At 44.0% G+C, this 72,089-nt stretch overlaps 1 protein-coding gene across 1 annotated transcript; it reads right to left on the bottom strand.

Moving 5' to 3' along the window:
• Positions 1 to 16,341: 16,341 nt before the first annotated feature.
• Positions 16,342 to 67,869, bottom strand: LOC111150555 (patched domain-containing protein 1). The gene is made up of 3 exons (XM_022508045.1): positions 67,519 to 67,869; positions 29,568 to 30,228; positions 16,342 to 17,996 (listed from the first exon to the last, which is right to left on the bottom strand). The coding sequence occupies exons 1-3, from the start codon at positions 67,867 to 67,869 to the stop codon at positions 16,342 to 16,344; spliced, it is 2,667 nt and encodes an 888-aa protein (XP_022363753.1).
• Between the last annotated feature and the right edge of the window lie 4,220 nt (positions 67,870 to 72,089).

The raw sequence follows: 72,089 nt of genomic DNA, 5'->3' as shown, positions 1-72,089 counted from the left end.
AGATGACAATGAAGGCGAATCAGAGGGTCTCAAAAGGCCATAGCCTCTACTGAGTATCCTCAATACCCAAATCAACAACATCATCCACCCATACAGGTACTGAGATCATTTCAGGCATAACCCCCAACATCAAGAACTAGATATATTTGAGTAGTTAGCTGTTAGCCCTTCGAACCTCAAAAACGTGACTGAATGTTGGGTGGAGAGCTACTGGCAGTGGTATGCTGAGGTCAGCTCATGCCATTTTGTGAGAGACAATTATTAATTTTTTAGGAATTCTGTGAGCCAGTTATTAAACTGTGAATAGTTTGTAATTGGCTATGCCTCCTGTTCCCAAGAAAGCCAGTTGTTAAAGTTTATAAGCACAGCACTGGATACAAAGCTTCTTCTATATATGAAGATAAGCCTGGGTGGCTCAGTTGGTTAAGTATCTGACTCTTGGTTTTAGCTCAGGTCATGATCTCGAGGTCATGAGATGGAGCCCTGTTTTGGGCTCCATGCTCAGTGCAGAGTCTGCTTGAGATTCTCTCTCTCCCTCTGCCTCCTCCCCTGTTCTCTCTCTCTCAAACAAAATAAATAAAATCTTAAAAAAACCCCAAAACCCACAAAGATAAACCTAGAATTGGAACTCTTCTTGGTTCTAACACTAGACCTGATTTTTCTGGAATCATTTGGTTTCTTAATCCTGTTCATATCTCAGAAAGACCTAGCTTCCAGAGCACCTGATTGACCATCATCTTTATTTGTGCTGAGAACACCTAGAACCTTCATTCTTCTGTATCCTTCATCAGTTTTTAGTTTTCCCTTGGTGGTGTTCCTCTACTAGAGACCTTCACCTTAATTGTCGTCAATTCTAGCATGGTCCTGAAACTCCAACATCCATGATCTCTCAGAGAATTAAATAAGATTCTGTTCATTATCTGTACATATCTTGAAGAATATTTCTAATTGCAGCAGACACTGCTGGTGCTCTGTCCATATCCTTTGATACTCACCATTTTAGCATATGCCAACAGCACCTACAGAACACCTGCAATTCGCTCCTAAAGTCTGTTTATTCCTCAGGTCACAGATGGAGCAAGCTGGAGGGGCTAGTAAGTTAATGCCCCATAAGAAACCCTTATCCAATGTCTGATGGCAGTTGGAAGTTAAACACCCCAAATTTCTCATTCCTCATGTGGACCAACTCTGAAGCATTTCGAAAAGTTATTTCCCAGAAGTCTCCAGGGGGATTGGGCTCTGGTTGTCCAGAGGTAACCTGTTTATCAATACCCACTTCCCTGTCTTCCTTCTTGTCCATGTTCACTTTTCCTGTGCTCCTGGGATCACCTCCTAAATAAACTACTTACACATGTAATCCTTGTCTCTGGGTCTGATTCTGGGGGCGACCCAGCCAAAGATACTCATCACTGTCATTTTTATGCCAATAACAAACTGGAAGACATGAGCCATATTCTTAAAAACACTTGAATTCTAAAACCTGAATGGAAAGATTCTTGGTTGGCAGACCACGTACTAATAAATGTTCAGCTTGGCATCTACTTTATTTTTAATGCTGTGTGATGGTCAGACATTTTGTAGTGGTGCTTGTTGTGTTTTCCCTTTACCATCATAAGAGTAATGCAAAAGGGACACATATATATTTGTTTTTAGTCCTGTGCTTTATTTTTAATTCTGTATAAACAAATACAAAATAACAAAAAATGTATGTTTACTAAACATTGCATTTGATTGTATGACATCACACAATGTGTCACAGTATTTTATTTTGTAACTGTGTCCTTTAGTTGTTGGTATTTATTTCTATAACTTTTAAGATACAGATCATCAAGAAGCTGTATCAGCCACCCTTTTGTAGAACCCCTGCATGCTTACACTTGAAAAAGTTTGTTTGGAGAGCTTCTGAGCCACTCTGTCTGAAGTCTAGGGATATTTTTGGAAACATCTAAAATAGTAAAAGTATAAGGGATGAAGAGGATTTTCTTTTTCACATTCATAAAAGGCATGCAGGGATACAAATCTCAGAATGCCATAACTATAGTTATTTCAAGTTTAAGCATTGGACTCAGTATGTATTTTTATAAAAATTATTCAACAGCACTGATTCTAAAATTTACTTTTTAACCATGGAATGTCAGTTGCCACGGCCTGACAACATTCAGTACTACTTCTAGGGTTTTGGGGTGTTTTTTTTTTTATCACTTTCTACAATACAACTTCAATTGAAGTGAAAAAAGGTACACACTTTACAACCTAACATTTTTTAATTCATGTAAGTGCAGACAGGTTAGGATCTTTTGTTTGATGGCCTCAAGTTCATGAGACTCAACATTCTTACAGATTCAATATCTGTATTCCTTTTCAAGCTGTTGTGGTGGGTATTTATTACACATTTTTAGGGTTCCCTCTCCTAAATGATGTTTTTGATTTGGTGACTTAAGTCCTGTGACTCAAGGGAATTTCTCGTTTTTATGTTCTTGTGAACCAGTGATGCTCCCTGCAGAAATGAGGATTTTCATGTAGATGATGAAATGTCATCTTGATGTAATACCCTTGGGAAGAGAAAATAACACTTGTACCTGAGAGGGAGAAGCCTGGCATCTTGAACCATGCCTTTGTGATAAGAAATTTTGGTTTTGAAAAGTCCACAGTGGATATCTTTCTCTATGGGGAAAAACTGAGAACTTTTCCCCTAAGGTAAGGAATATGACAGAGATGCCCACTCTCACCACTGTTGTTCAACATAGTACTAGAGGTCCTAGCCTCAGCAGTTAGACCACAGAAAGAAATAAAGGGCATTCAAAATGAAAAAGAAGAAGTGAAACTCTCACTCTTTGCAGATGACATGGTACTCTTCCTGGAAAACCAAAAGACTCCACCCCCAAATTGCTAGAACTCATACAGGAATTCAGCAACATGGTATAAAATCAACACACAGAAATCAGTTGCATTTCTGTACACTAAAAATGAGACAGAAGAAAGAGAAACTAAGGAGTCAGTCCCATTTGCAATTGAACCAAAACCATAAGATACCTAGGAATAAACCCAACCAAAAAGGTAAAGGATCTGTAATCTGAAAACTACAGAAAGCTTATGAAAGAAATTGAGGAACATAAAGAAATGGAAAATTATTCCATGCTCATGGATTGGAAGAACAAATATTGTTAAAATGTCTGTGCTACCCAGAGCAATCTACACATTCAGTGCAATCCTTATCAAAGTACCATGGACATTTTTCACAGAGCTAGAATAAGTAACCCTAAAATTTGTATGGAACCAGAAAAGACCCTGAATATCTAGAGGAATGTTGAAAAAGAAAACCAGAACTGGTTGTATCACAATGCCGGACTTCAGTTTCTACTACAAAACTGTAATCATCAAGACAATATGGTAATGGCACAAAAACAGGCACACTGATCAATGGAACAGAATAGAGAACCCAGAAATGGACCCTCAAGTCTATGGTCAACTAGTCTTCAACGAAGCAGGAAAGAATATCCAATGGAAAAAAGTGTCTTCAATAAATGGTGCTGGGGGAATTGGACAGCCACATGTAGAGGAATGAAACTGGACCATTCTCTTACACCATATACAAAGATAAACTCAAAATGGATAAATGACCTCCATCTGAGAGGAATTCATCAAAATCCTAGAGGAGAACATAGGCAGCAACCTCTGACCTCGGCTGCAGCAACTTCTTGCTAGACATGTCTCCAAAGGCAAAGGAAGCAAGGGCAAAAATGAACTGTTGGGACCTCATCAAGATAAAAACTTCTGCACAGTGAAGGACACAGTCAACAAAACTAAAAGGCAACGTATGGAATGGGAGAAGATACTTGCACATGACTTCTCAGATAAAGGACTAGTATCCAAGATCTATAAAGAACTTCTCAAATTCAGCACCCAAAACTCAAATAATCCAATCAAGAAATGGGCAGAAGACATGAACAGAACATTTCTCCAAAGAAGACATCTATATGGTGAACAGACACATGAAGAAATGCTCCACATCACTTGGCACCAGGGAAATACAAATCATGATGCGATAGCACCTCAAACCAGTAAGAATGGCTAAAATTAGGAAGTCAGGAAACAACAGATGTTCGCAAAGATGCAGAGAAAGGGGAATCCTCTTACCCTGTTGGTGGAAATGCAAGCTGGTGCATGTATGGAGGTTCTTCAAGATGTTAAAAATAGTGCTACCCTACCACCCAGCAATTGCATTAGTAGGTATTCACCCTAGAGATACAAATGTTATGATCTATAGGGCCACCTGCACCCCAATGTTTATAGCAGCATTGTCCACAGTAGCCAAACTGTGCAAAGAGCTGAGATGTCCATTAATAGATGAATGGATAAAGAAGATATGGTATATATGTATGATGGAATATTACTCAGCTATCAGAAAGTAGGAATGCATCAGTCTGGATGGAACTGGAGGGTACTATGCTGAGTAAAATAAGTCAGTCAGAGAAAGACAATTATCATATGGTTTCACTCATATGTGGACTAAAAGAAATGGTGCAGAGGATCACAGGGGAAGGGAGGGAAAACTGAATGGGATGTCGTTAGAAGGGAGACAAACCATGAAAGTCACTTAACTATAGGAAACAAACTGAGGGTTGCTGGAGGGGAAGTAGGTGGGGGCTGAGTAATTGGATGATGGGTATTAAGGAGAGCACGTGATATGATAGCACTGAGTGTTGTATGCAACTGATGAACTGTTGAACTCCACACCTGAAAATAATGATGTACTAAATGTTGGCAAATTTTATTTAAATAAAAGGAATTTTGGTTTTTCCACCCCTTACTCTTCATGCTTATTTTTTTAATGCTAAGAAGTGACTTTTCCATTTTATCAAGTAAAATTATTGCCCTTCCCCAGGTGTTGCATACAGACTGTACCCTTGTAAGCCTACCCATCCAAGTATGAAGCGCAAATGAGAATATGTTGCAGCAATGTTTAAAACAAAAATCTCATGTTTAAGATCAAACATGAGTTTTGTCCTGTTGCCCTGTTGATCTTTGCCAGCTGAAATGTATAGCTCGTCATTCTGTTTTGGATTCTAGCAAAAGCTAAATACTTCATGAGTTGCAAAACTCACCAACATTGCTGAAGGGTATGGTAAGAGAATCTAATTTAAGATCCAAAATCATCATCTACAATTCATTCTAAAATGAAATTCTTTTAAAAGAAATCCCGTTTTTTCTTTTCTTATCTTTTCTTGTGGAAAAAAGGAACAGAAATAGAAAGTAAAGTATTTCCCCCTATCAAAAACTGTCCATGTATAGAAGGAAGGAAGTTGCCTGATGACATCATTCAAGAAATATGGAGAGGGGCAGTATTCATTCTTTTTCAAAGCTTACTATAGGTTTTAGCAGTGCCCTTTAATAGGTAGTAATTTGAATGCTGATCTATCTTCAAGGCAGTTGTGGACAATAATGGAATAATAGACTAAATATCTCTATAAATCTGGAACGTGTGCATATTATTTTGCCATTAGATTGGAAACTTAACCAAGTATATGTTGAAATATTAAAATGAACCCATTCAGTTTCTCTTTTCCCTTGGCCCTTACTTTTCTGGGCTATTTAGGGAAATGTCAAATGCTTGAGAGTAAAGCAAAGTGGGCAAAAGTCCAAGGGATTAAATTTAGTTCCTGCGGATGACTTTCTACCATAAAATATTCCCGAGTTAGTTAACTAAATTAAATGAACATGCAGTTATGAAATGGAATTCTCCAAAGAATTGGTAAGAAAGGCCTGGGTGTGATATGCTTATTTTTCTGACCTGGGATTTTTATCTACATTACAGATTGGCTTCTGAAAAAGGAAGTCAGTCTGGCCTTTCTTCCACTGCTGGCATTTCTTCTATTTGTGGAAAAGTTACCACTGATGAGAGAGTGTCCCCACAGAAATTCTCCTGTGGACGCGTACATGGGCGCACACACACAGACGCAGACACATGTGTGCACACACCAAACTATATACAGGTCTTTTCTCTCTCTGTGTGTGTGTGTATGTGTGTGTGTGAGTGAGTGAGTGAGAGAGAGAGAAAGAGAGAGCGATCTGATTTCAGTTTCCATGGAAATGGGCTAAATAAGGATTTTAACAGACAGGAGTATAAGTGCAACTTCTTTGCTATTCCCAGCTCAGAACTATTGAGATAAAATCTGAAATCATTCCAATCCTTTACATTAGGAAGTCAATAGCATAATTTGGTACCTGTGACATGTAATTTTGGATTAAAACTTTGTCATAGTGACAAAATGCATCCATTTAGTTAACCCTGTGAAATAAACTAAAAAATGAAAACCCACTTGCTACTCCCGCCAACAATTGATTTGACACCCTGTTCATATATACTGCTTGTTACCCCTGTCTCAGGGTTTTCTCATCCCTCTATGCACCAGTGTTGACGTACAACTATTACATACAGCATTTCCTCTCTCCTCAACCCCAAATGCCTGTAGAAAACCAGAATGCTACAGAAGGGAAAGGCTGAACATATTTTCTTAGGCCTCTACTGACATCCTTTAAGCTCAGGCATGTAGGTATATAGAGTGCTTCCTGCTATGAGTTTTGTGTCCTGTTTATGATCATATATTAAACTAAGACCAGGAAATGGACTTTTCTTTCTCTAGAGACAGAGGTGTAACATTGTGACCTTTAAGTCAATACACAAAGTTGTATAAAAAGACATCTGCTGGCTAAACAAACCAAAAAACAAATCTTTATCTCCTTTATCTGTAAGACATTAAGTTATATAAACTTTTTGACTGTTCATTTGAAAAAAATGATAAAACAAGAAAGAACACATACTAGTTGCTATTAAAGAGTATTGAAATAATCGGGATCTAAAAAAGAAAGAAAAGGAAAAAAACAAAAGTGAAAATATTCCCCTGGCTCATTGCCATTTCATTCTTTGGTGTGTGTCTATCAGAGAATTAAAAACACGTATGAAAAAGTGAAAGCAATAAATATGAAATCTTCTTTACACTTGGAATTGGAGATCAAGATTAGAAGCAGGATGCTTCATTGGCAGATGGGAGTTTAATATGAAAGGACAGTCAACTAAGAACTCCCATGATTTGTCATGAGCCATTTTCTTTTTTTTTTTTTTTAAAGATTTTATTTATTTACTTGACAGAGAGAGATCACAAGTAGACAGAGAGGCAGGCAGAGAGAGGGAGGGAAGCAGGCTCCCCGCCAAGCAGAGAGCCCGACGCGGGACTCGATCCCAGGACCCCGAGATCATGACCCGAGCCGAAGGCAGCGGCTCAACCCACTGAGCCACCCAGGCGCCCTGTCATGAGCCATTTTCAAGGTTTAATATGCTAAGTAGCTTAGGGGCTTTGGCAGTCTATACTTTCCATGTGTAAGCCTGAAATATTGCCCTCTGGTGAAAGCTGGTCAGATGGAGAGGAGCTATGGGATTGCCAATCGTCAGTGGGACAGTTTTCCCTGCTGATTTTGTTTTTGTGTAGCTGTGGGATGATGTAAATACATATTTTAAGCGTCAGAGAGACTGAAGTGGTACAAAATAGAGGATATCATTTTTTTCCCTGGAAGAGCTGGTCACTTGTTACATTGACTTTCCTTAAACATCTTCAGAATATCTTGACTTTAAGTAAAAAGTATAGTTTATTAATGTTCCTTATTAGACAAGTGTTTTAACTCTTTGTGGGAAATTTTTCTAGGCAAGTTTTCAATTGATTCCACCCAAGCAGGTGTGCCTGTCATGGATCAAAGGTGGTGTGACCCATGTTTTGTCAAGGTGGGGGTGCCACTGTGCTATTTTTCCCAATAGGTTTTGATGCTTATCTCTCTCAAAACTGACCAACCTGAACTGATTATGTACTCTAGGATTTGGATATTCTTTCTTAGTTTAAAAACAGGTTACTAGAGGCACCTAGGTGACTCAGTTGGTTAAGCTGCTGCCTTCAGCTCAGCTCATGATCTCAGAGTCCTGGGATAGAGCCCAGCATTGGGATCCCTGCTCAGTGGCGAGTCTGCTTCTCCCTGTGCCCTTCACCCTACTCTTGTATTCTCTCTCACTCTCTGTCTCAAATAAATAAAATCTTTTAAAAAACAGGTTATTACTTCCCAAATCACCTACTTGCCCTGTATGAAGAAACACAACTAGAAAACTGGGAAACATAACATAATGCTGGGGGGTTGCTTTTGGAGAAAAAGATCAGATTACCAAATGCTGTATTTGTGATTAATCTGACTGACAAGATGTGATCTTATGACTAATCACCATAGATACAACTTAAAAATTCATTGTGATTTAGCTCAAAACTGTACAAAATAATACACAATTTCAGGAACTTCTTTCATCAGTGATGACAATAAGAGAAGGACCACATTTTGTCACTTAAACTATTTTATATCTAAGGTGAGGATCTTTTCTAACATCGCTAGATATTTGATAGGGACTCGCTTCCTTTTTGTCACTCACTAAAATTGGACTAAAGGAAATTTAACTGTTATGACTATGTCATTGTTAATAATTATTGGGAGGGGATATCTTTGATGTTAAAAAAGTTAAATGCATTGGGTGTCTAGACACACTTTTTACAGCTTTGAAACATTTGCACATTCAGAGAAGTGAGAGAGATTTGACCAAGGAGCTATTAAACCAAAGCTGTAACTTTCCTTGTTTGGGCCTGGCATTCAATAATTCTGCTCACAGGCTCTAAGCTGGAGTGTGAATACACAAGCAGGAGTGGGTGGTTGAACATGGGATCATAGACAATAGAAATAGAACCTGAATGTGTCCTTACCAAGTTACTAAAGAGAAATTATGGGCTGTGAATGCAAAAAGAAAATGTGGAGTCCTTTGACTTTATTCAAAAAGTACAGATTCAGGCTCCATATTTTTATCTTACAGAGATTCCTGAACAACTCCATGATTTGCAGCTTATATTCTCAGTCCTTCTGCACAAATTTGATTTGTTTCATCTTCCCAATCACTACTTTTTTCCTTCTACATTCTGTCTAAATTTTAGGAACTCTGCTAGGGTTCTGCTCCCCAACTCTTCTTAATGTCCACTTCCCAAATGTGTGCATGTGTGCACTGTAAGTGTCTGGTCTTGGATAGTTTTGTTACTTTGGTGACTTTTCTCCCAAACAGATGTTTCCTACTACCAGGTTTCCCTGGATGGCACCTTCTTTCCTTGAAGTGGATGAAAGGTACTGGCTTTCCTATCAAACTAATGGTAGGGATAAATGGAAAATTTCTAGTCCTTCTTAAGTTTGGGAATTGCTAAGATGGGGTGATCACCTGGTATGTCCTTCCTCTTTCCTCCCGAGTCCTTTTCCCCTTGTATTGATCAGAAAGAAAAATTTTAGATAAATTTCCACAGTTCCAGACATTGGGAGTAATCTCTGTGGTTTTGGGTCTCTGTTGTTCTCACCTATGACTTAGGGAATTCCATCAGCAGTTTCCTGCTATAGAACTGTTAGTAATTTGTAAATTCTAAGAAACACTCACTTCCCTGGTTTTCTTTTTTTAAGTGTACTGTATGGCTGGTCTCAAACATACTCATGCACAGGAAACAACTAGAATGGGAAGATAATTTTTTTGTGGTTTCCTGCAGATAGCTGAAGACCTTGGCTTGCCAAGCACCACAGAACCACAGGGCTGGGGCTGCTAAAGCATTTTAATGTATCTTAAGATGTGTCAGGTATGTTGTAAAAGGCAGTGTGCATGCATTATGTGTATGCATGGATGTATATGTGTTTGTGTTGTACATGTGTTATGGGTGTGTTGAGTGTACACACACTGTGTGTGTGTGTGTGTGTGTGCGTGTGTGTACGAAGCAGACCCAACAGATGATTACCAGTTTTGAGTAGTCATCCATGGTCCTAGGAGGCATCATGGGATCTGACTTGGTGATTCTGGACAGGATGCAGAGTCAATTTTGGCAGGATGTTAAAGAATAAAGGTCTGAAATTCCGAGTTAAACATGTTGAGGGCTCACCCTGGAAATTAAGTATATTGTTTTGCCAAAGAGAATCCTGGTTTCCCAATGATGAACTGGGATGGGAAATGGAAATAGGCTGAGTCTTTGCCATTTTGTAGAAAGTAAACAAAGCACTTTAGATATCTCAATGAATAAAGTCTTCTAACTTTACATCAGATGCTACAAAGTGGAATGAATATTCTTCCATCTCCCTAGAAGGCTTCCCTTATCATGGCTGGGCAGGGTGTCATATAAATGGACTGTTTGGCTACCTTCTTTGTGCTTCAGGGAAGACCAAGTGGTGATTCCCCAATCAATGCCATTAGGACAACCCAGGTATGTTCCATTGTGCCCCAAGTTATACCAGAGAAAGTACAACCAACAGGTACAAATAGAGTCATTTCTTTTCCAGCTTCCTCCATCAATGTACACTATATCTAGCTTATGGCTAGGAGTCAAGAAAACTGGGCTTCTATTTGCCTATCTGTGTCCAAGACACACCTGTCCTTAAATGTAACCATATGTCCATGGCCATGATTTCCTATTTGCCTGCTACACACATCGTGATGAATGAGACACATGCTCTCCCTGTTTGTTGATGAGGCAGCTGCTCCAAGTGTGTGCATGCATGCCTCGTGTGGACATCTCAGAATTGCCTGGGATCAGCCCTTCTAAGTATGTGGTATATTGCTGCCCCACAGCTGGTACCTATATAACTTGGAAGTAGGTTCTTCTGACCCTGGTTCATTGACAGGACCTACTTTCATATGTTGGCTTCGTTGGATGCCCCCTCTGTATATGTATGTGTGTGGGCTGTGCTTACTGTAATTTTGAGGCTACATATACTTTATTGCAATAGTGAGAATGTAGTAGCAACCTGGTATTCTTTCTGTCAAGAAGAGCACAGGCAGAGGAGTCCTTTCCCCAGTTCTTCCCTGGAGATTACGTTTAGCTGCTGCTGGAACATAAATATGCAAAATAAATAAACAGATGAATGAATGAAGAATAAATGAATGGAAGTAGGCACTTGGATGGGCATGAAGGTACCAATATTTGGAAGCAGTTTTGGCTTCTTGGAGAAAAAGTGGTTGAGGAACTCTTGATTGCCCATTAGCCAAAATGAGGACACCAGAATCACACTCCCATTGAGGTCTTTATTAATTTAGGACAGTGGTTCTTCACCCTTTTTGGGTCACGGACATCTTTTAGAATCTGATGACAACTATGAACTCTCCTTTTAAGAAAAATGCACATATTAAAACATATACACACATTTTTGCATATAATTTAATTTTAGGGAGTTCAAGGTCCTGCCCTCCCACCAACTCATTCATGGCCCCCAGGTTAAGACCCCATAATTTAGATACATAGAATTTGGCAGTAAAGTGGCAGAATGGAAAAAGGACTGAGGCTAGGAGACTTGAATTATAGTCCTGTATCTGCTTCTAACTAGCTCTGTGCACGTCATTTCACTTCTCTGGGTTTCGGTTTTCTCAGGTGAAAAATGAGGGAGTAAGTGTAATTCTATCCAATGATTCAACTGGTGTCAACATTGTGGAGGGGGAAGAGGCTGGCACATTCCACAGCAACAGCATTCCTTCCACCAAGGTTCCTCTGTGGGCTGCCTCCTTGGTATACATTGCTTTTATTGTACTTTGAGAAGAAGCCTTCTTTCCCTACCCAGTAAGCTCTTCTGATTGCTTGTGGTGCTAATTTTAATCTGACTTGAAAATCTGCACAGAGGCCATAGCTCTCTAGTTGCCTCACTTCCTCTTCCTTGCATGGTACCCTTGTAGATAGCAAAGAGGACTTCAAACAGATCACCTGGGTAGAAGGGGGGCAGGGGAGGGGCAAGACTGGGGAAGACATCCTGACACTGCCTATTCAGGTGAACGGATTCTAGCTCATTCACTTTCCTATTTGCTTGCTCGTGGACTGGCAGGAAACAGAAATCAACAGTTGTAACCACCACGGGGAGGAACTCTGCCATGTGCTGGCTGCAGCCATCCTCAGGTCTTTGCCAGAGAATCCACTAGTACTAATTTAATATTTTCCTCCGTGTCACAGCTTTACCATGCTTTTAAAAAGTGGGAACTTTTTCTTCAGATACCTGGTGCTTTTTGTGGAGAACAAACTTAAAAGCAAATTTCCCAGCAGGAGTGTTCAAATATCTTCAATCAAGTCAGGCATAGTAATTAAATAGCAAGTGGCCTTCCCTCCCGACTCTCATCCCCAAGTGCCTATATCCCATTTTTTAAAAGGATTACAATCCAACCCCAACATCCAGAGCTTGTGCCCTTTTGACAGTTGCCCCACTGAATGGTGATCCAGCCAAATTTTGAATGTCCTGAAATGACCGGGAGAACTAATTGCATCTTCATATAGCCCTAATTCTGTGCCCAAATCTGCAAAAATTTACTTCTCTGAGCTTTATTTACATCATGGGCACTAGTGCTACTGTGTGGGATAGAGAAATTATAAATAATGTCTTGAGTTTCTTCTCTACACCAGCCCTTGCCATGAGCACTTTCTCAACATCATCTCCCTTGACCCTCACAGTAAATCAAATGTAGACTCTCTGAGGGCAGGTTTACTTTATCCGTTCACTGCTCTATCCCCAGTCTCTAGAATAGTATCTGGGTGGTATTAGGCACTCAGTATGTATCTGCTGAATTTAGAGACAGTTCCTGTTATTATCCCCATTTTACAGATGAGAAAACAGATGCACAGAGTTCAAACACTATTACAAGCTGCAGGGCTACTTTAATAGGATCCAAAGGAATAAAGCCATTGTGAGGAGGATACCATTTGTGTTCAAAAGGCTCTGCCTCTGCCACACCCCCAGCGTGGCTGTCCAACCCACCTGTTCTTGAGATAGACACAGCCACGCTCCACTGCTGGGGCTGGAGGAGAGTGGTACTGGGGTCCTGGAGTGCCAATTAGAACAATTGGGTGGTGGTTAGTTAAAATAACAGGGTCATTAAGGGCCTCATTTAGAGCAGCATTTTGCATACATAACCATAGCCATGGAGGATGGCATCTGATTATCTCTCTTCTGAGTGAAAATTGAGGGGGTAAAAATGGTAGGAAAGACGGGAGCAAAACAAGGAAACACAAACAAACACTACAAACCAAACCAAAGCAGAACAAAACCCAAAACTCCAAAACCAAACCAAACCAAAACTTAGGAGCTGGAACAATAAAGAGGGAGTTACATGAGGGTTTGGAGAAAATGGCCTTCTTTTAGCACAAGGAGCCCTCGTGGTACCTGTTGGACCATTGGTATGGGGCTAAACAATAATGCCGTGTTTCAGTATCATTTTCTTTGTTGCAAACCCCAAGCTTCTTGTAAATTTACATATTCTGCAGAGTTCTATTCAATGAAAGAATATCACCCTGACCCTTTCCTTTTCTTCATTATGACTGGTCAAGAACACCCAAGTATCACAGTTTTTTAGTTGACCAGGAGAAATGTTTTTGACGAATGGAATATTTTCTTTGGTAAACAAACACCAACTCAAAACCAACCAATAAGTTTCTTTGGTAAAGTGAACATTAATGTCTTGGTTGGAATTAATTGAAACTAAAACTTTTGCAAGTGTTTGCTAGGCTTGTTCCTTCCCTCTTTATAGCAATTGAAAAAGAAAAACTTCATGAAGTAAAGATAAAGACTTAAATTTTATGGGGATGTGATTTGGAGTTGCTTCTCAAGTGTCTTCTCCATGATGGAGCTAACCCAATGCTGTCAGAACAGTAATCATTAATGAGAAAATAATAATAATTAACGAGTAAATAATAATGATCTAACAATAAACAATAAATCTTGGCATGCAGAGTCCCCTAGTAAAAAAAAATCATTCCATAGTCAGAATTCCATAAGCCTTGATTTCAAGTGCTGAAAAGGGAAGTTGACAAGGTTGAAAATGCCCTTCGTCTAAAAATACAATATTCCAAGGTATACAGAGACTCAATCAAGTTGGGAAACTACTATCTGTCATAAAACAAAGTTCCACAGCAAGTCATTCTGGCTGATCAAATTGAATGATTAAATTCTCAGCAAAATCCATTTAATTGGTGTGTGTATTGTATCAGTGTTTGTGGAGTCGCTTTAACCCGAGGTGCTCCACGTGGCCGACACTAAATCAATGGCTGATTTAGAACACACTGCTCAGAAAATGATTTAGCAACATATGATTTAAGAATAAAACCAATCCCCTCTTCAGCTGTGTTTTATAAATAATAGCCTAGTTGCAGGCCCCTTGGAGAGAGAATTGATCGCAGATCTATTATGCGAACTTGCCCTTTTTCGAGGACTGTACTTGTCCTCAGATTAAAGCTCATTATCTTCTAGTTGAGTGCATAACACGTTGGTATGATCGCTTAGTGTGTCTGCAGGAGAGACTGAACAAATGTGTAACGCACTAGCTACGTATTGAGAACTGAGTGAACGACAGTACAGGAAATAGAAAGCACAGGTTTGCACTTGGTGCATTTACACTGGAATCATTTGGGCATTTTTGCTGTTTGGAAAGACAATGGCAAACCAAAATCCCAAACATTACCCAGACATTAAAAAAAAAAATCTGCCATGTGGCCAATAAAGTCCTATGTTCTTTTCCTTGGAAATGTACTTTGAAGGGAGTAATAGCCCTCTTAAGGGAAAATCTTAAAGTGGCTTGCCCTGTCTTAGGCATGCTAAAATGATAGAAACCCTCTAGCGGTGTGACCCTGGCTGAGTCGCTTTACTCTCCTAGGTCTCAGTTTCCTCCTGTGCGGAGGATGGGGAAGTTGCACAGTACAGAGAGCAAAGGTGCTTTTGGGAAGCGCTTCCCACTATAGATGTCTAAATAAGCTACATCTCTAAAAGGGAAAAATACTGTAGACATTTGCCTCAAATGTGACCAGGAAATAGCGTCATTTTTATAGACATAAAGAAATGCAGAGGTTTGGGGCAACATACACAGCCTCTTCCAGTCAAAGTTGTTTCTGTTTAGAGCCTGTAAATACTGTGACCAACAGTATAAACATCTAGGCTCGTTAATGTACAGAAGGGCCGCGCAGTGCATTGGACGGGCACCAGCGAAGGTATGGGGGGACGGGGTGGGGGGCACCAGGATGATGAAAGTGCAGCCAGCTTAGCAGAAACGTTTGACCACCATCACTGATAAACGTGTATTGGTGATTACGTCTTCCAGTCATTTCCATCTGTCTCGCCTTCAGTCCTTCATCTCCCTGCCTGCACTTCTAGGAAGCTTCTCAGTTTCAGGACTTAGCACTCACCAAAGAACTTCCTTTTCTCCTCTGCGTCTCTGAGCAGCCATGTCTCATGGCGAAGGCAGACTGGCCCTGCCACTTGAAATGTTACGGCAGATGACCATTTCAAGGTTCGTTTCTCCTTCCTCAGCTATGCACAAGCAGATGTTGCTTCTGGGCAGCCACACAAACACTGCATGTAGGGTCAGACCACAAACAGCTGTACCAGTTGGCCATATTTTTTGTTAAAATGGAGACACTGCCTCTGGGTTCAAGTAGACACCTGCTTTTCCTTCATCCTGCCAGGTATTTGGGTTTGGCTCTGCAGCTTTGGGTACCCGGAGCCTCCTGCCAAGAGCTGTAACTAATAAAGCAGATCCATTTGGTGACAAGCAACAAGATATTCCAAAATAGAATCGCTCCAACTCCGCAGTGCTGGAGCTGTCATTGGTTTAAAGGTGTATTCACCAAATCATACACATGGTCAAAGTATGCTGATGGGGGGCTATGATTTCTTCATTCTGCACAATAAAACTGCCTCACCTGGGCGAATTTGGGAATCACTCAATTTCATTCCATGGGTGATGGCCACTCTACCATGGGTCACTTCCAAGGTTGTGGCTTGCTTTTGCTGGCTAGAACTTTTGAAAGCATCTCCTTGGGGTGCTGGGGAGCTAGATGAGACAGCTAAGACCTCAAACCACAGACTCTGCCCGGAGCTACTGCTCTGCAGAAGTTCTGGAAGCTTTATTGTTTGAACAATGCTTAAAGCTATTTCTGCTTTGGCAGCTGACCTTTCAATCAGTAGGTTTTTGTCACAATACCAGCAACATCTGCAGTGTGAATAAAATAGGATTCTGCTTGCTAATAAGCTTTCTTCTATTTGATCTTAGTTTAAGAGATGTGTCTCTGTGTGTGTATGTGTGTGTAAATTCTTTCTGGTAGTAGTCCTTTTGTTTAAAAGACTGAAAATATGCAATGCCCATTTCCCCCCTTGTCCTTTACTTTGGCAATGTCTATTTCTTAAAAAAGAAAGAACAACTTTGAATTTGTTTCATTAACATAATCTCTTTGCTCTCGATAAGACCTAGGGTGAAAATATAACAAGCAGACTCTATCACACTGTTGTAATTTGGTCAACCACTCGGGTACTGTCAATATCCACCATTTCCACACATTCGATTTCCTCCCGGTTTTCAGGATTTTTCTTCTCTTTCCTTTTTTTCTTAGAGGGTGGCAGGAAAGTCAGTATCACAGGTAAAATGGCAAAGCAGTGAAAGAAGGTGACAAATGCTATTAAAAACAAGCACCTGAACAGTGTACAGGTCAGATTTGAAGGCACAGCTGCGAGAGGAATCAGACCAACGATATAGCAGAGGTAGCTCTGTAAAATCGCTACCCCGTGCACTTCCAGGGCATTCTTTACCCATTTAGTTCTTGTGAAATCCTTGCCCAGAACAAAGGTGGATAACAGTGGAGCACAATTGTCAATTGTGTAGTTAATTCCATAAATTAAGCATAGCACAGAAATGCAGTCCAGTTCTACTTTCCATAAGGTCATGAAACCTATAACTCCAAACTCCACGGACACAACCGTTAGAGTGAGCCAGACATTAATCAGAGAATCTGCCACCAGGAATGCCGAGAAGAAGAGCAGGAACAAAGCACTGATGCAGGAGTTGTGCAGGGGGGCTCCCAGAGAGGAGGCATATCGATCCATATACACGAAGGATGGGTTGAAGACAATGAACTTCACCTTAGAGGTGACAGAAAGTCTCCTGAGGGTCTCCAGGAGATCATAGAGTTCTTCTCTGTTAGTTTCCATGGTCTTGGCCACCAGAAACATTCTGGAGGCCACTACATCAACCTCATCATTGTACTTTTTAGAGAAGATGATGTCCTCTTGAAAATGTGAAAATTGGGGAGCTTTCAGGAAGGAATTCCTCAACATGTCTGTGAAGTTTTTCTTAGGCAAACCAGTGGACACATTGAGTTTCCGAAGGTAATTTAAATAGCTCTCAAACCAGGATATCCGCACGAACCCCTTGGTGTATTCTAGCACATCTTCTTGGACACTAGTGTTCCAGTATTCTATGGACTCGTATATGTAAAACCCAATCACCGGACTGTAGTTACTAAAGTACTTTTGCTGGGCAGTAGTGTACTCAATGGTTTGCGTCGCAGTTGCTACGATATTACTAAGGTCTGACCCTTCACTGACCTGCAGATAGCCCATTAAGGCAAAGGAAATATAAATAAGGTAAAAGAGAACTACAAAAGGCTTGACATAGGTGTTGGTTATCCAGTCACAGTAATAGCGTTTGAGGAAACATACCAATAGGTGACTCTCGTAAGTGTTCGCTTCCTCGCCGTCAGTTGTGTCCTCGCTGAATCTGGCTGTCAGGAGAAACCTGTACCATGCCGGCTTCTCCTGCAATGCCTCGGGCTTTGGGACTTTCCTACAGAAGATACTATGCTGGTAATTGTTTTCTATGTAGCCAGTGAATACCAGGCTGGAACCATAAAACGAGAGTACATAGAGGTAGTTGAAGAAGATTGCAATACAGGAATTGCAGCAGAAAATCCTGGCTGCCTCAATGTTCGTGAAAGGGCTGGCCCCTATGCCGAAGGTGACCAGGTACATGGCAGTGGTGAGAGAAAAGGAGAGCATGGAGTCTGCATAGACTGCTGCAGTTCTCTCTTTAACATGTTGGTCTTCTCTAGTTTTCCTCCAGGAGGATAACATTTCAAAAGTCCCATACAATCCATGACCTGAGGGGGCAGAAAAAGATCAGATCAAAAAATTGAAAAGACTAACCTCTTCCAAGAGAGGAACCGACTTGGTCACGGGCAACTACCGGGTCAAGGGGAGTACAACCAGCCTTGGTGGTGACAGATTGTGAATGCCAAGAATTTCTCCCGTGGAAGAGAGCCCTGTCTTTTAGTGAATCCTAAATGTTAATGGCAAGTGAAAGAGAAGATCGAGGAGCTAAGATCTCCATTGCTCCCTTCTGGCTCAAGAATGTGGGCTAGACTTTTGCCTATGGAAAGCCGAGAAGACTGGCATCTGTCTCTTGGGGATTATATACAGTGAGAGGTTAGGGCTGTTGGGGCAGCTTGCAGAGTTTTTGTTTCCCTTGCTCGGTGGAACACTCCAGAGAAAGCTCCTGGCCACTCATCAGTTGGCTTGGCATCCCCATAAGTCTGGCTGGAGGTCAGCACAGAGGAAGGCTGTGGGCAGAGGGTTCTGAGTTAATGTCTCATCATCTCATCTATGTTTGGCCAAATGGAGGGCGTTATGGAGAGAAAGAGGCACTGTATTTAATTTGAGTCTTGACAGGAACCTAAATCACAGCCTCTTCCCCCCACCCCCACCCCCAAGTATCAGTCCAGGGAACAATAAATCTGAGACACAGAGGGAAGCACAATAAGTAGCACTGAATTTGAGTGAATAGGAAAGATAGAAACTGCAACACGGTTCACATGAGCTCTCCCTGCCACTGATAAAAATTAAATTTCTGCTTCTAGGTGTATAGCTTGCGTTTTGTCTTCAGGGACCTGTTTGACCAATTTTGCTTGTTCGTAGATGATGTATCAAGCAGGGGCTGACCCTGCTGGCTTCTCTGCACTATTTGGCAATAGCCTCTGAGGAAGAGACCCAGATCAATAACCTTTTCCTTAACTACTTAGTGCCTTGGCCTCCTTGGTTAGTACTCCAGAAGCACGGGAATAGCAGAGGTATGGGAAATGCCCATGTTTTTATTCCATTCTCCTGCTTGAGGCTCGATCTAGCTTGCCTTCCCCCACCTCTCCTGGTTGGAGGTAGACCCTCTCCCAGTGGTTCTCCCTGGGTTTCCAGGCCCTCACGACACTGAAAAGCCACCGGAAGTGACCTGTTGTAGCTTTCAGTCACCCCTATCTTGTCACTAGGATCAGCAGATCTAATTTTCTGCTTCTATGCCTTGGCATATTCAATCCCATTATTGAGGAGAATAAAATCTTTACCCGCTGGTACAATAGTTTTGTTTTTAAAGAGGAATTAAAAATCTCTGGCCGAGCATAATGCTGAGTGAAGTGAGTCACTGTTCTCTTGTGTGTTCTGTAACTGGGTGAACACCTTCCCTCATGCCCAGGGTGGCATTTACATCCTTATTGTGAAGTCTTGTTCACTCTCACACCTGAATGTCCATTTTGTAGTCGTGATACAGGCCTGTTTTCTCCGAAGGATTTGGCATTTATCTGAATTTACTAGGCATCATTTTGCAGCCACTTTGAGAGGGCAGGTTGGGACTGTCAACCCGATAACTAGCACTGTGGGCCCCTAAATTGGAGGCACCTGAACTCCCCAGACATGCAGCCAAAAGTGCACTCATTGACTGGCATCCTGTTAATTATGTTTTAGAAAGTCAATGTCTAGTCTCCGAAGGGAAGACTATTTATTAAGTCTGTTTCCACATCGTTCTCAGGAAGGACTGACTGACCTTTGTTCCAGGACAATGAGAGTAAAAAGAGGATTAATCCCTCCAAGGCATCTGCACCCTGGGCAGACAATAATGACCATTTCATCTGCGGCCATGTAGACTAAGTTCTCTTGGACTTAAAGCACACTTTAAAGTTTCACTGAAAATGGCAAATGGAGTGTTTTTTTTTTAAACAGTGTTTATATGCTAGAAACAAGAAAAATGTTTTAAAACAGGGCTTTAGTACTGAGTCATTAAATATGTTAAGAATATAAGAATGCATATAGCAGGATTACAATTAGTCATATAGTAGAATTTAAATTAAATCTAAGTCAATGTGATGTTTTATGACATTATCTGATTCTGACTCTTGTTGAAAAATACCCTAAGAATCCCATTTCTTACAATGTTGTTGGAGTAGTCTTAGAGGCTAAGTGAGGAAAGGAATTGGAATTAACATTCATTCCAGAATGAAAATAATCAGACTCAAGGAAAGTTGGAAATAGACTGTGAGCTTGTCTCCTGAGTTCTGTTGCTGCATTTTAAATGCCTTGTCCTTCTACAGTTTGATCATTTTTATTGAGTCCTGACTCTCTTTGCATATGATGTTGTTTCTCGGGGCAGCTGCAGAGAGAATTTTCCTTTTATTCTTAGGGGCTTTTTGGAAACTATACCTTTCCTTCTTTTCTCTCGCTACAGGGGTATGCATGTAGACACTCGCAGAGGCAAGAAGAGGAGGCCCCAAGAAAGAATCTGTTCCACTAGATCACTCAGAATTTGTTGCTAGTTATTGTTGTTCTTGCCTCTAAAGGCCCCCACCATCCTTCCTGATAGGCCAGATTCTTGTTTCTCAAGCCATACATTTCTAGCAGATGCTTACACCCTAAATTCCAAATTGGAAGTGTGCAGTGTCTTTGAAGAGCTCTTTGGATTTCAGGGACAACTGTGGACACCATAACTGGGCCTCCTTCCTGAAATTCAGTCAGTCAAGAGGAAGATGAGTGCCAGCATAGCTGGAGGTGCCCCCCAGGGATTACCAGCCTGGAGCACCTCGCTGTGCCTAGACCTGATTCATAGCTGGTAATTATGTTGAAGAGGTCAGTCTGTGACCCTAAAGGAAAGCTGAATGATGGGGTATCTGTTTCCTGGCCTGGACTCAAGGAGAGTCATACTCTAGGAGTCCTAGGACACGAGGAATACCCTGCCTGCTCCCGCAGCCCCCCAGAATGCCTACTCTGCCCATAATTATAGCCAAATTCCCTTTGGTTTTGGCCTTTGAGGGTGTTCTTACAAATGCAGACCCCTCCGGGACAGTGTACTGTGTACGGAAGCAGCTTCCCTTCAGTCTGGGGGGTGGGGAGGCAGGAAAGAGGAAATTAGAGGTAGGTGGATTTCACAGAGACTAAATCCTTGGCAGTTTTTCCTCCAGCCAGCCCTGGCTTTATCTTTTATAGCCCATTTCAGAAACAGGCTGGTGAAATCAAGGAAAAGCAGGGAAGAAAGGTTTTGGTAGGTTCCTTTCCTCTTCACCTTCCTCTCTCAGCAGGTGCCTCCCTTCTTTAGTGTCACCATCATCCATCACCCTCTTAGCTTTGGGGCTGGGGTCCAGCAAGCAGGACTCTGAGGCCAGATCGCACAGATGTAGGCAAACAGATACTGCATGCGGACTGAAGATACTTTTCAGAGGTTTAGCTGTCATTTCCCCTATTTTTAAAAGGTGCTTTAAAAGCAAAAATATTGCTGTCTTCTTAGCATTGTAGTTTTTAAATTTTTCTCCATGAAGTCTGAACTCTGTAAGCCTCTCTATCAAATCTGACCAAGGGGTGTATGTCATTGGTGCAAAGCATCATTCTAGCAAGGGACCATTATCCATCTCCCGAGTTGCAAGCCTGTTCATGAGCACTCCCTTGTAGCAGCACTCATGTAGGGAGCTACCCAAACCTAAGTTCCAAACAGACTTAGCCTTTGGTGACCAGAGGGCCTGTGGTGGTTATAGGAGGCGGGACACAATGTCACAATGGCAGGTCCATGGCCCAAGACCTGGAAGTAAAGACTATCCTGGTGAGCACGCCAGAAACCAATTGATATCCCACGGGATTCCCTCTCTTACAGTCACAGTGTTTAAGGCTGAAGAGTTGCCAAAGGGAACTGTTAAACCACACATATTGATTCTATCAAATTCTTAAGATAAAGAAGCTTTTAAAGTATTCACTTGTCTTTTAAAAGCACATGCAAGATGTTTGTTTCTATTTCGGTACACTGCAAGTCTGTATACTTCCATGGGTGTCAGTATGTGTCACACGTACAGGCCCAAGTTCTGATTATTCACGAGTGAACACTTTGAAGCAGTGGGGGTTTTTAGCCAGGTCTTGGGGTGAGGACAGTGGAGTTCTTTGCCAACATTCAGATACAATTTGTACCAGGAGTGCAATTTACGTTTTATTAGCAGTAGACTTTGGGACTATCATCTAGTAAAATCAAATACTAGAGGACTTAGGCTAATCATTTTTCTGCTTTTCCAAGTGATTTTATATCTGTATGTACACATGACTCTCAGGCTTTGGAGCCATGAGGAGAGAAAGCAGCACAAGTGATAAATAGCACTAATGGTGGAAAAACCCCAACTGGCTAAACTTCCAGTCACTTAGGGTGAGGCTCAGGAACACTCGCAGATCAAATCTCATCCTTACCCGGACCCTTTTTTGGGGCCTGACCAAAGCCTTCAGGGTTGTTTATGATCCACTAATGCAGGAATTTACCAACGAATTGTTGAGAGCTAACCCAGCTTTACCCAGTAGACGTGCTTTGGGAAAGCTATTCAAAAAACAAATCATATTTTCAATGTATGTAATGGTTTTGCTATCAGAGGCAGTCTGGGTGATTTGTTTATTTTTTTGCCAATGAATAATTACAAGCAAATTGATCTATTTTGTGCATTTGGATTCTGTAGGACAGATTTTTCTCCAAGCCCAGATTCTCCTGCCTTCCCCGACACGCACAGACATAGCACAGAGGCTGATGCCTTTGGGCACTACTCACATTTTCATCCTTTCCATACTAGCAGGATTTCCTCATCTGGAGTTCCAGAACACAAGGAGTAGCTGAGAAGATGAGGAGGTGAAATGGGATGGCTTGCTGGTGGATGATCTTTTAGTTTCAGTGTAAAAACATTTAATATAAAGAGACAATGAAACCATTTATACCATGCCTGGGCAGTGCCAAATTTCTTATATGAAAATAAAATTACTACATTTTTCTAGAAGACCCAGAGTATGATGAATACAGAGTATGATGATTTTGTGTGAGCAAAATCTGCTTAAAACATATTTTACTCTTAGATGAGCCTCACTAAGTAGCTCATGTTCATAAAATACTTTTCTTTCAGTGGCATCCCCGTAAATTCATGATTTGGGGGTTTTTTGAGAAGAAATTTAAGATGTATGAATGTCAGGGTTGAGTAACATCTATTTTCAGGGGGAAGTTCATTAATTGGGTTACATTTACACTTTGCCAGTTATAAACATTTACTTTCTATGCTGAATTGTTTGGTTTATCCCAGCCTGTTTTGTGTCACAGTTAAGAGTGAGAGTTAAGGAAGGTATACTGTGCTTAAGTTAAGAAGGATGTACACATCAGGGCAAACACACACATCCTATGCTTTCTACCAGAGACTTGTCACAGTTTGGCAATTCTAATCACAGCATTGGATTTTAATCTGAGAAATGCTTTTCCTTCATTAGAGAGCTGCAAATAAGAGTCCAAGAAATGAATATGCAAATAGCTTTTCCTTGTTGAAAGAAAGGTATTTAGATACTGAGTGTGTGTGTGTGTGCACGCACTATATGAAATCAGTGTCTGCAAATGGGCCCCGCAGTATATGCTATGGTCATTGTGTAATATCTTTACATATAGGCGACATATGTAATATATAAATATATGCATATATGTCATATCCTATTCAAATATGTTTTATATATTTACATATAAAATGTGTGAATATATACTATATAATAGGGAAATATATAGTATTTATATTCAAATATTCAAAAAATATATGCTACATAATGTTATAAACATGTGAAATGCATATGTATGCACATGAACTTATTGCATAATGTATCATATTACATATGACATATAATATAGCTGATGTGATATATACCATGCGCACACACACACACACACACATATGATGGATAGTAGGCTGATTTGAAAGTTATTTTGCTGATGAGGAAGAGAAATGCTAGTGCCACTATACCATCAGTGCAGAGAAGAGGCTAGAATCTCTCTCTTATGTTCCATCTACATTTTGGTTCTTGGCTACTGAAGTAGCCTAGGTGAAATTCAGAATTTCCTTGACAATGACTGTGTATCTTCTTGCCTTGTGAGCTCCTATAGACCCATTTGGTCACTACTACTTGGTCCCAGCAGTGACTTTCTGAGATGCTGGCCCAGTGCAACACCAAACTAGGTATTTTTCTCCATAGCCTATTATTACCAGGTCAATGTCCTGCTGTTGCCTCTCCTTTGTAAAATCTGCCATTTCCCCAGTCCCTAGACTAGGTGGGGCTAGAGCACCTAGACTGTACCAAGACCAGGGTCAAAGAGGAGGAGTCACTGCATTCCTCTGCCTTACTGAGCTCTGCATTCCTGGACCTGACCCATCAGTCCTGTTCTCATCCTCCATTATGGTTAAGAATAGAACAATAGAACATGTTTTGTAACATTTCCCCCAGAACTATTTCTCCCCACTCACCCTTTAATGGAATATGATTGGTGAGGCATAATAAAAGGGTGAGAACTACCCACAAAACTAGATTGCACAATCTCCTTGTAAATTAGTTCCCAAATAACTACCAGACATTACAAAAAAGATACCCAGGGTAAAAAACTTTGAAACTATTATATGGAATTACTGTCTTATTTTAAATCACATGTAAACAAAACTGAGAATAATAAAACCCTTATCAACTAGGGTTTTTTTCCTCCAGAAATTACTGAACCAATTAGTGATTAATGTTCCAAGCAGAGTATTTCCACAGCATTCTATTCCGTCATATAGACTGTCATATTGTTGCAGATAATGGACTTCTACAATAATGTATTAGGTTGAACCATAAGAAATTACTGCTTTTTAGTTCAAAAATGGCTGGTTATTTGTACCAATTTTGTAGGTCAAAAACAGTTAAATATTGGCAATTTCCTATGGCTCGAACTTTATAATTATCTGGCTGATTTCCTCACCCCACATGTCTCACGGCTTTAGAAATATATCAGAATATGGGGCGCCTGGCTGGCTTAGTCAGTAGAGCATGTGACTCTTGATCTTGGGGGTCCTGAGTTTCAAGCCCCATATTGGGCATAGGGATTACTTAAAGAAAAAAGAAGAAGAAGAAAGAAACATGCCAGAATGCTCAACCAGAAAGCAAAACCTTTCAGGTCTGCTTGAGTTTAGAGCAAAAGTAATTAAGAATTCTGATTTCTCAGAACTAAATTTCCTGCACGAGAACTTTCACCTCTTCAAAGCCTAAACTCATTATACTCCATCATATTCCAGGTGGCATCAGATGAGAAAAAATTCTCAGAAAACTGAACCGATCTTCTGGTTTCTGTTAAATACAGATAATCTTGGAATATACTTGAAAAGAACCAAATGCCTCTGCTATTATTCTCCTCCTATCACTTAATTACATCCTTTCTTCCCTTCCTATCCTTGAATTTGAGTGGCCAGGCTTGAAAATTCAGAAGGAGGAGGGCACCCCGGATGTGGCATTTGACCTTCTCAAAAGTCCCAAACACTTGAAAGAGCTTTGAATCCCCAGTAGCTCACTGTGATCATATAGTGGTTAGCAATCTGTTATGAAACGGCTTGAGGAATATTTTTTTGAAGAATATTTTTTTTTGGCTCATCTGATCTCCATGGCTTTTGTATTTTGGTAAATGCAAAGCAACCCATGTACAAACTAATACCAAAACTCTCTTTCACCACAACTTCAGTTCTCTCCTTTCAGCTGGTCAGAATATACATGAAGTCACAAACCTTCCACATGAAGAAGGAAGAAACCTTCCTTCTGTTCCCTCCTATATTCTCCAACATTCCATTCCCTTCCTGATTTGTATCTGACCAGGAAAGCTGTGCAAATAGTAAGCCTGAAAGGAGAGCTTGCATGCACAAAATCTTTGCCAATTTCTTAAATCATAGCCAACTGGAGGGCAATGGTGTAAAGCCTCATCCTTTAAAGGAAGTTCCATAACAGGTTAAAATGATGAGTGTTCGATGTTTACAAATGGCAGTTCAAATACTTCAGTACCTGATACTAATATAGTTTGGAAAGAAAGGGTAGTACTTTATGAATAATGGGTATGGATGAGACAAACTCTTCTCCAAGTTTATAGTCACTAAAAAATGTCAATGGACATCTATAATGAGGTAGACCTTTAAGGACTTCAGCTCTGAATAAACTGATCTGACTCATATGGACAGGGGTTTTGGCAGAAGTGGGATTGTCTAATATGCATGACACTGATTAAAAACATTCTAAATCATGATGTATCTATGCTTACATCATTGTCAAAATGATTCATCTGTGTAGGATATATTCTTATTGCCAGAGATGTCACGTATCGTCTTGGCTAGAAACGCACAGTCACATCCCATTATGGCGAACTCTCAGAGTTTATCCAAATTCTTTCCTATTCTGGAATTTTGTCAGGTTAATACTGCTTGACACACGTGGTCTTAAAATTTTCCATTCTAAGTCAGTCTACTGCCATTTTGGCATTTGGCTGGATCTGGCCTTATGTGACCGGCATCACACTGAGAATGTTTAGTTTGTTGAATTTTAAATATAATGTTTATTACGTTATAGACCTGTTGTTGGCCAAGGAAATCTGTATAGAGGCTTTTTTTCTAAGATGCTTTTCCTTTTAAATGAGGCCACATAGTTTTACATTTTAATTTGATATTGTATTTATATAACATAAGAAGTTTTGCTTAAATCTTAGCTTAGGCATAGCCATTTTATATTATAGACAGGCAGATTTTAAAACTGGATGAACAGTTTATTGACTCATAATGCAAAACCCTTAGCACCGCATTTTTTCTTGGTCATTTGAAATATTTATTGGTGTTTAGGGACTGGTCATCAAAAATCCAGAATTAAACATGGGCTCTTAATGCAGCATTTATGAACATGCTCTTATATTTCATTTTACAATCAAATTCTGAGAATGAAGAGTTTATCTGTGAAACACAGAAGGGTACCTAACCTAAACCTAACCTAAACCATCCTAAATCCAGGCACTGTTGGCTTTATGAGCATATTAAGTACCCATTACATGGTGCAAACTATTTATTGCAGATGGGCCCCAGCTACTAAAATGCATAGCTTCTTTTGTTGTGACTAAGTAATTTGAGATCTCTTTGGGCTGAAAATGTACAGGAAGTTTGCAGACTGATTGTCAGCAGGGAAAACTGCCATCAAATCAATGCATTTAACTTTCCTCACAAATTGCAAACAAGAGAGTATTGGGTACCTGCGGCACTTGATCTCTTTCACCACGAACACCAGATTTTTCTGAATTGAACTCTGACGTCAAGTTCAGTGATCCTCGGTCTCTGTGGAGTTGCGGCGCTACTATTTCTGGATTTGTTTTCTAAAGCCATTTCTTGGCTAACAGCATCCAATCTCTTACATCTTTCCTTGCACCGATCCTAGCTGGTATATTCCTTTTTGTGCTGACTTTGATTTACCATGTTTAAAACTTCTTTAGGAAGTACAAAAAGAAGTTTGAAGAAATCTTAAATATCATAACTTAGTTTACTTAATAAAGTTAATTTATAGAAGTTTCAGATGTTCCATTTCATTTTACTTGGTGAAATCGATTTTTTTTTTTTTTTGGTGAGGTTAATGTTAAGAAGTTTTGACTATTGCTATGTTGTTTTACTTAGAAATAATTTTAAGAAGCTCTAAATATTGAAGTTTTATTTTACTTAATGCAATTAGTTTTTAGGAAGCTTTAAATATTGAGTCATCCTTTGGCCTCACCAATCACAACTTGAAGTGTCATCAAACCTGGGCCAATGGTCCTTTTTCTAGCTCTGACAGTCTTTCTTCTTGATCTTAAAAACCCACTTCCTTCAGTTCTCCGCTCTTTCCTTAATTCTGTTTTCTCTTCCTCCCACACACACAAAAAAAATCACAACAAAAACCACTGCATTTTTCAAACAAAAAGCCGAAAGATAAAATCCAAGCATGGGACTAATCATGGGTATAACATGTTCATTTAAAGAAACCTTGACTCAAGCGTCCATGGAAGCTACTACCCAGTGACACTGAGTCTTCAAAGAACCAACATGAAGCCCACCATCGGCTCACATCGTCTTGGGGTTCAAGAGGCTAGTTATGCTGCCTTCTTAATGGACTGAATTCAGGAGGAAGTATGGCAGCCCTCTTCTGTGTTGTGTTTGATGGCAATGAGCAAAGCGACCTGGTGAATGTGCGACTTGCTCGGTCTCTGCAGTGCCCCCTTTCTCTTGAGCTACCATATATGTTTTTATTGCCCAGGTCTGTATTCCCACAGGCCTCAGAGCCTGGAGGGCAGCATGTTGTTTTGTGACCTTGCAGCTGAGGTCTCCTGAGTAAATTCTTTTCTTTCCTTCTGCTACCCTTGAACTGGGCATTAGGGATTCTAATGAACTCAACCATAGTTCTTTCTCGTTCAGTGAAAAATGCCACTTCATTTGTCATGTCAGTATCTGATTCCAAATGACATTTTAATTTTGCTAAAGGAATTGATGAGAAGTGACCACAGAAAAGGGAGAAGCGAGCCCCTGGAACCCTTGGCCTGCAGGAACCCTGTCATCAGGCTTGCTGGGTATGCATCTTCAATACCAGATGAACAGAGCAACTGGTGTTGTACTAGAACCACTCTGGCTTTGTTTTCACTGTGATCTCTATCAGGAAATTCTCGCAGCCCCTAAGAGAGAATAGACTGGGATTCTCACGCCATCATTTTAAAACATTCTCCTGAGTTTATAGCAAGGACAGGAAAAAAAGATACCTTCTTATTTATTTCGCACTTGTTGCTTTCAAAGTTCTTGTACATTTATCATGTCCCTTTTTGTGATATTCACTTCCATTCCATCCCTAGGGTGGAGAAACTGAGGGTAGCAGACCCTGTCAGTGCCCAACCCAAGTGCCCTCCGATTCACTATTTCGCAGCTCACGGAAGTCTTCTCATGACAAACACCATCCACCTGAGGGATTTTTGGGGCTGCAGGATTGTGCTCAGTCTTCCCTGGGGAGAGCTGTCAGTGACTCGTACATAGGTTTCTGGGTACATGGGCCAGCTTACAGCTTCCTCATCCCTCAAGGAGGATCTCTCTGAGGTGTGTTCTGTTAAGTCTCCTGAAGGTCCCCTGGGGGATTGAGCCACTGGAGCCTAAAGCAGTAAGTGGCCCATGAACATAGCCCGAGTTGTCTTCCTTCCCTGACTTGTGTTCTCACTCCGACGCTGAGGCTTTCTGGGCTCACCTCCCAAATTAACGACTTCTATCTAAATCCTTGTGTCAGGGTCTGCTTCTGGGGAAGCCCCACCGAAGACACTGTGGCACCAGAGAAGATTCATATCATCTAATTGCCACACCGCTACTTACTGGAGAACCAGGGCTGGGACCCATGGCTTGGGACTCCTGGCACATTTACCCAATAAGGTTGCCCCTTGCCAATGGCCAAGACATTACAGAATTGGTCCCAGGACTTTGGGCAAAAGGAAGACACGATAAACAAAACAGAGTCGTTAGGTGGCTACTCTTTGCCATTTAGGAACCCAGTCACCACCAGCAGCAGGAGGAAATAAAAAAATGAAGGGCGGTAATTACCTAGCATGACGAAAGGGACTCCCAGGAAGGTGGAATTGTATTTCCCACCGGTAAGATTGATGATACCGGCCGCGGTGAGCGTGGCCAGGGTTATGGTCACCAGCCCGAGCAGACCCAGCCAGGGCTTGCTGCGGACGCAGTCCTGCATGGAGCAGCACAGGATGGCCATGGTGACCACCAGGATCAGGCTGGTGACCAGGTAACGTTCTGATACACGGCTGGTCTTCTGGAAATCTTCCCTCAGTGAGGAGGACGTGTAAGGGTACATTTTGACTTTGCTGTTGGATTTCTGGAACAGTCGGACAGTGTCACAGAAACTGGACTCCCACCTCTCAGCCACCATGTCGTTGAGACTGTTGATTGACTGCAGGTAGTAGGTGAGCTGGACGGCCTCTGCGGATTTTACCCGGTCCTTGCTGTGCACAGTGACGCCTCCAAGCTGGTGTCCATTGTACACTGCCCTCCCGTCCTTTAAGTGAGTGATCGGGTATGTGATAGCAAAATTGGTCCGGTTGGTGGCCCGAGCGTTCTTTAGCTCCTCCAGGACATGCACTATGTCATCCACGATGCAAGTCTTATCATTATTCAGGATACATATGTGGGCGAACGTGTAATTAAAACCAGGCCTCGGGACCTGGATCCTGGTCACAGCCGCATGCAACTATGGGAGAAAAAAATGAAAGTCAGTTTATTACCAAAAATAAGACCTTGTTGCATGACCTTAGCTCTGTGGATTCAAATATGTCCATTTGGGGTGGCGGAGTCACTTGTGTCATCTTCAAGCTGAACAGTTCAAATGAAATGTTATAAACTTACAATAGAAACAGGTAGCAAGGATGCAAAACCAGCATCAGCACAACCCAGGAACTTGTCAGAGGTGAAAACTGTCTGGTTCCACCTCCGACCCAGTAAATCAGAAATCTCTGGGGTAGGGCCCAGGAATCTAGGTTTTCGCAAGCTCTCCAGAGGATTCTGGTAAAGGTACAGTTTGAGAAGCACTGGCGTAAAGCACCAGCATTATTTCCACGTGTTCTCTTCTTTATTTGTGACTCAGTTGGTCTGTAAGTGTCTGAAAATCTCACTTAACGACCACCGTCTTGAAGATGTAATGTACCAAGTGAACTAAGGCACAACTTCACGTGGAGGCCGATCCCTTGCTGCTGATCTCTAGCCCCTAAATGACTTCCCCATCCAATTCAGTCACTTGGTGCCATAAAAGACAAGAGGCTCACCTTGAGGGACCTCATATTCTCCGGCTTTCCTCATCTGCTTATATGGAAGGGGAGACAGAACTGCAAGAGTCTGGGGGGGGATATACGGTGGTCATGCTAAGGAAGCACAGTGGGATTTGTTCTGCACACCTCACCTCAAGTCACATTTGCCATGTCCAAGCTCTATACACCTGTGATCAAAGTGGACACTGGGAACACAAGCTCTCATTTAAAAAAAAAATTCCTTATTTTTAAATTAACATATTATGTATTATTTGCTTCAGGGATACAGGTCTGTGATTCATCAGTCTTACACAATTCACAACACTCACCATAGCGCATACCCTCCCCAGTGTCCATCACCCAACCACTCCATCCCTCCCACCCCCTCCCCTCTAGCAACCCTCAGTTTATTTCCTGAGATTAAGAGTCTCTTATGGTGGGGCGCCTGGGTGGCTCAGTGGGTTAAAGCCTTTGCCTTTGGCTCAGGTCATGATCCCAGGGTTCTGGGATCGGGCCCCACATCAGGCTCTCTGCTTGCAGGGAGTCTGCTTCCTCCTCTCTCTCCCTGCCTGCCTCTCTGCCTACTTGTGATCTCTGTCAAATAAATAAATAAAATATTAAAAAAAAGAGTCTCTTATGGTTTGTCTCCCTACTGATCCCATCTTGTTTCATTTTTTCCTTCCCTGCCCCCCACAACCCCCTGCCCTGCCTCTCAAATCCCTCATATCTGAGAGATCATATGATAATTGTCTTTCTCTGATTCACTTATTTCGCTCAGCTTAATACCCTCTAGTTCCATCCACGTCATTGCAAATGGCAAGATTTCATTTTTTGATGGCTGCATAGTATTCCATTGTATATATATACCACATCTTCTTTATACATTCATCTGTTGATGGACATCTAGGTTCTTTCCATAGTTTGGCTATTGTGGACACTACTGCTATAAACATTTGGGTGCACGTGTTCTTTGGATCACTACATTTGTATTACAAGCCCTCATTTAACAGCTCCTACTATATGCCAGGCACAGTTCTAGGCCTTTTACGCAGATTAGCCCATTTCACCCTTACAAGAGACTATGATGTAGGTACAAGTACTAGGCTCATTTTACAGATGAGGAAACTGAGATGGTTGCTAGCCCAAGGTCGCACACATAGTAAAAGAGAGAGCCAGGCAGCCTGGCTCCAGAACTTGTGCTCCTGGCCCACGACCTCAGACTTCTAGGTTAACAATGCCGGTAGTTGAATCAAAGTTCTTGCTAGCAACTAATGGTTGAATTGGTGCTTGCACTGCCCAAGTGCTAAGGTGGCCTAAAAAATCACGAGTGCTCAAGTTCAGATATGTAGGAGTATATGTATTCTACAGTCTAAGGTGAGAAAATTAGGCCTTTTCTCTGTAAAATGAGCCCAGTCGGCAACACAAGGCCAGTGGTAGACATGTAATTGAGTGTTAAGTAATGAGTGTGCCTGTGCCTTGCACTGAGTGGGATCTTGCAGGAGCAGAGATAGTCACTCTGTATCTAATGAACAAAAAAAAAACATTTCATATGTAAAGGGAATAAACTTTAACACCCAGTTGCCACACCGTGACTATGCCATTGGAAGTCATAACCTTCTGAGAGTCTCCATGACCCTGATATATTTTCTCTTAAATCTGCCCAGATGGATTATTTGTGAAGATATTTTGCTGTGCTTGTGCCAGGGTGAGTGGGATATTTATTATGCTTTTTGAAAATGTCGGAGGGGTACCAGCTGTCAAAGTCCTTTAGTTAGCACAGAGAAAGAGTTGTTAAACCTAATTCTCAGTGTGCCCTCCCCCACATCTCCTCATGGGCACCAACCCTTCGGTTCAGGAAACACGTCACCATATTATGTTTGGCTGAAATAATTCTGAGTTCTTTCCCTCACACACACACACACACACACACACACACACGATCTCCCAGAGATACCTAAGATATTATTTTCACAAAACTCTTACCATCTGCTAAATTTTTGCTTTGGTGTTTTGGAATTAATGATGAGCAAAATGTCTTCAGTGATTTTTAAACTTTGAATGTGTCTTCTTATCCATTCTTCTCTAAGTATGGCCCACTGAATTTTGATTACAAGAACTTCTAACTAAAAAAAAAAAAAAAATCCCAAATACAAAGTTACTTTAGGGGAGAGAAGAACCAAGGGGAATTTAAAGTCAAGAGGGTTTTGATAAGTGTTGAAGAAAGACTTTGGGGAAAGATTCAGAATAGGCTAGAAAAGGAGTGGTATTGAAAGCATGCCTATGTGTAAAATTTAGTGCTTTGTTTGTTCCTACGAACAGTCTCATAAATCTCCCTTAGAGTGATTACTAAATATGTCAAGAGGAAAAGATTGCCAAATAAGATGGTGTTAAGCCACAGGGCTGGACCCAGTTATAGCAAGGGGGATATTTTCCATCTATTCTCTAAGGCGACCGTGCCCTGCTGGGTGGGGAGTTAGAAACTATTTAGTGACCTGCCAACTCGGCAGATCTGCTGCTCCAATCCCTGGGACCACAGACTGAAGAAAGCAGACACTCTTAACTCCTATACCACCAGATCGTAGGAGGGAGACTTGGGAAAGGAGACCTTAATGAAGTTTTTGAGAAGGAACGTTTCTGAATTCTCAGCACCAGAGCTGCCGTGAGATGTAACTGCTTTGAATTTCCAATGGAGAGGTGGGTAGAGTATGTGTCACTCTTGCTTCTGAGTGGCAGGGAGCTGCTGAATGACAAAGCAGCCAGAGAGGGGGTGTTGGCTGAGGCCACCCACCTGGCAGGAGGCGTCTGTGGGATTCTACTGTGAGATAAGAGGTGAGAAGATAATAGGAGGGATGGAGAAGAACCAAAACTCCTCAGTTCTGATCTCTGGCTCTTATGACCGCGTATCAAGCATACACATGTGTGTGTGCTTGGCCATGTGCGTAGCTGTCGGCAGGCACATTGCACATGCTACCTGGGTAGCACCCTGTTAGGGTTCTAGAATGCCCTGATTTACTTTCCTAAGGGAGCCCCACTGAGGACAGCATACACATTAATAGGTGTCCTTAGATATAGTCCCAGGGCAAAAAGGAAGCCAGAGATGGAAGCTATGCTCTTTTTTGCCCCCTGTATACTTACTTTAAATTTCTGCACTGGGAAAGGAAGGTGAAAATTACAGGTTAGTTTCTAGTGACTTTATCTTTGCCTTTAAATTAATGTTTTCTCTTGGGGCCAGAAAGGGGAAAGTGAGCCAGGAAAACCTTAGGTGACTAAGGTGACTAAGACACCTCCGTCCATGAAATGGACAACCTCCAACCATGCAAGATTATTATTTAGTTCCGTAGGAGAACCTCAGGGGGGAAAAAACCCAAAAAACAAGGGAAAGTGACACAAAGTAATAGTCCTGACCTTAATAGAGTCTGAATCTGTCATGTGGATCAACACATAATCCATGTTTCCGTAACTATGTATAGATTCTAGATTATTCACTCAACACACATTCAATAAATACTCATCAAATCTGCCATGTTGCCAATAATAGGATAATTTCCCTGAATTTAATGTGCTCATGCTCACACATGGAAAATCACTGAAGAGATTCAACCTTTGAAACAAAGGGAATATTCTAACAGTAGACAAGGCCAAACACTTTGTGCTAGTAAAGCCCAATCCAATGTCAATCCTGATCACAATATTTTCTATTCTGTATTTGCTGCCAAAGAGGCCAGAACTGAATGTTAGATTGAGATTCATTCCCAGACTCTGACCATACCATTTCAATTGTTAGCTTCTTTGCTCTCATCACCCCTCAGGTTAAGAATGATAACAGTAATTGTAACTAGTCTGCTAAGTACTTTCTTTACAGTTTTTAAAAATTTATTCAATATAAGACTCAATGGGAATGATTAAATGATTATCCTCATTTTATAGCTGGAACAGCTGAGGCCTCAAGGATGTCAATAGGTCACCTACGCTGACCCAGTGAGTCAAGGGCAGAGGTAGGATCTTGGGGGCAGTGAGATGCGTGGCCATACCCCAGCACAACTTTGAATGAGGGCTAAGAGGATTTGGGGAGGGGTGAAGCGCTGTGAGCTCACCCGGTTCACGTGACTGGCCATGGCGGTGACTGAGCTGTGGGATGGCCATGCTTGAGGATCTGGAGCCTATTAAGAGAGACCAGACATAATCCTAACAGCCAAACCTCATCTGTAGATGGCAGCATTACGTGGCAATATTAACAGGTAGTGAAGGGGATGGGCTTGGAGATGACTGCCTTTTCTTATTTTCCTTCCAGACTCTGTAGCTGCCAAATAAAACTTTTCACAGACAGGCTTACCAAGAAGAAAGGCTGTGGGACAGAGTGGAATCCAGTAATAAGAAGTTTTGGCTTCAAGTCTGGCTTCCGCTGCTTCCGTGGGAGTGCCAGAGACCCTAGGAATGTCATTCCTTCAGGTCTCAGATTTATCAGTAAAAAACAGGAGGCTGGTTTAGCTAATCTTTATGGACAGACCCTTTTGGTTCCAACACGACATAATTCTAGGATGAGTGACATCCACATACTATACAATCGGATGTAGGTGAGAGAAAGTTAACTTCATAAATACCAATTTGAGATTTATTGTAGCTGCTTGAAGTATGCTTTTTCAACACACCAAAGTTCTTTTTAGGTCAATGACAGATCTCATAGTAGATGAAACCCAGAAAAAAAACCACAGGGTAGGGAAAATAGGTTTACTGGGGAAAAAAAAAAAAAAAAGGCAAAACAAGACTCCCTTCTCTGAGTGATTTCCCGTTCTGGGGAGGCACTGGCTCTTCTAATCCCCTTCTGCCAGAGCCTGGGACAAAGCCAGTGTGGGCTGCCGGTCACGACAGGCCAGAGTCTAATTTCCTCTCTGCCTCTCCTTGGCACACTGAGATCTTCCTCAGAAGACAGCAGGGGCACCTTGTAGAGAGTACAGAAGGGATCTGGGAGGAAGGAAGTGTCTGGTCCTGAGTGGTGATTAACATAGGAAAAATACCTGCGGGTTCACAGGATCTTCTACAATACCTTTCAGTTCCTCTCTGTATTTGTTTTTTATTGAGAAGGGGGAGGATCAAGGCCAGAAAGCCACTCTGCTAGGCAGGGCAATTAACGGGCTCTAGGAGATGCGTCAAGCGGTTCCCAGCATCCTTGCCTGTGAGGAGAGACTGGCAGGTGGTGAGGGTCCCCAGCTCCCTAGGGGGAGTCAGTCTGATGGTCCACCTTTATCAGTCGTCTTCCTTTCCTTGCCTCACCTTCCTACCCCCTCCTTCTGAGGGTTACAAATGAGCTGTGCTCATTAAAACAATTTTTTAAAAGATTTTATTTTTAAGTAATCTCTACACCTAACTTGGAGCTTGAACTTAGAACCCGGAGATCAAGAGTCGCCTTCTCTGCCAGCTGAGCCAGCCAGCCGGGCACCCCCATTAAAACACTTTAAAAAGGGAGGTCATTAGCTTTTCTAACTTATCTCATTTGCCTCCAAGTACTTACCTTCAAAGTGACACTAAATCAAAATTGCTTTAAAAATGCTTTCAAGGAATATCTGCTTTTCACCCCCAAATGAAATCTTTCCTTCGTTAAATCCCTCCAAGTTCCATGTCTTAATCTGGGTGTATATTCTGCAACTGTAAGTGGGTAGGAACTGATGGCAAGGGATCCTCACCCAGGACACGAGAAAGCACCTCAAAGTGGATGGACTTGGTCTCAGCAGTTCATCAATTACGCTAGCTCCCTCGGTGTTATGTTCTGTCTTTGCATGATCTCACCCTCACCCACTCTCTTTCCTCTTCTTTTAATAGATACGCATTACATCAGAACACCAGAAGTCGCAAGTTGGGGATTGTTACCGTGATTCATTTGTAGTGCAGCCAAAAGCAAGTTAGTCATCCCTTAATAAGTGAACAGAAATATCATTCTGCCTTTGAAACATTTCATGTTTGGAGGACACCAGATTTAAGCTGTAGATGTAGCCAAACAAGTGACTATCTGTCTACACGCTTCTTCTATGCATGTGTGCCCGCTGTTGGCCTGGCCTGCTCTAGTGTCAAAAGACAAATGGGTACCTCTGTGGATACTATCATGCCAGTGGAACTCTGGGAGAGTGGGATGTGTCTGTTGTTGTTCTTCTTCTAACGCAGGGGGTAAACACTCTTGTTGCTGGTGTTGACACCAAAGCAGCCAAGAGAGCCCCACATTGTAATTGTCCACACAGGCTGTTTGTCTTTGCAGCCTTGGCTGAAAAAGCAATGCAGCTTTTGATCTGCAGCAAATAAATCTGAGATTTTAGAAACAAAAAACAGTAATGATGAAGGAAAAGACAAGTATAATATCTCCTTGCAGCTTTGGCCCAATTCCATGTTGGTCTGGAGGAGAAAGACAGTGTGGTGACGCAGAGGTCTGGTACCCTCTATTTCCAGAGTCTGGGGGAAATTTTTAGGCGGTCTTAATTTAAAAAATTCCTTGGTATCATGCAGACCCCTGGAAATGTGTTGTGTTAAACTTTCTGATTAGAGTGGTTATCTTTTAATCCCAATGTCCTCACTTGACTTTCACGGTCAGGATTAAGCTCTGGTAGAGCAAATTTGTGTGTCATGAGTTTTGGTGAATATCTCTAAGAGGACAGGATGCTCTCAGAAATGGGAGAACGTTAAAGGTGATTGGCCAAGAGATAAAGAGAAGTCCCAAAGAGCCACATGCCTGGGGAATATGTAACAGCAGTGTTAAGATTTGGTCAGGAGAGCACAAGTAACTCTTCAAGGGACAGGAAAAACAGAGTACCAAGGATATCCAGGTCTGGAAAATGACCATGAACCTGAGTGGGAAGAGCCCTGGATCAGGAGTTGGAAGACGTGAATTTAAATCCTGGTTTTATGTCTTGCTGATCACATGAGTTAGAAAGAAATTTTTAAAAAATGAGCCTTCAAGAACATACATCATGCCATTTCCCTGCTCTAAATCCTCCAGTGGTCCCTCCCGGCAGTGAGAGCCAATAACTAAGTCCTGACTGTAGCCAACAAGATGGTACGCTGTCTTTGCTGACATCTTGGGACTCACGTGTCTTGCCATGTGCTAGTCACATGACCTGTCTCTCTCTTAATTCTGCCAGGACTGTCCTGTTTCCACACGGCCTCACTTCCTTCCCTTCCCTGCTCAGATGTAATTGGCTTCCCTAACCCCCCCCCCCCGCCATTTTAAAAACCAGTATGCCTCGTCATCACCATCATTTTTTCTCACAGTTTTTCACGGCACTAACTATGACATGATGTTGCATTACACATCTCTTTGTGTCCCTTTATTCTGCTGTCCCCACTGGAAGACGATTTAAACCACACCAGCATGTCTGCATATTGGGTCTACTTCTACATCTCCACTACCTAAAACAGTTCCTACCACAGGTGCTCAGTAGTTCTGGAGTGGATATGCATATAATAATCTTGTGAGTGACTGGATTTTAGTCTGTCATGGGCAAGAGGCAGGCCAAATGAAGTCATAGAGTGCATGCATTTTATAAACTCTAGAGGGCTCTGCAAAGGGGACTGCAGTGATTACGCAGCAGGGGAAGCCCGGGGTGGTATTTCTGCTGTTGAGCGTCTTACAGCTGTCCACATCTGACCTAGAACTGATTCCTGATCATCCTGCAGGCCCTGATGTTTCCTGGGTTTTGACAATATCTTGTGCATTCATGGGAAGGACATGGGTTATGAGGTCAGAATGCCACAGGTGCAAATCCTGCCTCTGTTGGTGCTACCTCTGGGACCATAGCAGACATGGCTGGGCCCTGCCCTTGTCTTCTCATGACTTCAGTGTACACTGGCCCGCCTTCTGGCCCGCCTTCCAGGCCGATGCGGGAATACTGGGGCAGTAACATACTGCCTTAGTCCTAAGTAGCCTGGAGTTCTGACTAAAAACAACTCGTGTATAAATACCCCAGCTCCCGATCCCCAAGGTGGGGTGACTCCGTGGCATGTGTTCCTCACTGGTTTGCAGAGTTTCCCAGCAGGATTAGGCTGCCATTGCCTAGAGGGTAACTAGCTTGACAAGGGCCTGATAACTGACTGCTTGCCTTCCCTGTTGTATGTTGCCATTCTCTGACTGGTGCTTTCTGGGATTGTCTTCCAGATAGATTCCTTGTATCGAGTCCTTGACTCTGGGTCAATTTTGGAGGAACCCAAACTCAGACAATGACTTTATGCATTTAATTCCATTTCATTATATGTAAAGTGGGGTCATAGGGTCATTAGGAGGATGAAGTGTGGGAAGATAGAAAAGGTGTCTGTGCTGGCATTTATTATTGGATTAAGCCATATGGAATTGCCGTTTGTGTAGGAAACAAAGTGGTTGTGTGTTGTGGCAATTTTATGTAATTCGCCTAATTGACCTTCAATGAGGGGCCGCTCTTCCCCGCCCTTTGGCCCCTCTTCCTTTCCAAGAGTCCTGAAGGAACCAGGGCTCCCCTCATTGGCACACTAGACAATCTTATTTAGATTCCAAGGTATAGTTTCATGGTACCAGGACACGCTTTTAGGAAGAAGACAGGAGTTCTGGGCTGGGAAAGGTCTCACACATCCACAAACAAGACTGCATGACGAGCCCCCACATGTAGCCAGAAGTCACACTTAGAGCAGTTTCGGCTTAAGAAAAAAAAAAGTGAAACACCATTTAACCTACATCCCTGAAATATTTGAACCTATAAATAATTAATAATGATGTTAAATCCACAAAATTATGAACAAATGTCTCTGTTGGATGAATTCTTTGGTGATTTTTTTCTCTTCCAATGATTTACTAAGTTTAACATGAGCACTGAGTTTGAGAACAGTGTAAGTTATGTTTTATAAAAGAAGACACAAGAAAAAAAGTTCCACCTGATGTCATGGTGATGGCACTCCTGAATGATGGACTACGAGCTTTCTGAGACTGATCACACGAGATAGTTCATCAACGAGTCTATTACCAGATACTGCATTTTTTCACTGCAAATAATATATATATATACATATATATATATATATATATGTATATATATATAGTTGTTGTTGTTATCAAGCTTTTCTAACAAAACTACTGCCCTTAAGAATCACAGGAGTGATTCTGCTGCCCTCCTTTTCTGGATCTGCAAAGAGGCCTTTTGGAGCCAACAGTCAAGGCTGTGATGGTGTCTGTGGTTCAGTTTCCCTGGGCCTTGACCCTTCTGGGAAGTGCTAACGTTGGTGGCCTAATTTGGGTTGGTGGACATAGTCTGCGTGGGCTCAAATGCTGGCCTGGGCACTTGGTAATTGTGTCATCCTGGACACTAAGCTGTAGCAGCTCTCTGTGCCTCCCTTTCCTCATCTGTGAAGTGGGCCCTACAGGGACCATGATAAGTGCCTGTCTAGTAGGATTGCTGGAGGATAAATGAGAAACTGAATGTGAACTGCTTGATATCATCCCTGACCCACGAGTGGCACCCTGTATAGGTTTGTTAGCAAAAACAAAATGCCCCATTTCTATCCTCTGTTTTGCCTTGTCGCCCCCCCCCACAATGTTTCTTTTTTCTTTAACTGAACAACTACCAACAACTGTTTCTCAGTTGTTCTTGAAAAGCATATTCAGTGGGATGTAAAGACGTATTTTTGCTCACATTGTCACTGAGAGACTAAGGCATAGATGCATGCAATACACAGATTTGAAGAGAACAGCTGGGTTGTATGTGTTTAAAAGCTGGCACTTCCAAATCCAGGATCTGCTCCAGCCTGACACCATCCCACCTTTTCCAGGTGAGCTGCCTACTTTGATCACCATGCCCATCAGATCAGGCAGGGGACTGTGGTAGGGGGAGTGGGGAAGGAGGAAACTAAAAGGTTTGAAGTGCCCACTACATGCTGGGTTTTATGCAGAGAATGCTGCATCTATTACCTCATTTAATCCTCGTGGCCGCTCAGGGAGGTAGATGGTACATCCACATTCACAGGTGGGGAAACTGAGCCACAAGGAGCTTAAATAACTTGCTCCTGGTCAAAGGTGTAGGATGTGGATCAGCCCAAATTTAAATCCTGGGCTTGGAACATTGTTCCCTCATGAGCGTTCCTTTGGCAGAGTAAAGACTTCACACCCTCATCTCTGTGCCTTGGCCATTTGGATAGCGATGAACCTGTGTTTGGATATTAGGCTTCGGCACAATCCAGCCACAGTGGGAGATGTTAAGCAGCAGTTATGAGTTGAAAGGGGTGCTGATGTAGCAAAGTCAAGGGGTCAGACAAGACAAAGCAGCCTAGCAGAAGCAGCGAGACTCAAGTACTGAACACTGAGGCCCAGCCAATGCCGGATATTTACAACAGAAACCTCAGGGAGAAGCCACAACCCCATTACCAATGACAGGCATGCACGACTGGCTGGAGATGAGGACAGATGTCTAAAGAGATGAGACTTTCATCAGTCCAAATAAGCATCCTCTCTGTCTTGCATGTTTCCTGTGTGACTGCCTGCCTCTTGCCCCGTACACACACAGAAGGAAAAAGAGAAAAAAGTACTTTACAGTACATACTAGTGGAAAGGGCTGGCAATTTGGGAATTTATTGTAAAACACTAGACTAAAGTTGGGGATAACTACAGGATGCGGTAATCACCCTTCCCCCAAGGCTGTTTAATACCAGCATATATATGTTCCATGAGAGCAGACTCTTTTTCACTCCATGCTGTGTCCCTGGCACAGAGGGGAAATCCAACAAAGATGTACTGACTGAACTTTCTGTGTTTGTTCCTTCTTGCTGATTTATATTTTCTCTGGTGACACTGAATGATACCTCATTTGTAGCCCAAAGGCTACTGTGCTACATGCGTATCATTTCCATCTTACATAAACAGATGACATTGAATTCAGTCCTGTTGCTTACACACTGCAGACAAATGGCTGATCTCATTAGATAAGTGGATATGGTTAGACTATAATCTAAAAAATATAAGAGCAGAGAAGCACTTTAGGTAAGAGATTAGGTACTGAAATAATTACGTATTATGCCTCATTCTAGAGTAGTTTGAATTTTTATTGTATAGCTGTTGGTTTTCTGTTTTTGGAGGGCATTCTTTTTAAATACAAAGTTTAGAGACTAATATAAAAACTCTCATGTACCTACATCTAATGTCATGTCTATTTGAAGATTCTGTACTGCCCCCCCCGAAGTTAATGCTTTCGGTGGGTAGGGTTATCATATAATTTATCATCCAGACTGAAACACTTTTAAGAGTGCAGGAGGGCACTGTTAATTTCACAGAAACACCAGGCATAGTGTGGGACCATCACAAGCAAAGCAGGATACTCTCCTTATCTATGAGTGTCTCAGAGGATGTGAGCACTGATGTGATGTCATCCACTGATGCCTCAGAGTGCGCAGAGATGGCCATCCTTTGGTTTGCAGATCCATCCCTGCTGATGGAACCTGAACTTTTACTACAGGTAACACTAACCTGTCACCAGTCTTCCAGGAAAGGAATCTGGGAAAACTACTTCTGCCTCTAACTACTTCCTAGCCTCCCACCATTGCAACTTCCTTCCATGGTGAGGCTCTGATGTTTTGCTGAATTCAGCTCTCATGTAGCCCATGCAGAGGTGGAGTGCATCTATAGCATCTTCAGAACATCCTGTCTACCTGCCCTAAGCACACCAGCCCTGCTGGAATTGACAGATGGCTTCCACTCGGTTGTCTCGGTGACATGGTTTCACCCAGCCAGGAGCGAAGATTGCTTTCATGTCCAAAGATGTCACTCTGGGTGATTCTGTCTTGCTTTAATGCTGGCAATGGCTCACAGATTGGCTGATTAAATTTTTCAAGGCTTGCACATGCGAAGTCTGTGCTAGGCAGCAGGTGGGAGGCCGGAGCATTTTTGTTTTGTTGGGAGAAAGTCTTTTCCATTTCATCACCAATTATAGCAACGAACCATTTACTCAACATGTATTAAGTGTCTACACTATGTTGGATATTAAATAAGCCCTAGGAAGATTAAGAACATCAAGACAGTTTTACCCTCAAGAAACTTAAGAATCTAGTGGAAGGACTCCAGGCAGAGTCTCAGAATTGGTTAGCATATACAAACCACAAAATGAAGTAAAATGTTGCGGTTCCATGATAGAAGCAGCTAAAGGGTGTGCAGGGGCTCTAGGGAGACCAGTATGTTGGCATGTGTGTGTACAAGTGCATGCGCACAGCATGTGTATAGCAGTGGGAGGGGCGCAGTGAAATACAAAGTTGGAGAGGAAATGGGGCCAGATGGGGGAAGATCTTCCCATTCACCTATTCAAGGAATATTTCTTAGTAGCTATTAGTAAATATTCTATCAAGCTGTGTGAACAAGACAGATAGGGCTCTGCCTTCGCAGAGCATTCAAACTCTGAGAGATACAGACACCAACAAGACATTTACAAGATTTGCGTGGAATTCTAAGACAGGAGAAGTGGGAAAGGGCATCTATGGCAACCTTGCTGGCACCACGGAAGACTTCTTGGAGGAACTGACTTATAAATTAGCACCTGAAGAATGAGGAGAAATTAACTACAGGCAGAAGCTCGGCATGGGGGTATGGTACCAGTAGTGACAGTTTGGGCAAAGTCTGAAAGGCACAAAATGGATGTCAGGGGAAACAGAAGTGGTTCAGGCTGGTGGGAGAACACAGGACAGCTGGAGGCAAACCAAGTCCAAATCACACAGGGCCTTGTCTGCTAAACTTGAGAGACAGATTTTGTCCTACAGGCAAACTGGGAGCCAATGAAGAGTTTCAAGCAGGGGATGAGACGATCAGAACTGTGGGCAGATTACTCTCTCTGCGGTGTGGTAGACAGCCAGTGGAAAAGCTGAAAAGCAGAGGCAGGGAGACGGAAAAAAAAAGGTCTGAACCACAGTGTACGTATTGGCATGAAGGAGGCAGAACACTGATGTCTCTACCTTTTTAGAGATCTGGACACCTTAGCCCAGGGAATAAGCCAGCATACTCAAATTTGATGACAGAATTTAGATCCATGATACTGATTCAACATTTGATTCCCATTTCCTAGGTTTGGGTATTAATGTGTCATCTGTCAACTGTGGATTTATTAATGTGCAGAGCCAGCTGATGTGTGGCCTTGTACTTTTCTGTATGTACACTTCTAAAATGCAGTCATAGACCACACAGGTTCAGAAGTTCTTGGCCAGTTGCTTCAAGTTCCTCTGGAGCAGATGCACTTGGCATCCTGCTCGTATCCTCTAGTGCTTACCTCTTGAGAGCACACCTGCCTGCCTGCAAATGCCAGCACCCATGCTTCTTTGTCAGAGAGCCCACTTTGCCATCTGCTCGGCAGACCAGAAGTTCTGGGGCATTAACACCCCCTGGGAACAGACTTCAACCAATGACAGATGGGAGTTGGCATGGAAATACCCAGTTTCCCTCCCTATGGGTGGGACGATTCATGGGTGAGTGTGTTTTAAATTGGTTCCCAGAGCTTCCGCAGTGGGGGTATGCTCCATTTACTTCCAGCCATGGCCTGCCTGATCACATACTCTTTTAGGTTCCTTCTCCTTTCTGTCTTGCTACCCTGTTTCACCCCCCCCCACCTTTTCTGGTTGCCCTTCACTTCCTGAAGACACTACCTTTACTTGATTTCTTGTTTCAAGGTCAGCTTCTTTGGGAACCCAAGCTAAGATAATGTCTAACAATGGTTAAAGCCTCTGGAATTAGAGTTTCCTACTGTTCTCCAAACACTAAAGCATTCTAAAACCAACTGCTAATTTCCTGTGTATTCAAATAGGGTTATGTCAAAAGAAACAGACTCTTAACTCTAGAGAACAAACTGATGGTTGCCAGAGGGGAGGTGGGTGGGCGGGCTGCGTGAGACAGGTGAGGTGGATGAAGGAGGGCACTGGTCCTGGTGAGCGCTGGGTGACGTTCGGAAGTGTTGAATTGCTATATTGTCCACCTGAAGTGAACAGTACACTGTATGCTAATAACTAACAGGAATTTAAATTAAAAAATAGAGCCCCCCACCCAAAAAACCTCTCAAAACCCAAATATGGTTATATCAAAATAAAACAACCCATGGAGAGTAAAGTTAGGATTTTTCGAGCTCCTCTTTGATGGTGGACACATTTTGGGGGATGATCCCAGTTGCCTACAGTAGGTACACAACAGTATTTCTCAGGTGGCTCTGAAAAGTTCATGAATGTAGATGCACTTCCCCCTCCTTTGGGATATAGTCCAGTCTTTTCATTCAAGTGTGAAGCCAATCACATGTTGGGTCCAGGGTATACTGATGACAAGAAGGCACCATAACTCCTCAAGAAGGGCTTAAGCCTGCATCCTGCCGAGAGCAGGGAAGTGTGAGATGACATGATCTCTCCTCTTTCTTCTTGCTGATGAGAAAAGAAGTAGGCATTGCTTTGACTTTTACTTTATTTGGGGGAAAAAAAAACCCACTCTGAGACACAGCAGGCTCTCTGCATCCTTCTGGGGTATGTCAGCAGGTAAGGTCCCAGGCTTCAGTGTTCTCTGTTGACGGCAAATGCTGGAATATTGCCCAAGTTGGATAAGAGTCCCTATCTTTACATTTCTGGATTTCTGCTGTGATGGCAGTCTCTGTGTGGGAGAGACAGCTGATGTGCTCACTGGATTCCTTCCCAGGCAGTGATGTGCCCGGGGAGTGCGTGCTGCTGGCGGCCGGCTTTTCACGCGTCGGCCCCGCTGTGGGACAGGTGCAGACAGGCTTCATGATGGCAGTGTGTCCCATGTCAGGAAAACTGGGCTGATGCGTCCAGGAAGATTCAGGCCCTCTTCTTTGTCGTTCCTCACCATGGCTAGATGCTTTGCACTGCTGGGCTGGTAGTCTAACTCTTCGACCTCATTCACAGGATCACTGAGTAGAATGTGTGTGTGTACACTCTTCATCACTGAGGTATAACAGAGTATACACATCGGAAGAGTACAGCTCAGTGAATTTTAGATGTGCATGCCTATGTAAGTATTACTCAGATCAGAACAGGACAGCTGCAGCTCCTTTCCCAGTCAATACTGTCACCCCTCCAGGGCACAATTGTTCTGAGTTCTAGGCACTTTGATTCGCTTTGCTCTTTCTGGAGCTTCTGATCTGTGCAGCCATCAGTGCTGTTTGCATCTGCCGCCTTTGACTCAACCCACAGCTCATGAGATTCATCCGTGTCGTGCTCGTCAGTAGTTTGTTACTTCTTTTTGCTGTCTGGTATTTCATTGCATGAAGGATACCAGAGGTCATTGTTCTTTCCTGTTCGAGGACCTTTTGCATTGTTTCCAGGTTGGGGTTTTTATAAATAAAAGAGCTGCAAACATTCTTGTGCACATCCTTTGGTGGACATGCACAGACTTTTTTTCAGGTATATACAGTGGCACGTTGCTACATGTTTAACAGTGAATTCTCTAATAAAAACAACTTTGAGGGCCCAATTTCAAGCTCCCTAGGGGAAGTGAATTAGGAAGAGAAATGCCAGGGGCACCTAGGTAGTTCAGTGGGTTGAGCCTCTGCCTTCAGCTCAGGTCATGGTCCCAGGGTCCTGGATCAAGCCCCACATCCAGCTCTCTGCTCAGTGGGGAGCCTGCTCCCCCCTCCCAGCCCACCCCGCTCTCTGCCTGCCTCTCTCCTTGCTTGTGATCTCTATCAAATAAAATAAATAAAATCTTTAAAAAAAAAAAAAAAAAGGAAGAGAAATGCCAGCTCAGCTCTCGGGAGCCAGTAGGGGGCGCCAGTCTCAGGCTAGCACAGGGTGGGTAGATAAACCCAGGAGTGGAATTCAGGGATCAGAGTAAGCCTGTATTTAAAGTTTTCCAAAGTGATTGTACCATTTTACATTCCCACCAGCAATGGGTGGAAGTCCTAGTTGTCCCATATGTTCAGCAGTGCTTTGTATATCAGCCTTTGAAATGTTTTCCGTTCTGGTGAGTGTGTGCTGGTATCTCATTTTGGTTTTGATTTGCGTTTCCATGATGCCTGAAGCGAAGTCCCTTTGCACAATCAATCACATGAGCCCCATGGCTGTCCTCTTTTTCAAAGGGCCTGTTCCAGCCTTTTGCCCCTTCAGAGAGCAGGTTGTTTTGTTTTTTCCTTGTTGATTTGTAGGAGAAGATCTAAATCAAGACAATTAAGACTGACTGGAAAGACTTCCAGAAAGAAGAGCTCCAGAGGCAGCCTGGTATGCTGGAAAGAACCTGACATTGGGGTCCTACAGACTTGTGTTCATAGCGAACTAAGTTAGTGACCACCTGATAACCCTGAGCAGAGTCCCCTTCTTGAGCCTGTTTCCTCATCATCAAAACGGCATTACTATCTAGAAGAGTTGGTGAGTTCTGAGTGAGACAGTGGAGAGAGAGCACCTGGCAGAAGAGCAGATCACGGGTTCTTAGTAAATGGTGGAACCTCTTCCTGCCTCAGTCAGAAAGAGCAGGTGGCACTTTCCCCCCTGGGTTGCTATTCATGAAACACGTGATAGTTTTCATTTAATGCCTGGAAATCCCATATTCTTCCTGCCTGACTAGTGGTATTCTTGTCATACAGCAACTGCCTATTTCTTGACGTGAGGGTTTCGTTCTTTGTGAGAAGCAGCACGTGTCTTTTGGCGGCGGGGGGTGGTGGCATGACGGCAAGGTTTGCTGTCACGACGTTCTGCCGTGCCTTATTTGACGTGCGGCAGGGAGGATCTGCAGTGCACCTTTCAGAGCCCCGTCCTCTATTTGAGGGAGGAGCAGCTGCAGCCCAGCAGCTGTAAGAAGTGGGCTGGGTTGGAAAGGGCTGCTGAGCGAGCAGTCAAGTCCCCGTCCCCAGCCCTCCCTTCCAGTTGTTAGGACTGGGAGGAGTGACGGGCCTGACTCACGCATTACCTCCTCCAGGAAGTCTGCCCTGGAAAAGCAGATGAGGTCCTCGCTGGTCCTCTGCATGGGGACACATCTGTCATCACTTCCCACATCATAAGGACATCTTCTTCCAGCTCTTTGAGCCTTATTCTTTGTTACGTCCCTCCTCCCTGCACCCTGCAGGCACACCGTACCCAAGGCAGAGACATTCTGGACAAGCCAACGAACTCTCTCGTTCAGTCACCTTGCCGTCACCGGCATGCATTAAACAGGTGCCATGTCTGTGTCCTGAAACCTGCTTAAATACTGTGACTGACTGGATTGACCAGAAGTACTAGCTAGTTCGCCAAGACTTGGTGGCCGGGGGTGGGGAGGAAGCAAAACAAAAAGGCAAACACACAAGGGGAAACGGAACAGGTTGGACAAGATGCCGGGGACAATGAGCATATGTCCTTGTATGTGGAATGGTAAAGATGCGGCAATTTACACAGAAAACTAAATAGCATAGCAATGCTTTTCCAGCCCAGCCCTCAGGGGAATACACGGGCAGATATTAATATATGCAGCTCCTGAAAGAACAAGACATTAGAGTTAGGAATAAAGAGCCTTTTAAACTCTCAGTCTATCATTTCCACTCTTTTCCCAAGCTTTGTAGCTTTATCAGAATCAATATAAACAAGCCTGCAGATTGCAAACTAGGTTTAGATTCATTTAAGAAATTGATGAGCTTACGTGTTACTCTGTTACCTTGTAAATAACAAAGCTAGTAGAAAGCTGAGATGGACTAGAAGGACAAAGAAGTATCCCTGTACCTTAACATTTTTTTCACATTAACCATTTAAAAAAATAGTTAAACTCTGCGATGTGCTTCTCTGCTTTTATAATGGTTATGAGCGGGTTCTGTAACTTCTCTTTTTAAGTTAAAAAATGGGCAAAAAAAAAAAAAGCCTTTAAAGGGGAAAACTGAAATGCTAAAGAGCAGACCATTTTGAAATGGAAGCATTTCACGGCGCTTTGCACACAACTTTATAAAGACAGCTCCCAATAGGCAGCAAGCAACTCTCAGTGGGGAAACCCCAGATTGTTATAATGAGCAGAGACTGGTGGCTTTGGCAGGTCACCCTGTAAAAGACAGTCCGTTAGCCATCGGCTGCTTCCCACTTGCGGCTCTGAAAGTTTGGTGCATGCTCCCAGAACACCTTCCATGCAGTCTGGGGGTTTAGTAGCCCAGAGTGCTGACTTCAGAGGTTCCGTCGGCCTGAGGCCCCCAAGAGAGCGGGACCAACACCACACTCCACACCTGTTGCAGAGTTTGGATGGATTCCAAAACACAGCCTCACAGGAGCAAAACCAACCCATCCAACAGGAAAGACTTGGGTGGAGGAAGATGGAAAGAGTATCTGGGTGGATTTAGGAAAGAGGTTGGGAGGGGCTTTCCAGAGTCTGCAGGGGGACCAGGAGCAGTAAAAAACAAGGAATTTCACCTCTTTCCCAAAGCATTTAGCCCAGCCTCCTGAAGATTTCTTTGTATAAGTGTTTCAAAATTTTGGGTTAACAGAAAGTTGTGTTTAATAAGCTAAGGTGATGTTTAGATGACACAATTGAACTAAAAATAGATTTGCTTTGGTAAGGCACGAGAAGAGAGCTAGATTGCAAGGATTATGGATTTATACATTTTAACTCCCAAGTTTTACAATTTTACTCAACATAAAACAAGTGGAAGAGGAAGGGCTACCTCCCTAATTTATCCTGGCTGTCTCTTTGCTGCCTCCTCCTCCTCCTCTGCTGGTTAGCGGCAGGACTGGATTGAAAACCTGTGAGGTTTACCCTGCACTTCCCGCCTCCTCAGCCGGAGCCAGCTGCTCTCAACCCTGCTCATTTGGACCACCTGTGGAACGCTACAAACTCAGCTGCCTGGGCCCAGCCTCACCCCTTGGAATCCGAATCTCTTGGCGAGGGCTCAGGCATCTGTATTGTAAAAAGCTTCCTGGGGGCCTATACACACATTGACAGTCTTTGAGTCACTCAACAAATCCTGTTGATTTCACCTCCTAAATCTCACAAATCCATCCTCTTGTGTTCCATTTCCTTTCCTCCTGATTTGGTTCTGGCCCTGATAATCTATCTGGACGACAGACACCGCTTCCTAACTCATTTTTTTTTTCTTTTAGTCAGTCCTCCAAACTGCCACCAGATTTATTTTTCCAAAACACAAATTCAAACCTGTCATCCCTCTGCTTTAAATCCTCCAATGGCTCCCTTCCGAATGAATGACGGAGCCTGTTTATTTCTTAGATGATGATGGAGAACAGCTGTTCCTTATCCCAGGCAGGTTTTCTCTTTGCTTAAAATGCTTTCTTCTTAACTTTTTATTTTAAAATAATTTAAGACTCACAAGAAGATGTCAGTATACATCAGAATTCCCATGTATCCATCACCCAGCTTCCCCCAATAATAACTTCTTATATAATGAAAGCACATGATCGAAACCATGAAACTGACTTTGCTACACTGCTATTAACTACGGGTCTTATTTGGATTTCTCCAGGTTTGTATGGGTGGGCTTGCACATTGAATGCGCTGACATTTTATCACATGAGCTAAATACAGCTTTAAAAGTATCTCTTTTTCTGTATAGCAGTGTTCTCAATGTGGTTGCACAGAAGTTCCCAGGGACCTTTAAAAAAGTACCCATGTCTGGCCCCACTCTAGACTATGCTTTAGTCCGGCATGTATCAGATTTTCATGTGTACACAAATCAACGGGATCCTGTAAAAATGCAGACCCTGATCTAGTAGGTCTGGGTGGAACCTGGGATTCTGCCATTCTCACACCGCACTGGGGATGCCGCTGCTGTTGTTGCCAATCTGGATGTGGAGGAGGCCACCCTGTTCCCAGACACATAGAATGAGAATCTATGGGAGTGAGACCGAGGCCTGGTATATGTGAATCCCTCCAGTGATTCTACCATGTAGTCAGGGCTGAGAACCACTTAGGTATGTGATGGAATTTGAAGACTCTGTCACCCTTGGAGGTCACAGCTCCAACCTCTGTTTGAACCATTCTAGGTCATGTCAGTCTCCTCTGATGAGTCATCCAAATACCAACCAACTTTTAGAGTTAAGAAATCCTTCTTTCAGGCATCTGGGTGGCTCGGTCGGTTAAGCATCTGCCTTCGGCTCAGGTCGTGATCTCAGGGTCCTGGGATGGAGTCTCACATTGGGCTCCCTGCTCTGCAGGGAGTCTGCTTCTCCCTCTGCTCCTCCTCCCACTCATTCTCTCAATCTCTCTCTCTCTCAAATAAATAAATAAAAATCTTAAAAAAAAAAGAAATACTTCTTTCTACATAACCTGCGTTGTTTTTCTAAAATTTAGAGCTATCCAATGTGAATTTTCTTAACTTGCCTTGCACTTCAGTTTCTTCTCTATACTTTTTGCCCATCTTGAGACAAAAGGGAAAGTAAAACTCTTGGTTTTCAAACCCAAATTCTGCTCAAAAGATGGCTTCCAATTTACTACCTGTTACTACCTCATTGCCTTGTCACCTGGCTTCCAAGCATCTAGATATTAGACAAATACTCACTTTCCTTAGCGCTTGACAAGCTGCATTTTCCACTACCGACCTTATTTTCTGTCTTGCAGAGAAAACCCAAGCCATCACTTAGATATTACCTTCAACTTGCTGACACCACATCCGTTTCTGTCCTCTCGTCCTGTGGAAATCAAGACCATGACCCTCCCTCTAAGATTTGTTTCTTCCACTGGATTCTGGCTTTCCTTTCCTCTTCCTAGTCTTGTTAATCTCCTCTAATACGTCCTCTGTTTCTACTAGTTCCTTCCTATGAGCTTTGAAATACACTCATGTCTCCCTCATGTTAAAAAAGAAAAAAGGCCTCAGTGACCCCACATCACTTCTAGCTTCTGCCACATCTCCCCTTCTGTAAGGAGCTCTTTACATTTTCTGTCTCCAGCTACACTTCAGAGAGTGATTCATGCTTGCTAACTTCATTTCCTCACCTCCCACTCACTTCTCAAACCACTCCAGACTAGACTCTATCCCAGCACTCAACCAAAACTCAACAATGACTTCTAAGCATGTACATCCAACGGCTACTTTTCAGTCCTCCCTTTCTTAACTCCTAGCAGATACTTACAGTTAAGGCAATAATATGGGGTCAAAGTAATACTTTAAAAATATCTAAGATGATTAAACATCTTGACCTTTTCAAAGGGAATCCTTTGAATTAAAGCGTGGGTGTGCTTTCTTCACTGCTGCATCCTCTACCATATGCCTGGCAAACAAATGTGCTCAGTAAATACATGTGGTTTGACCTGAACCCTACCTCTCTGCCATGAGGAATTTCATGACATGACTTTCTTCTCTCCTCCTACCTCTTAACCTGGGTTTCCAGTATCCGTCTGACTCCTCTACCTTTGCCTACGTTTTAGATCTGATATTACTCAAGATTCTGTCTCTGGCACTTCTGATTTTTTTCACATTCAAATGCACTCTTCTTAGGCAATGAATTCCACGGCCATGGTTTGGTGTGTCACCTTTATGCTGTCCAATCACAGGTTCACATCAATACCTCGCCTCTCTTCTAGACTCCAGATTTGAATTTCCAGCTGCCTCCTAAAGATTTGCAAATCCATATTATGGCACTATTTCAACTGGTATATATCCAACAGCAGAATCTTTTCCTCCAGATTTTTCTCCCACCTGCTTCCTGTTATGGTTAACAGCATTCTCTTTCTACTTACCCAGGTGGGAAACATCTAGGCCAATGTCACCTTTTCCCCTTTGATTACTCACACATCCAATGAACATCAAGTCCTATTAATTGCACCTCCCGATTTTAGGGACAGTGTTTTCAATGTGTTTTGAAGCATATTAGTTCCTTGGGATGTTAGTAATGGTCACCAAAAAAGTAAAAAGTACCCATGACCAAATAAACTTGAGAAATTCTGAGCTGGACAGAGTTAAATAGATTTCCTCTGAAAGCATTTGATATGCTAATTTGCATTCAGTATGGAGGATCTGATATGGAGATACCATAAACATTGTTTCCCAATGTTATTTTGTCACAGAATCCAGTTGTTGTTGTCATTGTTGTTGTTGTTTTTGCAACATCAAAGGAAAATTTCCTGAAACACATTTTGGAAAATGGTGGTCTAGTCTAGGTCCTTTTTTCTCCTATAGTGATCCTATTCAAAACCTCTTGCTTACAGACTTCAAGCAAAAGTTCTCTGGGTGGAGGAGGGGATCTCCCTATCTCCAACATCTTGCTTTTCCAACTTAACCCCTATACTTCTATAAGAGTTGTCCTTATAAAAATTGAGTCATGACTCTCCCCAGATTATTAAACATCCTGCCACTTCCTTCTGTCCAAGTCATCTGTATACTTACTGATTTTTTGCCTGCTTGCCCTGTCAGTTACTAACAGAGGAATGTTGAAGCCTCCAACTCTAACAATGGGTCTCTTTATCCTTTCAATTCTATCATTTTCTTGCCTCGTGTATTTTAATGCCCTGTTGTAAGATGCATACATGTTTAGGATTTAATGTCTTGGAGAATTGATCCCTTTATCTTTAATGTAATGCCCTCTTTATTCCTAATAATTTTCCTTTTTCCAAAGTCAGCCACATCTGTAATGAATATAGTTATTCCAGCTTTGTTTTGATAGTGTTAACATGGTATAGTTTCCTCTATCCACTTATTCTTAACCTGTCTCAGTCTTTATATTTAAAGTGGGTTTCTTATAGACAAGATAGAGTTGGGTCTTGTTTTTTCTTGGTCTCCTCTGAGTCACTCTGTCTTTTAATTGGCATATTTAACACCATTCACATTTAAAGTAACTACTGATACACTTGCGTTAATATCTACCATAGTTGTAGTTATTCTCTATTTGTTGCATTTGTTCTTTGTTTCTTTTACCCCCTTCATTTTCTGCCTCATCTGGTTTTAATTGAGAATTTTAAGTTATTCCACATTATCTCTTTCCTTGGTATATCAGTTTTACTTCTTTTAAAAAAATTTAGTGGTTGCTGTAGTACTTACAATATATATTTATATCTAAGTTCATCTTCAAATAATACTGTAATGCTTTATGTGTAGTACAGTTGGGTTATAATAGAGTATTTCCAATTCCTCCCTCCTGTCTATGATGACATGGCTGACATTCATTCCACTTAATCTATATGTTATAATCACATAATACATTGTTACTATTATTGCTTTAGACAGTTACCTTTTAGATTAAGAAAAAGAAAACTTAAAAGACTTTATTTCACCTTTTATTCCTTCTCTAACACTCTTCTTTTGCAGATATGAGTTTTTAGATTTTATTTATTTATTTGACATACAGAAATCACAAGTAGGCAGAGAGGCAGGCGGGATGGGGGGAGGGAGTAGCAGGCTCCCCGCTGAGCAGAGAGCCCAATGTGGGCTCCATCCCAGGACCCTGAGATCATGACCTGAGCCGAAGGCAGAGGCTTTAACCCACTGAGCCACCCAGGAGCCCCTAGATATGAGTTTTTGACCCATATAATTTTTCTTCTGCCTGAAGAACAGGCAGGACAGGTCTTTCAGTTTTTGTTTGAGAAATTTTTTCTATCTCCTGCTCTTTGAAGAATAGTTTTGCTGGATATAGAATTTTAGGTTGGTGAGATTTTTTTTTTCTTTCAACTCTTTATAAATATTTCACTCCACTGTCTTCCTACTTGTGTGGTTTCTGATGAGATGTCTGCTATAATTTTTATCTTTGTTACGTTATATGCACAGTGTTCCTTCCCTTGCCCCCCACACCAGGCTTCTTTCAAGATTTCCTCCTTGTTTTTGTTTTTTTCTAGTTTGAATATGATTTGCCCAAGTGTGGCTTTATGGGTATTTATCCTTAGGGTTCTCTGAGCCACCTGGACCTGTAATTTTGTATCCATTAATTTTGGAGAGTTCTTTGCCATTATTACTTCAAATACTTTTTTGGCTGTGTTCCCTCTTCTCCTGTTGACATTCTAATTGTTCATGTATTATAACTTTTGATATTATCCTACAATTCTTTTTTTTTTAAGATTTTTATTTATTTATTTGACAGAGAGAGATCACAAGTTATCCTACAATTCTTTTATGTTCTGGGGAGTTTTCACTCTTGTATCTCTGTCCTTCATAACTTTTGATATTATCCTACAATTCTTTTTTTTTAAGATTTTTATTTATTTATTTGACAGAGAGAGATCACAAGTTATCCTACAATTCTTTTATGTTCTGGGGAGTTTTCACTCTTGTATCTCTGTCCTTCAGTTTGTGAAGTTTCTATTACCTTGTACTCAAGCTCACTGATTCCTTCCTTGGTTGTGTTGAGTCTACTGATGAGTCTATCCGAACCATTCTTTATTCCTGCTACAGTTTCAATTTCTAGCATTTCCTTTTGATTCATCCTGAGGGTTTCCTTCTGTCTACTTACATCATCTATTTGTTCTTAATGCCTATTTTTTCCATTAAAGCCCATAACATATTAATCATAGTTATTTTAAATTTGCTATCTGATAATTCTAACATTTGTGTCATATCTGAGTATGGTACCAGTGTTTCCTTTGTCTCTTTAGACTATATTTTTTTCTTTTGACAACCTCGTTTTCTTTTCCAAAGCTGTTCATGTTTTATCAATTAATACTAACAGAGGTAAACGGGCCTTTACAGTGAGGACTTGCATTACTCTAGGAGTCAGGATGTATTTAATGTTTATTGTGGCTATATGCACCAGAAGTTTCAAATTCCTCAATTGTCACAGTTTTTGTTTATACTGTTGATTTTGGACTTCCCTAAAGTACTCCCTCTCGAGAGAATTTATGTCTTGCAGCTGAAATCTACTATTATTATACTGGAAACTTGTTGATATGGTGGTAAGATTTAGGGAGGGGAAATGCTATATGATAATCTCCTGATGCAATTTCAGTCTTTAATGGGCCTGTGTTTTGGGCAGGACTTTCACAAATATTTCTTCACTGGTATAGTACCCATCCCCCAACATCGTCCTCTGTTTCCTTCCCTGGATGTAGCACTTCCAGTCTATTTCCTTGCAGTCTTGACACATAAGGACTCATTTTCCCCCCACTTAGGTGAGGCAGAAAGGCTGAAGGGGGCTTCCGTGGGAAGGAACCTAGGACAAAATTTCAGAATTGTGCTCTAGCAAAATCCTCTTCTTTACAGAGCAAGCCTTTGTTATGGGGAAGATCAGGTGGATTTCACAGTGATTACTCTTCCACCTCTCCCTGCCAGATCTTCACCTTAGGAATCTGCTGGGGCTTCTGGAGATGAGGCCCAAGAAAATATGAGCCTCCTGATTCCTCCCCCTATAAAGACAGTGGCTGCAGCTCCCAGGAGTCTCTCACTCTCATGCTAGTTCATACTCAGGCTCCATCAATTTATCGAAATACCATTTAAGTGTTTATACTGGAGCCTTCTGCTTCAGGTAAGCAGATTGTGACTACATCTGTATGGATGTGCCTGCTTCTACAGATTTTGGGAAGACAGTTTCCCTGTTCTCTCTTGCGTCCAAGAGAAGTCACTGATTTTCAGGTTGTCTGTTTTTCTTAGTGTAAAGATGGGAGTGACAACTTCCAAACTCTTAACATGTTGAAGCAGAAACTGAAAAGAGGTTAAGTGACTTTGATCAAGGACACGTTAACAGTTCCAGCCTCAAATGTGGAACTTGGGGGCTCTGAAGTTGTTATTCTACTATGCCCAAACCAGTACTTACTGAACTTCACTCCAGCTCTACTTTAACTCTCTTGAACAGCACTGACATCAGACAGTAGCTGAAACTGAACAGTAGCTGTCAGGGCCCTCCCGGCGGATACCTCGCCTCTGGCAACCACAGAGCTGGGTCCTTGCCTCAGAAACTCAACATGCAGCTCCTATTTGTACCCACTGTGCCTTCTGGTTTGATGTAAAAGAAAGTTTCTGCAAAAGCAAATGGCAGGTGACTCTGTATGGGAAGTCTCTGGAAAAAGGAAACTTGGGCAATCACATGGTGATGGTAGCAATAACATCTACAGCGTATGCGTGGGTAGGGGGGCTTTTGTGTCCTCCCCCACCCCTGCTCCATCTCAGACTGTCTTTTCTTATTCTCAGCCCCTTCCCCCCAGACTCCAGCCCCTGCAGACAGGCAGCAGAGCACGCCTTTCTGTCCAATACACTTGCCTTAATTTGAAAACTTAAAAGGTTCCTACTTACAAAGTAGCCTTTATACAACAGCCGTTGCAGCATCATTCAGAATTAACTGCTGAGCAAATACATCTTGCACCTGCTTATAACTGTGGGCTGGGTTCTACAGACAGGGAGACTGTATTTTTGGAACTAGACCTGGCAGCTAATTACTAAGCAACTTTATAGAAGTGGCTCTTGGAGTATGTTCCCTGAACCAACGGGAACAGCATCACCTTGGGAACCTGTTAGGAATGCAAATTATCAGGCCCTAGCTCAGACCTAGAGAATCAGAAACTCGGGTGAGACCCAGAATCTGTGTTGGGACAGACCCTCCAGGGGATACCCCGCTCAAGCTGGAGAGCCCCTTCCTTAGAATATGGAGGCAGTTGGGGTGCCTGGATGGCTCAGTGGGTTAAGCCTCTGCCTTCAGCTCAGGTCATGATCCCAGGGTCCTGGGATCGAGTCCCGCATCGGGCTCTCTGCTCAGCAGGGAGACTGCTTCCCCCTCCCCCTCTGCCTGCTTCTCTGCCTACTTGTGATCTCTGTCTGTCAAATAAATAAATAAATAAATAAATATAGAGGCAGTTAAATGACACTGAGTGGAGCAGCTGGGCGGCTCAGTCATCAAGCATCTGCCTTCAGCTCAAGTCATGATCCCAGCATCCTGGAATCAAGCCCCATATCAGCCTCCCTGCTTAGCTGGAAGCCTGCTTCTCCCTCTGCCTGCTACTCCCACTGCTTGTGTTTCCTTTCTTGCTATCTTTCTCTGTCATAAATAAATAAAATCTAAAAAAAAAACCAGAAATAAATGGCACTGAGTAATAAGTCAGGATATACAAAGATTCCTTGGGTCCACGAAGCATGGTTCTCAAACCAGCAGCAGCAGCCCTGGGAGCTTGTCAGAAGTGCAGGATCTTAGGCCTGCTGTCTCAGACGGACACTGCATCAGAATATGCATGTTAATAAAATTCCCAGGGAATTAGAAAGCATATTCAAATTTGAGAAGAAGTACTAATCCTCACTTACACTGTGGTTAGTTCCATTTGAAGAGTTCAGGCTGTAGAGAACCAGGTAGGCAAGGGAATTTTCTTTGGTGGATTTGATTTTGATCCTAAATAATTATAAATTTCTTTTATAATCCCATAAAAGAAATTTTAGAAAGGGGAAGGTAGGGAAATGCACTGACTTAAATGATTAAAAACCCCAGTCAGCAAAATTTTACATTTCACAGTTTCAAAGGGCTTTACAATTATCACTTTGCCTGGTTCTCCTGATCTCTGGCAATTCTGACGACACCTTTCCCTTTGAAGTGCTTGCAGATCTACTTATGTGGGCAAGATTTCGCAGGGAAACACTGTAGTCATGTAAATTAAGTGAGAGAGGAGAGTTATCAACTGTCTCACCTAGAGAGCTGGAGAATCCCGGTCTGGCATGCTGTGAGGAGTGCTGAAGGGAACACTGAAGTGGGAGCCCACAGCCTCCCAGAGCTTTTAATTCCAAAGACATTTCCCTGGGCAGGAAGTGAAGGCTTCCTTTGAGTGTGAAGCCCTGTCAAGCATGAAGATGAGGTTCTGAACCCCAAGGAAGCACCTCGAGGGGGCAAAATGCAATCCACCCGTCCCCACTGACAGCTCTGCCTGCCCAAGAACTTAGGAGCTGCGTGTTCAGCAGTAGGATGAATTCAGTCTTCTGTTACGACTCAGATGGAGTCATTAAAAACCAACAAATTGCCAATCTGAGTATCAAGAATGGAGACCGTGCACCCATTATGGCCTGCTGGATCAAAGGGAAAAAAATGCTTACATGTGTTGTTTACTCAGTGGACGACGATGGCTCTGGAGGAATTGGCACTTAGGAAGGAATAACAGACATTTTCAAGGCCAAGAGCCATAATGATAACATAACCTCCAGAAGGCTGTGGTTACACAGTGCCGTCATATACCTTATCTCAGTGTGTCCTTACCGTGAGTGGGTGCAGAGGATGCTATTGCGGATGAGGAATCTGCTTCTCACGGAGTGTCAGCAGCTTATTCAAAGTCTCAAAGTTAGGGAAACTGGGACTTGAGCTTCGGCTTCCTTGACTCTAAATCCAGTGTTCTGTTCACAAGGACTAAGTCTGAGCCTTGCTACTCAGCCTGCACTCTACCGCCCAGCAGCATCGCCTGAGAGCTTGTTAGAAATCCAGAGTTGCGGGTCCCACCCCGGGCTGAAGTGGAATCTGTGTTTTCCCAAGGTGTCCAGGTGACTGGCCTCTTAAAGAGTCCAAGAGCAATTCATCTTTTACTCAACATGACCACTGGCCTAGATGCCAAGCCAAAACAAGAATAAAGACAAGAGGCAATGATGGGAACCTCACAAAAGTAAGGTATTGAATGTCACAAAGATTTTTTTGAGTACTTATAATAATGATGCTATAGCAGAGATGCATTTTTTCCCCTTGAGACAATTAGGATTTGGCGCAGCTGTGGTATTTGGCAAAGTTGTGGTGCCCATGGAAAAATGGGCAAAAGAATTTCACTTCCAATGCTGAGAAATTAGCAGTTCTAGTGTGACCAAAATAAATCAACACGGAAGGGAGAGCACATTTTCCATCCTATAAAGCATGAATTGGCAATATTTTATTAACTACCTGCGGCATACTCTAGGTTCTAGGAGAAATTTGGGAATAGGAGACATTGTTCCTGCCCTTGAAGAGCTTATGATCTTATTTAAGAGAGAGTATCAGGTGACAATAGAGCACATTATGTAATAACGGTATAGTTAAGCGTTAAGGAATGTGGACATGACTGAAAGCCAGATAGATTTAAGGGAGGGAAGGAGTCATGAATGTGGGAAGGCCTCGCAAAGTAGGAAGCATGCGAGTTGGACCCAAAGTAAGGAGTGAATGCATTTCTAGGGAGGAGAGCAACTAGTGTCCACATGTGGAGATGGAGCTCTGAGAAGAAGCCTGTGGACTTCTCTTGTATTCATGAAAAGTGGCTGGATCCGGACCACTCACTCCTGGGGGATTGGCATAGAAACCCCCCAGTCCTGGTGGTGTCCAAGCCCTGTTGGGAATCATCTTTACCACCATCCAGTGGCAGAACTAAAAATGAAAATGGGTTTTCAGATTCGAGAATAATGAAACAGCTCTGCTGGATCATTCTTGCCTGTAGCTTCGTGGAGATGCGGTCATGGCCATTTTGTTGAGTGAAAGGATGAACATGGCCTAGGAATGGGAGCCCTGAGCTCCGAGACGTGTAACCCTAGATGGGCTAAGACCCTTGGGGCAGACAGCCGCTGTCAGGGCCCCACTTGCACGCTCTCAGCTCCCCCTTCCCTCTGCATGCCAAGTCCTCTTACTGTAAACACCTGCAGCTCTTTGCCTGAGGCTTTCATAAAGCAACAAGGAGAATTCTGATTCTAGGGGGCACAGACAGCATCTGGAACTGTCGGGCTCATTTAGTGCCCCCAGATGCAGCTGGACCAACTGATGATGGCTGGAGAATTGGGGAATAAATATCTGGCGTCTTCACCCACCAGTGGGGTAACTTGGACATGTGTTCTACAGTGTCTCTCACACATCCCCAGACACACTGAGCCCCAGGTGCCCGCAGTGGACCCCTGGCTCCCCTGACTGGCTGCCCGCCACTCCCTTGTTTCATGTCCCCACTTTCTTACTGGGATTTTTGGATATCACCTCCCAAGTTAACCACTTGCATGGAAATCCTCCTCTCGACTATACTTGGAACCCACAAGTCAAACTTAAAGTGTAAGACCTAACAATGGGGATCTTTCAAAATACCAGAAACAATATTCTCAGGAGGATTTCTTCAAGAGCAAGAAGATAAAAATAGCTTCCCTCATCCCTCATTGCATCCTTTTGTTCAAAATATGAATTCTGAAGTTGAAGACATGGCATATTATTCAGGGCTTCCCGTATGAAATAACAACCTGTGTTGATTTCCCCCCCCCTTTTTTTTTTCATCTTCTAAAGGTTAGAGATTACTCACCTCCCCTGCTGGTCATTAAATCAGTCTGGCAGGAGTCCTCGGAAGTTCTGCGGCCTTCCGGGCCTGTGGCAGCGGCACAGGCAGCATGGCAGACAGGCCTGCTTGCTGAGATGTGCCGCCGAGCAGCTGACTTCAAAGGGCTGCTTCGAGCCTATCTCAAGTATCACTTGGGGCTCACACTGAGCCCCAAAGCCAGGTACCAGATGGCGCATCTCACAAAGTCAGAGTTGATCACGTTCCCTGGTCCCTTGTGCCTTCCTGGCTCCCGTGCAGGGGGAGGAGGGGATGCTGTGCCCTCTCAGGCAGGAAACAGACAGCTTCTTTTAGCTTCCTTCTCCTTCTCTTAGTGGAAGGAGTCACCCCTTAAAGGCTCAGCTGTTCTTTCTGTGAGGTTTGTAAGTCTGGTGACTCCTGAGAGGTTCTGTTTTTGTGTGAATTTTTTAGGATCACGCTTCTCTCACTCTAATAGGCATCTATCAAGATACTATGTGGCATCAAGAAGGTGGGCTTCCTCTCCCGCTACAGCTTTATTTGTACATTTCAGTGTGAATGAACAGTTTACCCAAATTTGCGCCCAGTGCTTATCTGCCTGGGGAGGTAAGAGATTGCTCCCCAAATCTAAAGGAGACAATCCGGGCGAACATTCAAGGCTACTACTCACGCCATGGAAGTGTGTTTAGAAGGCAGACCGCCCTAGAAGGATACAGTGCTTGGATCACTGGGATGCACCTCCTGTGAGAGGAAAGGAGAGTGAAGAGTCATTTCAGTCTCTCCTTAATTTTCCCCTAGTGCCCAAATAAAGGGCAAAAGGCATGTGGCTGGCCCAGGAGCTCCACACACACTACCCGTTCAGGCTCGGACTCCATCTTTTCTCAGAGTACCTGCCACTCACAGAGCTCACAGAGTGCTCCAATGGCCATGGCACCTGTCACCAGAAAAAGCACCTTGAGATGCTAAGAGCAGATTCCAGTGTCAGCATTGGCAGAGGTGACCTTTAAGGCGGCCTCCAAACCCAGGGGCCTTTGGTCCACTGTTCCTTGGATACAAGCTCGCTCTTTTCTCATTTTGTGTTCCGAAAAGCCAAGCACTTGGACCAGGCAACAAAGCACTGCTCCCTGCCTCCTCAGGAGGTCACCGCTCCAGGGGGTGGGGGTTGGGGGTGGGGGGTGCTTACACGCTGTCAGGAGGAGCCCCTCCTAGTGCACTAGGACCACTGCTACAGCTCGCCCATCCAGCCTGCCAGCCAGGGCCACTCAGACAGGTCTCAAGGCCAGGGTCAATGGAGCAGCTTTGCCATTTGGGCGGCTCTTGGCTTTAGACCATAAAGAACAGAGGTGTGAGGGAGAGCAAGGAAACAGCATCTTGGGGAAGATAACACTGGAGAATCTGATCTCTGCCCGACCGCGCCTGAAAGCATCTCCTCAAGAGGTCCTAGTATTTGTCTCCAGCCGATGTTCTGTAAGACGTAAACTTCTCTTTGGCAGTTTTACATTTGACGTAATCCGTGCAGCAGAAAAAACTTAAACCCTAACAAAGCCAGAGAAACACGGAGGAACCCCTTCAAGCAGTGTTTGGGGCCGGATAATTCTCTGCTATGGGGTGCAGCCTTGTGTGTGCGGGATGTTTAACAGCATCCCTGACTTCCACCCACCGGATGCCCACAGCAGCCCCCTCCCCCCAATCGTGACAGTGAAAAATGTGTCCAACCGTTGTTAAGTGTTCCCTGGGGAGCCAAACTACCCCTGGGTGAGAACAGCTGCCTTCCACGTGACTTAACAGTATTCACTTCTGGAAATTGCTCCAGTAAAGGGGTTTGGAAGACAGTACAGGAACTTCTCGATGTAAAGAACCACAGAGTAAATAGTTTAAGGCTTTGAGAGCCATATGCCATCTCTGCCTCATATTCTTTGTTTTTGTTTTGTTTTGTTACAATATTTAAAAAATATAAAAACGCCTTCTTGTGGAGCATAAGGAATAACATGGAGGGCATAGGGAGAAGGAGAGGAGAAGTGAGTTCGGGGAAATTGGAGGGGGAGAGGAACCATGAGAGACTGTGGACTCTGAGAAACAAACTGAGGGTTTTGGAGGGGAGAGGGGTGGGGGGTTGGGTGAGCCTGGTGGTGGGTATTAAGGAGGGCATGGACTGCATAGGGCACTGGGTGTGGTGCATAAATTTTGGAACACTGAAAAGAATTAAATTAAATTAAATTAAATTAAAAAAAAACCTCCTTCTGAACTCAAAAGTCAGCTGGAATTGGCCCATCCTTAGACTGTAGAGAGAGGAACAATGGCTCTTCCTGTAGTGACTACTAGTGCTGAGACAGTATTTGAAGACAACTGGAATCTGGGTCTAGCTTCCAGGTCTTCATGACCCCAAGCGAGCAGTTCTGCTGCTCTTCTTGGAAAGCTTGAATTAATTAATTCCAAGTTAAATGCTGTTAATCTCGTTTTGCGACTTAGTTCTATTTAATGTATTTAAACGTAAAAAGTTTTTTTTTAATTGAAACTCAATATTTGAATTTAATAAGATTCCTCCATAAGCGGAAGAATGTCTGCATAATGAGGATATGTCCTTCCATTGGTTTGGAATAAAATATCCTAGGAGGTTCCTTCGAAGAAGAAGAAGTTGTACAAAGGAAATGCCCCCACACAATTTGAAAACTGACATACGTTTTAATAGGACTACAGAGGTTATCAAGGAAAGAAGAAGGGTATTATGGAAAAAGAGAAGCCTAGAAACTGCAAAAATAAAAACAAGTCATTTTGAAAATACATTTCAAGGTAGTTTCTATGGAGTCTTCTTAGCCATCACATAAATGTCTGAATGAACTAAGGCAGGTCCATTTGACAAGTACTGAGGGTTCACAATGTGCCAGGGACTGTGTGAGGCACTGGAGTTGAATCTCCCCGGACAGTGAACTGTGCTCAGATAGGAAATAGCTTCATCCAATCATCCAGAGATTATGCCAGTAAAACATTTTATCTTTCTGTCTTTGTGTATTGTTACTTCCAAGTATCTTATGCTTTACTTTGGGCATTTAGAGTTTCTCTATGGGGATTTTCACTGACGCCAGACAGAATCGGTCAAGAAAATGTCCTCACCATCCAGTTACCACTGCTAAGATGACACTGGGAGATGGGAATGAGACTTTAGTTAAGTATACTTCATTTGGATTTAAAAAATGTACATTTTAATCATTCAAGTAGTTTATCATATGGGAGGCAGTACATTGTCGTGAAGAGTACTGGACCGGGAATCAAAAACCCGTCCTGTCCTGTTTCTGTCCTTGTCTTCTTTCTGTGGACAATTCAGTGAATTTGTAAGGAGCAGATTTCTCCTCTGTAAAATGGGATCACAGCACTTTTACCCTGAGGTTTTTGCTCTATTTAAATGTACTGTGCGTTTCTAACATACAGAGTGATATAAAGGTGATATTATTATTGTAAGGACTGTGCTAAGTTGGTTCTTCATTCTACCGATGACTCTGGGATAAATCAAGTAGTGTCTTGGTCACAGCCTAGATCAATTACCAACAAGACCTTCTTACCCTTCATTTTTGGTGATCAAGAACAAACAGATTTATAAAAGCTCATGAGGCGCTACTCTGAAATTTGCTCTGAGATGAACATCCTGGATTTTCTGTTAAAATATAATAGTGAGCTAAATTTAATCTTCTAGTGAAATGAAGACTTTTAGAGGTGTCCAGAAATTAGTGGTTGATCCTTTACTAGCAATATCAGGTCCCACCCCCCCCTTCACCCCACATCACCTCTTTGCCTCACAGACCTCAGAGGAAATCATTGCTAGGGACAGTCACCCCTCTCATAGTTTGGGGTGGAAATCTATGCTGCACAGTCTGAGCATGGCAACCATGTCACCTGCACAAATTTGAGAAAGCTTCTCCAAATAAGATCAGTTTAGATTTTTTTCTTGCTGATACTCTCAGTTGTATTTCAAAAAAATCAACCTGGACTTGTACTTTTTGTCATCATCCTTTCCCATTCTATTTTTGCTCAGAAAGTAGCTGGACTAATATCCCAATGATCTCCTTCATAAAATGGGTCCAACCACAGAGAACCATGAGGAGTAAAGGACACAGCCCTGCAAGGTACTTCCTCTGGTTTCATAATGGGGCCTGAGAAAGCCTTCATAAAACCCTGCTTATGTTTTGTTCACTTTGTTTCAAATGCGATGCCATCGAATAGGCAGGAGCTGGATGGTGCTGTATATAATGTTAGCTGTCAGGGCTACCCTTCATGCCAGCAGCGAAGTATCAGAATAACACTAGAAAGGTCAGAAACAGTGATTCTTTGACTCTTAACACCTTTTGTAAAGGACACATCTTCATCTCATGGAAAGAAAGACAGATGACAATAAGTGATCGTTCCCCCACTTCATATTACCATGACTATTGGAGGTCCATTTTTCTGTCCCCCACCTCCAAACTGTCCAGATATAGGAGGAGTTAGATGTAGAAAGAAAAAAATGGATATATAAAATTGAGGCAATTCCCTCAGTTTTCTAGGTTTCAGTTTTTATAAACTGTATGAATTCATTTGACCAGAGAGCCATCAGCTTGAAATGGCTTCTGACCACTATTTGACTTCGTTCTGATTTTCCCCAGACACCTAGCACATGAAAAACCATCTTGAATCCGAAAACAATTTACTGACAAGACCGCTGTCCTTTCAAGTTGCCCTTTAGCCATGGAGGCAAAGACAGCCTCCCTCTTTCTCTCCAGTACCAACTTTCTCTGATAATACGGTTTTGTGTCCTGAACAGATCAAAATCAAATAGGAGAGAAACAATCCTGTTGAAAAGAGGTCTGATGTGCCTGTTGATGTCTCATTAACCTTGAGAGTGAATGTAACTGGTGACTGCCTGTCACAGTGGCGTGATGGTTTGTTGGGGGTGGGGGGGAAGCCAGTGGAAACATCACCTTGGGGGGAAAAATACAAAGAGAAACATCATTTAGTCGATCATCTATCAAAATATAGGGCAGCTTTCCAGCTTCAGGACTGGCTAAATTATAGTTTCCTTAAGCCAGCGATGAAACTACTACGTGTTTTCTTGGGAAAGCATTTGGGGCAGTATTTTTCTGTGTGTCAGAATATGTTCACTGAAGTATCGGGACCAAAAAACAAAACAAAACAAAACAACCTCACTTCGATATTGGAAACATAATCATGAGAAAATCAAATATTTCCAGACCACTGTCACTAAGGTTCTGTGATGATGTGTATGCCATTTAAAATATCATAAGCCATCCAACGTGGGAAGGTCCTAATTCTACTGGGTCCCTGGTCGGGTTCCCCTCATTACTAATTGCCGGTAGGTAACACATCAACAGAGAGAGGGAGGGAAATAACATAGGAAAATTAGTGGGTCTCCAGGGATATAGAGGGTTACCTGTAGAGGGAAAGAAGAGAGAGTTCCCCAGGTTCACTGGCTGACTCCCAGTGGCATAAGAGGACTAGAAATCTAACTGGCTTCTTCTAATCCCCGATCTGGACCAGAGACCCTCACAAAACCAGCCCTTTTCGTGCCTCTGCCCCAGGGCTCCAGCTGGGACTGGTTGTCGTCACCCTCCGCCCAGGGGCACCTTAAGTAAACAAGCCCCACAATTCCCACCAGGGACTTGGATGGAACATCCTCACCTATTTTTGCTTTTCTTTCTGAAGGTCTCCACTTTTCCATCTCTAGTCCTCACTCCTCTGCTTTTCTTAGGAACTTCCTGAAAGTTATCACCATTAACCTCACTTTTCACATCAAATTTCCACCTCGGGTTGACGGCACAACCTGTTTCCACAAGTGTCACCCTCTAACCAGCTGCTAGATTTCCTGTGCTCTTCTCAGCGCCACACAACCTGGCTTCTGTCCTCACCCTTTTGGCTCTGCCCCTCACCCTCACACCCAGATGCACCCAAAGAAAAGTCGATTAATCGAATCCCTGTTTTCCCAAAGAAGTTTTTGCATTTCGGAAGAGGGGAGCTACTGTGCAAGACAAAATATCTGCGAATGACAGACCTCCTTTCCTACCCAGGAAGACAGAGATGGCCACCTCGCTCTGGGGAGAGGGCAGCAGGGCAGCCCCGCGTCTTCGCCAGGGACCACACTTATTCCTGGGTGGGTAGGAGGCATTTTCCTCACCATCCCGCCTCTCTTTCCTTTGCCCCCTCCCGGGCCCTCCGGGCAGCCTTTCTGAAATCACTCCAGAGGTCAGAGGAAGAGAGTAAAGAATGGGGACAGGGGAGAGGGGTCTCTGAATACCGCCCCCCCCCCCAAGCGTAATATTTTGTTTTCAAGTACCAGGACTTTCTAGAATGTCTTCTCTTGTTCTGCTCCTTCTTGGCCCAGTTACCCCCAAGCCTCCCTATCCCCAAGACCACTGCGACCAAAACAAGCGCACCGACCACAGTACCGTGGCTGCCGCCGCCCCAACTGTTGCAGCAGCTGCCGGGGTGGCGGCGACAGCGGCCAGGGCAGGGCAGGGCAGGGCCCGGACCCGGACGCGGACGCTCCCCGCCAGGAGGCTAGGAGGCTCCGGGCGGCCTCCGAGGGGCGCGCGGTGCAGGGGAGCCCCTGCGGCAGCCGCCTGGGATGGGAGAGGCGGCGCTCTCAGACCGGACCCCCGCGCAGAGCTAGCCCAGCCGCGGCAGCGGCGCCGGCGGAGGCTGCCCGCGCCCGCCCCCCTCTCACCTTTAAGATCAGGTCGGTGTGATGCTGGTCCAGCATGTTGGCTTTCTGGAAGGAGGTGACGATGACCCGGCCGTAGCGCCCGGGGGTCTGCAGGTCCGAGTAGAGTCGGTGCTTGGAGCGGTTGACCGGGAAGAGGCTGTTGACGAGGTTGCGCTCGATCTTGGCGAGGCTGTGCTGGGGCGCCAGCAGGTGCTCCACGCTCTCCTCGACCTGGTAGCGGCTGAAGCTGGCGCCGAGCAGGATGGAGATGAGCACGGGCGCCGAGGCGAAGAAAACCGGGTGACTGGCAATGAAGTGGCCGAGCCGGGAGAAACACGTCCTCAAGCCCCTGTGCAGAACCTGCCGCAGCATCCTAGAGCAGAGCGGGCGCGGGAGGAGGGCGAGGCGCACGCTCGGCGCGGGCTCGGGCGGCGGCGGCGGCGGCGGCGGCGGTGGTGGCGCCCGCGGCGGCGACGGCGGCGGCGGCGGCGGCGGCGGAGGCGAGACCCGGAGCTCTCCCGGAGCCGCGGCACCACCATCGGGGAGTCCCGCGCCGCGCCTCGGGAGGGTCCCCTCGGGCCGGAGACACGCCCTCCTGCCCGCGGCCGCGCCGGCCCAGAGAGCCCTCCAGCCTGGCGGCCTCCGCGCCGCCCCCACCCCGCCCTACCCCGTGCGCCCTCCCCACCCCCCGCCGCCTCCCAGCCCGAGGGGCTCCGCGCGGCGGGGCCGCGTCCCGGCTCAGCGCGGGAGGGGCCCGGAGCATCCCCCGCGGCGCGTCATGACCCCACTCACCCGACCCCCAAGGCCAACGACGGGGTGGCGCGGGGAGCGGCGGCGGCGCTATCTCGGGGAGACTCTGCGCGCCAGCCTAGGAACACGAGGACGGAGAATTCCAGGCTACACCCAGTCCCCTCCCCTGCCCGCGCTCCCCTCCCCCGGCCCGGCCCGCCTTGCACGCCCTCCCCTCCCCTGTCCTCCTCCGGGGAGACCCAGAGATGAATAAAGAAATGGCCCCGATTTTCCAAACAAAAAGTAAAGAGTTCTCCCGGGGGGCGTCGGGTGGACCCGCTCAGAGCCAAGTACCCCCAGAGGCGGAAAGGAGGAGGCTGAAGACTGCGTGCGCCCGGGCTCTCGCCAGGCTCAGGTGGTGGCGCGCACTGGCTGGTGCGGAGAGGGGGTGGGGAGCGAAGACGCTCGAACGTGGAAATCACGCCTCCTCTCAAGTAAGAGCCATTTCAATTATCCCCAACACTGCAGCTGCCGCGGGACCACGGGGTCCAAGTGTGCGTCTGGGGCACGTCCACCCAAAAGGCGTCTGGGGAGACTCTTTCTTCTCGCCCTTATTTAGGGTCGCTCCAGAGTGTATTGGGGCTGGGCAGTTCTGCTGTGCGCCCCTCAACCTGCGCGCCCACCGCGGCCCCCAATAGCAAAAGTGCGGGTCCTGATGGTCAGTCGGTGGAGCTCCCGGACTCCTGGCCCTCCGCCCTGCCTCCTCCTCCTCCCTCTGTCGTCACAGGCGGGTCTGGGGGACCTGGTGGCGGCGGGGCTGGAGCAGGCGCCCCTGCGGGCGGGCGTAGAGTGTTTGTGAACCGGGAATCCGTAGCGTTACTCCCCTTCTCTCCAACACTCCGCCCTCTCATTCTCAAAGACGCAAGCGTGGGAGTGGGGGACACCTTATCTCAGACCTGGAGAGATACTGGTCTCCGAGCATGCCGAGCCGCAGGGGGCGCGGGGGAGCCCGGGGGGCGCCGACGTCTCGGCAAAGTTGGGCGTGTGCGTGTGCGCGCCAGCCTTGAGCTACCAGGCAGCCACTATGGTTCCCCTCGCACTCCCCCTCCAGAGAATTTCCCGGGAAGGCGGGCGCCGGCTTGGGGCCGGGGATAGACCTGCGGCGGCGGCGGGAACGGCCACGCACAGGTACAATTTAGCGCGTTTCGTTGTGCGCTCTAAGCCCCGGGGTGCATCCATTGCAACTCAAACCGAGCCGGATCTCGGAGTCTGGGCCACTGAGGCGCTCGGTCCGGCTAAGGGGGGTGGGGACCGGTGCGCGGTGAGGGGGTCCCAAGGTTTTGCGCTGGTAACGCTCGGTTTTTCCGTTCCACGCCTCCTGTCCCTCCCGCTTGGCTTCCCAGTGCCAAAGGTCAAAGAAGAGGCGGTGGCGACTGGAGGCGCGGTCCCTGGAGTGTAGTCCGCACTATGGAGCGTGGACAAGCATACTGAAGAAGAAGGAAGACGGAATAGGGAGAGGAGGAGGAGGACTGGAAGGAGGAGGAGAGAAGAGGAGAGGGAGAGAGAAATGGGTGGGAGAATGCGATTCAGGGAGGTATTCCCCTAACGTTCCCATTCCAGACTCCCCAATGCCAAACGGCCCTTCACTTCTCAAACTGAACTTGGGAACTTGCCTGTTAGAAACAGGAAGTCTTGGGCTGGGAAAGCCGCCGTTTTTGGTTTCTCTCCTCCCTTCCCCCACACCAGACCCTCCTTTCTACATTCCCTCATCAGCACCTGCAACTGCTGCGCTGCCCACCCCGGGGGCGCACCCGCTCTGCTCTGTCTGCTCCCTAGGTCCTTCTACCCATCTGTACTCCAGTCCACTTTCTCTCCTCACCCTTGTATTCCCCACACCGATCTCCGTTTCCAGAGGCTCCCCCGGGCGCCTAGGTTCAAACAGCAGCTTCCAGTCAACACCTCCCCCACCCCCGCCCCAGTACCGACGTCCCGGGGAGGGACACGTTGGGAGGGGCTAGAAATCCCCCTGCAACACTACCCTTGTGCCCTTCCCCCAGCACCGTAATTTCTGCTTGAGGAGACGCCGCTGCTCTGCAGCGCTTTGCTGATTCACGATGATCGCGGAGGGAAAAGCCTCTTTGACTTGTGCCCCTGCAGCTGGCGAGGCAAGAGCAAGTGGCTGCGAGGGCACACGCTTTGGGAAACCACCCACCACTGCGCAGCCGAGGTGCTAAATGGCAGGGTGGATGCCCTGCGTGGCTCTCAGCCGGGGCAGAAGGAAAGGCGGAAAGGGCGGGGGGGGGGGCGGTGCGGCAACAGTGGGAAATACTGCGAGCCCAGTTCTTTGCCGCTGAGCGGGCGGCAGCTGGTGGGTGGGCACCTCTCTGGAGGCCTGAAGTCGGTCTTGGCGCGGGGAGCGAACAGGGATGTTTCATATGCCCTGGTGCCAGCGCAGCGACGAAAGTAAGAGAAGGGAAACCAACCGACAGGTCTCCTTGGGAGCCTTTAACATTTTGGCGAAGCTCTTTTGGTTCTGAAGTCTTTGTCCTTCCAAATGGTTCCCTCCTAAGCTTGGTTCACTCCGGTCCCTAGAATTTTCGGCCTTTTAATGTGAGCGCTCACGCAGGCTGAAGAGTAGGCATCCCCTTTCTCAGCGCCTGGGCTGAATCTTAGAGCGGGGGAAGCCCAGCGTTGCTGAGCTGGCCGGGGAGGGCGAAGGGCGGGCGGGTATGTTGTTCTCCCGCACCGAGAGGCCTTTCCTTTGAGACCCAGGTGTTTGCTTCTAGTCCTTCTTACTCTGTTCCCAATCCTATTGATGTATATGTGGGGCAACTTCCACCCCGCCTGCTTTAATTCACAGACACCGAACGGCCTCAGAGTGGATCTTGCTGCCACTTTTTATTGCGGAAAATTCAGTTAGTATTACCTAACTTGAGCTGGAGCCAGAGGGTGGGGGCGTTGCCTCCTCCCGATTTGATTTTTCTTCTCTTGATTCAGAAGTTCAGGGGAGCGTGGCCACCACCAAAGACCTGGGTTTGCATCTGGGACAATGACCTTGGGACTAGAGCTTCCGTTAGTACATTTGTTAATTAATTCCTTTTTCTGATTAAAAATTAATACATTTTAATTGTAGAAAATTTAGAAAATAAGAACTAGAAACAGAAAGAATCAAAACGACTCCATAGCCCTGTTACTCGCACTGCCTCCCAAAGGTAGCCTCCATGATCATTTATGGTACACAGAGACAGTCTAATGCAGAGGTTCAGGCTGTTGGTTCCATAGCCACTAAGTGGAATCCAGGCTCCACTACTTACTGTGATAGGTTGGGTAAGTAGTAACTTCTCCTTATGCCATACTTCCCTGTTCTGGAAAATGGGAATAATTCATGGTACCTATCTTGTAGAGTCGCTGTGGGGAGTAAATTGGTTTAAAGATGTAAGGCACTTAAAACAGTGTCTGGAATATCACAAGTACCTAGTTAATGACATCTGTCATAATTCTAGTCTTTCTTGAATATGTGTGTGTGGAAAAGAAAATCATTCCCTGCCATCCCGAAGCTGGCTTGGTATTATCACTTGGGACTTGGTGTGGCTAGGAGCTGCCCTGGTACTCCCAACTAAGCTTCTGTGTTCTCCTTTTGAATAAAAACTATTCTCCTGAACACTGATGTCAGATAAGGTTATTCGGTGACTGTGATGGATCCAGACAAAATTCAGACCACTCCATAATCATGTCTGGACACAGATAAAGCATGAACATTGTCCAAATCTCAAAAATGACCAAACAAGCCCCTGTCTTGGCTAATAGGACTGATTATTGTCTTTAAAACTTTTTTTTTTAAATTTCAGCTTTAGCTTCGGTCT

This window comes from Enhydra lutris, unplaced genomic scaffold, assembly GCF_002288905.1.
Source record: "Enhydra lutris kenyoni isolate GAN:26980312 unplaced genomic scaffold, ASM228890v2 scaffoldscaffold23, whole genome shotgun sequence".
Lineage (NCBI taxonomy): Eukaryota > Metazoa > Chordata > Mammalia > Carnivora > Mustelidae > Enhydra > Enhydra lutris.
This window is presented reverse-complemented; position numbering and strand designations above follow the sequence as displayed.

Bases quoted from the DNA above. Each gene is read 5' to 3' on its own strand.
- LOC111150555 (XM_022508045.1), bottom strand. From the start codon at position 67,869: ATGCTGCGGCAGGTTCTGCACAGGGGCTTGAGGACGTGTTTCTCCCGG. The intron at 30,229-67,518 runs GTGAGAGGGGGG...TTTCTCCCATAG, and splicing joins ACACCGACCTGATCTTAAAG to TTGCATGCGGCTGTGACCAG. The intron at 17,997-29,567 runs GTAATTACCGCC...CTGCCCCCTCAG, and splicing joins AGTCCCTTTCGTCATGCTAG to GTCATGGATTGTATGGGACT.